Consider the following 72,089-nt stretch of genomic DNA (forward strand, 5'->3'; position numbering starts at 1 on the left):
GGTTAGAGAGCTACCTAGTGAGGGAATTAATCGAGGACTGGAGATCTACGATAGCTCTGTCTAGCCTACGAACGTCCTCATCAATATCGACTATAGTCTTGCGATGCTTGGGAGGTGTCTCAAAAGCATTGAGAGCGTTCTTCGGGGCTGCCTTTGGAGGGATGAAACGGACTTTGGCTGCTCTAATCCCTTCAAAGTAAGGTCTTTCTTCCTCCGTAGTGTAGCGAACACTGCTGATCTCGCCGCTCCGGTTGGTCTTGACTCCAACGACCCTCTCATTGGGTCTAAGTGGAAGGATCCTTGTGCCGGTTGGCACCTTGATAGTGGTCTTTGTCTTGGATGATGATCCTTTGAGGAGTAGGGGTTGTGGCGGTGCGGTGAGAACTGGTTGAGCATGGTAAGATTGGGCGGAGCTGTGTTGGCGTAATGGCATGGCTTCTAGCTGTCGCTCTGTGTTGGCCGGGACGAGAGCACGGGCATCGGGGTCTTCCACAGGCTCCATGTTGAGGTTGAAGGGGACGACTTCCCAATCATCATGGTACTTCTCGGCCATTGGAGCAGCAAGGAACTAATCAAGCTCTAATTGAAGGAGAGAAGGCTTGGTGGCTTGGTGTTTGAAAACTGAGGTCAGGGGTCTGTTTATATAGGGGTCAAAAGGTGCCTCTATGGGTTGTTCGGGTTGCTCCCGTCGACGTGCGTGTGTAACTTTCCATCCGAGGGATTATTCGAATTACCATAAGTGCATTTTCCATAACAGAGGAAGTCGGGACCGAGGGGGAACAGGAGCTGGGCGCCCGCCCACCTGAGCTGGGCGCCCGCCCTCTCTCTGGCCCCTCTGTGGGCCCACTTTCTCGAGCGTGTTTCTAGATACGAAATTATTTAGAAAAAAATATATATATGACCCAAAATCATCAGACTAAAAAGGTCGGGCTCTAATTCTCCATGGGAAGGTAAAAATGGACTACGTCTATTTCTTCAAATTCTTCATTGGGCTCTAAAAATAATTTAAGACGTTGACCATTTACCTTGAATAACGTACCTTCGCTATTTTGAAGTCTGATAGCTCCATGGGATGATGAATTGATTACCTTGAATAGTCCTTCCCATTTGCTTCGGAGTTTTCCATGCCCGAAAAGCTTCACCCTGGAATTAAAAAATAATACCTTATCTCCGGGTGTGAACTCCTTCTTCTTGATTCTCTTGTCATGCCACCTTTTGATTCTTTCTTTGTAGATCTTTGAGTTGTGATATGCTTTCTCTCGCCATTCTTCCAATTCTGATAGTTGCATTCTTCTATAATCTCCAGCAACATCTAGGTCCATATTCCATCTCTTTACGGCCCAGTGTGCTTTGAACTCTAGTTCAACAGGTAGATGGCAAGTCTTCCCGTACACCAATTGGTATGGAGACATTCCGATTGGGGTCTTGTATGCTGTCCGGTATGCCCAGAGTGCATCGGGTAACTTGTCTTTCCATGCCGTTCCCATTTCATTTACTGTCTTCTAAAGAATATTCTTGATTTGTTTGTTGGAAGTCTCTGCTTGGCCACTTGTCTGAGGATGATAGGGGGTAGCGACGTTGTGATGGATTCCATGTCTTGATAGATACTGCTTGAAGCGTTTGTCGATGAACTGTGCTCCTCCATCACTTATCACTACTCTGGGGACTCCAAATCTTGGAAATATAATTTCTTCAAACATCCTCTTTGAACTGACGTTGTCGGCATGCTTGCAAGGTAGTGCCTCTACCCACTTGGAGACATAGTCAACTGCCACCAAGATGTACTCGCACTTCTTTGATGGAGGAAATGGACCCATGTAGTCTATTCCCCAAACATCAAAGAGCTCAATCTGAAGGTTGTTGGTGAGTGGCATTGCATCCCTTGTATTTATGTTTCCGTATTTATGTTTCCGTGCCTTTGACATGGCCCACATCTTCTGATATATTGCTTCGTGTCTTCATACATTGTAGGCCAGTGGAATCCACATTGCCAGATCTTTGAATGTGTACGGAATGCTCCATAGTGACCTCCATATGGTGATGAATGACATCTGTCGATGATCTTCCATCCTTCCTCAGTGGTCACACATCTCCTGAGTAAGCCATCAGAGCATACTTGGAAGAGGTATGGCTCATCCCATATATGTGAACGACTTTCTTGAATAAGCTTCTTCTTGTTTGCTCCTGGTTGTACATACCCTGAAACCATAAAATTAACAATATCTGCATACCAGGGGTCAGACCTGTTAATCCCGTAGAGCATGTCGTCCTGTAGTGAATCATTGATGGGGGTTTCCTGTGGACTCTTAAAATACATTCTAGACAAGTGATCAGCAACAGAATTTTCTACTAACTTTTTATCTTTTATTTCTAAGTCAAATTCTTGGAGTAATAAGATCCATCTAATCAGGCGAGGTTTAGCATCTTTTTTAGTGAGCAAATATTTTAGTGCAGCATGATCAGTGTAAACAATTATTTTAGCTCCAACTAAATAAGATCTAAATTTATCAATGGCAAAGACAACAGCCAGAAGCTCTTTTTCAGTGGTTGCATAGTTAAGTTGAGCTCCTGTCAAAGTTTTACTAGCATAAGCAATTGCATGATGCTTTTTATTTTTAGTTTGTCCCAATACTGCCCCCACAGCATAATCACTAGCATCGCACATAATTTCAAAAGGCAGCGACCAATCAGGGGGTTGAATGATTGGTGCAGAGATGAGTGCTTTCTTCAATAAATTGAAAGATGTTAGACATGCATCATCAAATTCGAAAGGAGCATCCTTGGCTAGCAAAAGAGTAAGTGGTCTAGCAATAAATGAAAAATCTTTTATGAATCTACGATAAAAACCAGCATGGCCAAGAAAGCTTCGAATTCCTTTTACGTTCACAGGTGGAGGTAGTTGTTCAATTACTTCAATTTTAGCTTTGTCTACCTCAATACCTCTTTCAGACACTAGGTGTCCCAGCACTATTCCTTCCCTAATCATAAAATGACATTTTTCCCAATTAAGGATTAAGTGCTTTTCTTCACATCTTTGCAAAACCTTGTCTAAGTTTTCAAGACAACTATCAAAAGTTTTTCCATAAACAGAGAAATCATCCATGAAAACTTCCATAATCTCTTCAATCATATCAGAAAATATAGACATCATGCATCTTTGAAAAGAAGCTGGTGCATTACATAACCCAAAAGACATTCTACGGTAAGCATAAGTTCCATATGGGCATGTAAAAGTGGTTTTGCTTTGATCATCAGGATGGATCGGGATCTGATGATATCCTGAATATCCATCTCAGAAACAGAAGAACGAATGGTTCGCTAATCGCTCTAGCATCTCATCTATGAAAGGTAAAGGAAAGTGATCCTTTCTCGTGGCTTTGTTCAGTTTTCTATAGTCTATGCACATCCGCCATCCTGTGACGGTGCGTTGCGGAATTAGCTCGTTCTTTTCATTCATAATAACAGTCATGCCTCCCTTTTTAGGCACAACTTGCACTGGGCTTACCCACTCACTGTGCGGCACAGGATATATAATCCCTGCATGCAGCAACTTTATAACTTCCTTTTTAACTACCTCTCTCATAGTGTTGTTAAGTCCATGTTGGGGTTCTCGAGAGGGTGTAACAGAAGGATCTGTTGGAATACGATGGGTACAAATCATAGGACTGATTCCTGTAAGATCTTGGAGTGAGTAGTCGAACACTGAGTGATGTTTCTCAAGAATGGTCATTAATCGTAGAGTTTGATCCTGAGTGAGTTTATCGCTAATGACTACAGGGAACTCTGGATTATTGTTTAGGAAAGCATATGTAAGACCGGGTGGTAAAGTTTTAAGCTCTATGGGGAGTCTAGGTGTTTCTGCAAACTCATCTAAGGGTTCAGGCTCGGAAGGTTCGTCTTCTTCTTCTGTGAAGAAAGGAGTTTCGTCTTCTAAGTCTGGTTCTTCTAAAAGCTCTAGAGATGCAGCCTTTACCTCCTCCATAGGGTCAGGCAAAAGATATGACTCGGCCTTATTGTTTAAGGAGTGTGAAATTGTTATTGGGAATTTATAAGTTTTTCCAAAAGAAACGTGTAGCTTTCCAGTATGACCTTCATAAAGGAGTATTCTAAAAGGTTGTCCTATCAACAGGTCGAAGTCCCATGTATCAAAGATATAGAAGTTCAAATGAACCATGGAGCCTTCTACCGTAAGAGGTAGGACATTAATAATTCCAAGACTGGGGACTAATCGTCCCAAAGATTCTTTTATGACCTTTGTTGTGGGGGTTAAGACAAGATTTTTAAATAGTTTAAGTGCAAAAGATTCAGACATGATATTGATCCCCACAACAGGATTATATAAAGCATTAAATCGATCAGAACTATAAGCACAGCGTATAGTTATAGAGGGTGTGTCCAAACGGATCACATCAGAGGAAAGCTCTGATTCCTCCAACCATTCGCTACTCATTACTGAGATAAGCTCTCTCAAATGATATTCACTTGGCAAATAAATGCTAAACTGGCCATTTTGGGGTTTGTCAATAGAATGGTAGTTTGAAATATTTCCAAAATCGGCAAAAAGATCGGATTTTATATCCTGCATGAAGTCCGGTGGTGGAGTTTCTTCCTCTTGTGGCTGAGAACTTGGGATAGCTAAAGTAGATGAAGAATTTGGTAGAGTGTCTACTTCGGCTTCGTAGGTTTCATCATGAAGGGTATTATCCATCTCAGCTTCTAGGATTCTATCTAGGATCACTCTAGCTTCATCAGTAGGGATTCGAAAGAAAGAACCTCTAGACATTGTGTGTAGCATTTGTTTGTGATTTTTCTGAAGACCTCGAAAAAAGTGGAATAAAAGAACAGGGTCTTCAAGATTAAGGTTTGGACCAGATTCTAAAAGATTAGAAAAACGTTTCCAGGATTTTCCCAAAGTTTCATTATATTTTTGTTTAAAAGATAGGACTTCGAGTCTAAGGTCGGCTATACGGTCAAGGGAATAGAAATCTAGACAAAAGTTAGCTCATAAAACTCCCCATTCACCTTGTTGTTGACTTACCTTCTGACTGTACCATTGTCTAGCTTCTCCCCTTAAAGAAAAAGGAAAAAGCTTCCAACGTAAAGTTTTATCAGAAATGCCTTCAATACGAAGACAATCACATGTTTGCTCAAAATCTCTAATATGAAGGTAAGGGTTTTCGTCTTCCTTTCCTGAAAAAGATAGGTTTTGAATCATGGCAATCAACCTAGAACTTAACTTATACTGGGATGTTTGGATAGGCTGTGATGATTCCCATGGTAAAAGGTCAGTTGCTAAAGGGATTGCAGATTCATGGATCGATTTAGAATTTTGGTTTTCCATAAGGTAAGAGTAAAGAAAATAAATAATATAAAAGATAAGAAAAGATAAAAGTATAGAAACAAGCTAGTAGTAAGACTCAAGTTATCTCAGCAACCGTCTTTCTCCCCGGCAACGACGCCAGAAATGCTTGTTGATATTTGGGAACGCAATAAGGAATTGATCCGCAAGCGCACGGATATCAGTGAGCACTTCACCCGGGAGGTTATCCAGAGTATCGTATTTATTTTTTTACCACTAGAAGAAAGAGTGCATCTGACTAACCGGTCTATTACTACTAACCCTTTAGGCACAAAGAATGTCTTTCGATGTGAGTGATAAATAGAGAAGACTGCAATTGTAGTCTCCTTCTAACCTTGGTAAGGATGATCTATTGTTCTAATGGGGAGGCTAACGGAATCTAGACACCACAAAGGATGTTCAACCCGCACCTATAAACCCTATCCTTCCTGCTAACGAGATGTGATCTGCAAAGGTAACTCGGAATTGTCACGTTCCTCACTACTACCACGGTCCAGCTAGTCAGGGAATATCTATGAGTACCCTAGCCTAAACACCATGTTTACGCCAGCAATGATTACTCTAAACTCTACGCGAAGAGATTAAAGTAAACTCATAAACCATAAGAACAATAAAACAAGAACTTACTAGAATTTAGAAGTCGAAATACTGAAGAATCCTAGGAGCAAGCTTCGGGTTAGGAGAACTTGATCCCGCAGGTACAAGCTTGGAGTAGACACCGACAAGCCGGGCTTCCTCCAGTCTACACCTCCACTCTATCTCTCTCAATCTAGTAGAAACTAGAATATCTATTTCTACCTTACATTGGTTGCTAAACCTAAAAAGAATTATTAATTAGAGAAGAGGTTTTCCTTCGAGGGCACCCCTCAGTCTCTATGATAATTTCTTCATGTCTTCTCCAGGGGCCAGGGGGTCTCCTTATATAGTCCTCCTCCTCTATGCGTTTTTGGGTCGATAGGCGATGTGGTACTATGTTTTCCTTGATCCAATAGGTCGGTGGAACATCTCGAGCGAAGAGAGTCCTGAACTGCATCCAACAGGGGGCGGGCGCCTAGGTCACTAGGGCGGGTGCCCTGGGCCTGGCCCCTTTCGGCCTCCGTCTTCTTCCCGTGGCTTCTGGAGTCTTCTAGATGGTAGAAAATCACGTTGTGCGTTGATATCTCTATGTAATCCCGACATGTGGGCCTTTCTTCCTTATTTCCTGATAACCCCCTGCAGAAACAGATAAACAACAAAACTCGTGGAATTCTGTCAGATCAAACCCTAATTCTGGGTGTTGGTTGCATATTGGTCCTTTCTCTTGTTTATTTGATAATTAAAATTGATACTTAAGAACCGTCAACACTCAGTCTCATATTCTATTCTGTAATCAATATTGATGATTGCTAATCCCTTCCCAGTGGTAAAAATATAAATAACGATACCTGGAATACTTCCCGGTTAAAATGCTACATCGGTATTAATCTGTGCGCTTGCAGATTCCATTCATTATTTATTTAGAAGAGCAATTGCATATTTCAATATCGCGTCTCTCATGTCATGCTGGGGATGACAACTTGGCTTAAGTGGTATGAGGGATAGGTTTGGCATTTTTGGCACCGTTACTAGATTTAGAGAACTTAGTCTACTTTTGGTAATGATGTTAAGAATACCCAATAAGCATTTTTGGCGCCATTGCCGGGGAAGGTTGATTAACAATCAGGAATGGAATAAAATATTTTGAGTTATCATTCGCATCACTAATCTGATTGAGCTTATCTATTCTCTCATACAGTTTTACCCCGATATTTTTCTATTTTATCTTATGCAGGGGAATGTATGAATAGAAGACATCTTCCAGGAAATTTTTTTGACAATCCCGAAGCATTATTCAAGAAGATGAGAGCCAAGCTCAAGAAGAGATCATCAACACTTCAGCAAGAAGCTTCATCCAATCAAGAAGATCACCGGAACATGTCTTCAGAGTTCGAAGCCATGGCGAACAAATCAATCCGCGAGTTCTCAGCTCCCACTACGGACAACATCCGCACTGGACCTGCTGCAGAGATCGATGGCAACTTTGAGCTCAAGCCTGGACTTGTCAACATGGTGCAATCCAACCAGTTCTGTGGGAAGGCACACGAAGATGCTAGTGCTCATCTACAACACTTCCTAGAGATTTGCAACACATTTACCATATCAGGAGTTTCCAAAGATGCTATACTACTTCGCCTCTTCCCATTCTCACTGTTAGGGAGAGCGAAGCAGTGGTTCTACGCTACAAAGGAGAAGAATACTACATGGGCACTCTGCTCAACAAACTTCTTGGCAAAGTTCTTTCCCATGGGCAAGACCAATGCTCTCCGTGGGAAGATTACAAGTTTTCAGCAACAAAATGATGAATCTATTCCAGAAGCATGGGAGCGCTTTCAAGACTACATCCTAGAATGTCCCCATCATGGAATGGAGAGTTGGCTACTAATGCAGACGTTTTATCATGGGCTCGGCAATAGTGCCCGAGAAACCATGGATGTTGCAGCTGGAGGAGCATTCTTATCACTTACTATATCACAAGCCATAGCTCTTGTGGAGAAGATGGCGTCCAACCAAAGCTGGAATGAAGAGAGGACCCAGACACGCAAGAGAGGTGGAGGTATGCATCAGCTGAAGGAGGTAGACATGCTGTCTGCAAAGCTAGACCTGCTCATGAGGAAGCTCGACGATAGAGCTGGAGATAAGAAGGAAGTGATGCACATCTACGACTCTCACATGACATGTGAGGAGTGTGGAGATACTGGACACTCAGGCAACCACTGCCCTGAGATGCTTGAGGATGTGAACTACATCAACAACAACAACTACTACTACTACAACCGTCCTCAACAAAATCAAGGTTGGAATCAACAGAGGCCTAACTACTCAGGTAATTATCAAGGTAACAATTCTTACAACAATAATAATAATTTTCCACCTTTGAGAGAGTTAGTGTCTAATCAAGGAAAGCTAATGGATAACCTATCTAAGAAATTGGCATCTAATGATAAAATGCTAGAAAATATAAATAGTAGAATGGATAATTTCTCTACTGCCATCAAGAATCAAATTAGCTTTAATAAAATGATTGAATCTCAGTTAAATCAAATAGCTGCTGCTGTTCCTGCTACTAACCCTGGTATACCATCACAACCGGAAGGATTAGAATCTGCAAATCTTGTAGACATGTTTGATGCAGGTAATTGGAGTAACCCCGTCACTGAATTTACTACTGACCTTCTACCGGTCAAGAGAGGTGATCTAGGACGCCCCGTCATCCCGATCTCCATCGGCATGGTGAACGTCCCAGAAGCACTCTGCGACTTTGGCTCCAGTGTCAACATTATACCCAGGGTACTCTATGAAAAAATCTTTACATATACTTTATTAGAAACAACCATGTGTTTGCAGTTTGCAGATCAGACGATAAGTTTTCCAAAAGGAATATTGAAGAACCTTTGTGTCCAAGTTGGTACCTTGTATGCCCCAGCAGACTTCGTAGTAGTAGAGACCGGAAATGATGAGAGGGCACCCATCATCTTAGGGAGGCCATTCTTGAACACCACGGGAGCTATCATCTACGCTAGCGCTGCCAAGATCAGTTTCTACATCAAAGGGAGGAAGGAGACATTTTTCTTCAAGAACAAGACTACACAAATCCCAGATCAATCCAGACATGAATCAAGGAAGAGGACCAACAGGAGGAACAGGAACAAGCAAGTGTGGACCGAGTCAGCTAAGATGGTCACTGCAGTTCATGGAGGTCAAGATCACCAACTTAAGTCACCATTTTTGACCAAGAAGGACGACCTAGGAATGCCAAGCATCTATTGCTCTATAAATGGATACAACTTCTACAAGACGACTTGTGACACCGGATCGGGCGTCAACATAATGGCCGCAGTCACCTATCGGCTCTTGTTCGGAACCATGCCCCTAAGACCAGCATACATTCAACTCCAGATGGCAGATCAGACATTTCGAGAGGTCAAAGGAACAGTAACTGATGTCCCAGTCAAAATAGACGATCATTTCGTCTACACCGACTTTCAGGTTATTGACATGGGAGAAGATGAGTACGATCCACTCATCATCCTTGGAAGACTGTTCCTCAGCACCGTTAAAGCAATCATCTACATTGGAACTGGAGAAGTCCATATGCACTTCCCCTCAGAGAAGGTACGCCGTTATTTTATTGACCCTAACTATATCGTTGAAGAATCTAAGCAGGTAAGAAAACAACGCAACCGCAACCAGAGGAGGCAAATCATCAAGGATGGATGGGCAGGCTATGAAGGAGAAGTTGTAAGGTCAGAAGACGTAGAGTTTAAACAGAATTATCCAGAGGAGACCGTAGCACCGAGTCAGGTATGGAAAGAGAAGACAACTATACACGAAGAGGAGGCGCCGCCGGAAGTACCGACTACGCCACCCAACGAATCCTAGGACAATTGAGAAAACAGAGAGTCCCGTTCGGATGACTTAAAAACACCGAACGCCTGCCAAGTGGTAAACTTGGTAGTTATCCTTTCCCTTTCAATTATTTTACTTAGTTAATCATATTCATACTATCCTAAAAAGAAAATAAAAATGTGAAAAACAGTAAGCCCCATGTGAGTATACGAGTGGCATAAAACCCATAAGTACATTCACTGTGGTGGCATAAAAAAAATAAATATTTCATTTCTGCTTTATAAAATAAAAATATAAAAACAGGGAGTAATAATTATTTAGGAGTCTCAACATGATAAAGGCTAGATATTTATGCTAACACTTAATCAGTTCCACAAGCTTTGTTGTCTATTTGAGCTCCACAGAATTTAAGAATCAAGAAGACTAGCAGATGGAGGACATTCTAATCGCTGTCAGAATGATGCTGACTTTCAAATATACCTCTGCCACCTGTTAGCTACATCAAGAGAAATTACGTCAAAATTTAGCTTGGGGGAGAGCACCCCTATTTATCTCGATAAGTATTTCTATCTATCTATCTATCTATCTATCTATCTTTATACTTATACTATATTAAAATATAAATATACATAAACTATGAAAAACCAAATAAAGATTTTGTGCTTATATAAATATATGTCTTTCGCTTTTTGTGTTTAATAAATAAATAAAGTGGCTATGCTGATCTGAATCTTAATAATAAAACTCTAGCATGGATATGATGAATAGTTGCTCTGCCTAATTTGCACATTTGAAGTTCTCTCAAGTTTAGATATAACTGTTATAATTTAAAGCTTGCTCTAGTCCTAAACTTGTGGGATGAAAACTTGATCTGAAGTCTAAGTTGTTAACGGATACGATATGGGAAGGTTGAGCTACTATTTATCTGTTCCTAGAGATGCTAGACTTCTGGAGAATTTTATCTTTGAAAAATCTTTAAAATGTTGCATGATGAGTTCCTGTATGATGAGAGTTTAAATTCCTACCACAGCCATATATACACGCTTGCTAGACTTTGAGCCACACGTTTACTATTTACTGCTTATGAGCATTGAGTGTGGTCAAGCTGTGTAGACCCTTAGGAGCTTGTCATGTGGTTAAAATCAAGATTCACTTGCACGTTCACTCATACATGCTACTTCTACTCCAGAAGTACCATCCACATATATCCACCCATTCTCATCTCCAGAACCACCTAAAAATATTCTACTCCTAATCCGGGAGAGAATGACCAAAAATATTGTTTTTCCCCTGTGAAATAAATGCTCAAGTTATCTTGTTACTACCACTTGCTATATTATCTCAAGAGATGAGTGCTCTGAAAAAAAAAGATACGAGAAAATAAAAAGGGGCAAGTGCCCGGAACCTCGAAAGAAAAGAAAAAAAAGTGAGACGAGAGGTAAAAATGGACAAGTGTCCGACAGTAGAATTAGGGGTACAAGATACCCACCTGAGAAAAAAAAAGAAGAGCATCTCATTCTCCTCATAAAATTTCAAAAAAACCAAGGAAGGTATGTATCCCCTCAAAAGAGCAAAAGTAGAATTAGGCTTTCACCATTATTATCACCATCATCACCATACGCCATTCATTCGCCACACATGCACATCTTGATTTGACTTATTGATTTATTTCTTTGGATTCATGGTTTGACTATACAATACATGTCTTGTAAGTATGTATATTTTATCTCCCACCAATGAGCTCCAGATATTAAAGCCTTATTAGAATAGGGTGAGAGAGAAGGCAATGTCACTATGCTTTATACCACAAATACTATATATTTTGAGAGAAGGCATATACCATCACTGCCTTGGTAAGGATCCAGAAATACCACAAAAGAGAGAGAATCATACAAGGAATCTCTGACTTTTATTTGAAAATCTGCAAAAACACCAGAGCTATAGCTGATCAAGAATAAGAGACATGGCACTTGACTAGACTGTTCTATCTTCTAACTACTCAAGACAGAAGTGACGGTTACAAGTCCCATGGTAGAAGGTAAAGTAAGTAAGTTTTAAGTCTTGACAGTTTACTCTAACTCAGGGATGAGATCTTATTTAAAAGCATGTGTACCGTCAATTTTTAAAGATATTGCAACAACTTATGATCCATAGCTGAGTCTATCCTTGCTCAGGGACGAGCAAGAGGTAAGCTTGGGGGAGTTTGTTGACAGTTCTTAAGTATCAAATTTAATTATCAAATAAATAAAGAAAAGGATCCAAATGAAATCAACATCTAGACTTAGGGTTTTATCTGACAGAATTCCACGAGTTTTGGTGTTTGTCTATTTCTGCAGGGGGTTATCACGAAATACGGAAGAAAAGCCCACACGTCGGGATTACATAGAGATATTAACGTGCCGCGCAATTATCTTACATCTAGAAGACTCCAGAAGCCACGAGACCGAAGCGGAGGCGAAACGGGGCCAGAGGCAGGGCGCCCGCCCTCCTGCCCTAGGCGCCCGCCCCCTCTGAGAGTCCAATCAGGACTCTGCTTCGTGGGAGATCTCCACCGACCTAAAGGATCAAGGATAACCGTTCAATCTAAGTCGGTTTGATCCAACGGCCCATATTCACTTGAAGGGACTATAAAACCAGACCCCCTGGCCCCTGAAGGAGAGAGCCTCTCAACCCTAATTCATTATTCCTCAAGGGAGAAGAAGCCTCTGATCAAGATTAGAGCCACCACATCAATTAGACATCTAGATTAGCATAGCTACATAGGATTAGAACTAGAAGGAGTCAATCTTCGATTGGTTTCTGGATCTGTCAAGAGGATTCTTGGTAATTCTCTAATTGTGCTTCTAATTGCTTTCTAATTATCTTTGTTCTTCAATATTATGAATATGACTTTGTTCTACTTCAATATATTGCTTATGACTTTGATCTACTTGTTTATATTCAAGATTATATTGTTCTTAGTTTATCATAGTTATGTACTTGGCTTAGTTAGATTGGATCTATATACATGCTTAAGATCGTATAGCATTTATCCATCGGATCCATGGGTAAATGATAGATATTGTGTAGGCGTGGTGCTTATACCGTATTTATCTGCGATTGTACCCAATATGCCAGATCGTGGGGTAGTTCGTGATAGTGACAGCTTCATTGATTCTTATATAGTCCCCCTCTCATGTATTGGGCTGGCAGAGCAACATTATTACAGGGGAGGGATTGCTATGTTTCTCATTTACCTTGCTAATATCACTATGCATGGGCGTAGTCTTGTCTTGCAATGATTGCTAAGTATGCTTGCACTAATTATGATAATGTTAGACTATATAGTTGAGAATATCATAGGAAATATTCTTGTAGTTCGTTCTAATTCCATGCTAATGACTTTCTAGAGTATTTAATTGAGGTGCTTATCATATTTATTATGTGGCTAGTTATGATCAGATTAATTATCTTTGTCACTATTCATTATTTCATATATCCTTTATGTGACACTTACCCCTATATGAAAGAGTTAGGTATATGTTCTCAATTATACATGCAATGATAGATACTCAATCTTATATTCTATTCTGTAATCAATATTGATGATTGCTAATCCCTTCCCAGTGGTAAAAATATAAATAACGATACCTGGAATACTTCCCGGTTAAAATGCTACATCAGTATTAATCTGTGCGCTTGCAGATCCCATTCATTATTTATTTAGAAGAGCAATTGCATATTTCAATACCGCGTCTCTCATGTCATGCTGGGGATGACAACTTGGCTTAAGTGGTATGAGGGATAGGTTTGGCATTTTTGGCACCGTTACTAGATTTAGAGAACTTAGTCTACTTTTGGTAATGATGTTAAGAATACCCCACAACCGTCTACTAATCTCAATTCCTCTCTGATGCACCATGAAACCAAGAAATTGCCCTGCCGATACACCAAATGCACACTTATTAGGATTCATCTTTAGACCATGTTTCCTTGTGCATTCCAACACCTTTCGCAAATCGGCAAGATGCTTTGTGAAATCTCCAGACTTAACCACCACATCATCAATGTAAATTTCTACCAGCTTGCCAATGAACTCATGAAAGATAAAATTCATAGCTCTTTGATATGTAGCACCAGCATTTTTCAAACCAAAGGTCATGACTATCCACTCAAACAGCCCAACATGACTAGGATATCTAAATGCAGTCTTTAAAATATCTTCTTCAGCCATGAATATTTGATTATATCCTGCATTGCCATCCATAAAGCTTATGATCCGATGCCCAACCGCAGCATCAACTAGTAAATCAGCAACCGGCATCGGGTAACCATCCATCGGTGTAGCTTTATTAAGATTCCTGAAATCAATACAAACTCGAAGCTTCCCATTTTTCTTGTAAACTGGAAGAACATTGGAAATCCACTCGGCATACCGACACTGCCGAATAAATTTAGCTTCGATAAGTTTGGTTATTTCGGCCTTAATATCAGGAAGAATATTAGGATTACATCGGCGAGTTGGCTGCTGATATGGCCGAAATCCAAATTTGATGGGTAACCGATGTTCAAAAATTGATCGGTCTAAACCAGGCATTTCAGTATAATCCCAAGCAAAGCAATCTTTATATTCCTTTAACAAATCGGTTAACTGCTGCTTACATTCAGAATCTAACTTAGCGCTAATAAAAGTAGGTCTAGGCTTATATTCCTTTAACAAATCGGTTAACCCCTGGCCTAATTTTCCATCATCGGTAAACCTATCCATTAAAACTCCTCATCAGAACTGACTGCTTGGATCAGTGGAATTTCATAATCAGCAACCTTAAGGAAATCCTTCTCCCAAGCTTCTCCTGAGATGCACCTGGTCCGCTCATAAGTATCTGCTTCTGCCGATGCGATGACATAAGAAGAATCTCCTAGGACAATTTCAATCTTGTCATCTACCCACTGAACCAAGCATTGGTGCATTGTTGATAGGATGCAACAATTGGCATGGATCCAATCTCTCCCTAGCAACAGATTATAAGCACCCTTTCCACTGATCACGAAGAAAGTTATCGGCAAGGTTTTGCTGCCGATGGTCAACTCGACGTATATTGCTCCCTTAACCGGAGACACATTTCCTTCAAAGTCCTTCAGCATCATATCGGTCTTGGTCAAATCTTGATCTCCTTTCCCAAGCTTCCGATAGACTGCATATGGCATAATATTGATAGCAGCCCCACCGTCAATGAGTATTTTGGTCATCGGTTGCCCATCAACCCTTCCTTTGACGAACAAAGCTTTAAGATGCTGCCTTTCATTGTCAGCAGGTTTTTCGAAGATAGCTGTCATCGGATCCAGAGCCAACTGAGCTATCTGGTCGGAGAAATCCAGCTCTTCATCATCACTGGACGGTGCAAGGAACTCCATCGGCAACATAAATACCATGTTAACATCTGCCGATGGCCCTTTTCCCTTAGGATCCGGTTGCTGCTGATTTCCAGATTGGCCAGAATTCTCGCCTTTGCTTAGCTCTTCTTGTCTTTCGTGCTGCAGCCTTCTTTTCTGTGTCCTAGTCAATCCCTCTGGACACCACGGAGGAAGTTGTGGCTGCCTTGCCGATAGGCGACGACTTTCTCTTGACTCCACCCGATAAGTATTAGCATCCCTACAAAATATGAACTCATCGGGAATTCGTGCATTAGCCATCTCTTCAAGCTCCTCCCGGTTCCTGGGAAAATACCCGACACGGTCGCCAAGCCTATCATGCACACTGAGTCTGCCCCCCAGCCGATCATGAACTGACGCTCTCCCCCTAATTGGCCCGTTAAATCGTCGATCATCATTTTGATACTGCCGATTAGGTCTATCATACCGATCATAACCATTGCATTCAGGGCAATCCCTAACAGTAGGCAATTTAATGTTTTGCTCCCAACAATGGATAAAGAATGGGCAGTTCCAGTGATCTTTATGCCGATTCCACTCTTGTCGGCGTCTTTCTTCTTCCCAACGATAATCCTCATGTTGGCGTCAATACCGATCTCCACGTTGTTGCCAAGTCTCCTGATGCCTTCTATGAGTTATCACAATGCCAGATCGGGGAGGCCTTTCTGAGCTAGTTCCTTCCTAGATCAAACCCTTTCCTTTGGCATCGGCAGTAGTAACCTGATGCTGAGGATCCACCGATGCACTTTTCTCAGCGGCTTCTGACGTCAAGACCTTGGTTTTTCCCTTAGCATCCAACATATTTGTTGGGAAAGGATGTTGATCGATCTTCATCGGCTTTTGAGCTTTAGAATTATCAAATTTGATCCTCCCAGATTCTATAGCCGACTGCAGCTGTTGCCTGAAAACTTTGCACTCATTTGTATTGTGGGATATTGCATTATGCCACTTGCAGTACTTCATCTTCTTCAACTCTTCGGCCGATGGAATCACATGATTGGGCGACAACTTAATCTGCCCTTCTTCAAGTAGAAAGTCAAATATCCTATTGGCTTTGGTGATATCAAATGCAAACCTTTCTGGCTCTTTATGCCCAAAAGGGCAAGACATTGGCTTCTTATTTTTCACCCACTCTGCCAAGCCGATGACTGGTTCTTCATCAGAGTCTGAGCTTGCTGCCTCATCAACAAATGACACCTTTTTATTCCACGCTCTCTTGGGTTCAAAAGGTTTAATATCTTGGTCAGAAATCCTCTGCACCAAATGACTTAGACTTTCGAACTCTTGGGAAGCATACTTGTCTCTGATGTGCGGCAACAATCCCTAGAAAGCCAAATCGGCTAGCTACCGATCATCCAAGATCAGACTATAGCATTTATTCTTAACTTCTCACAACCTCTGCACAAAGCTTTCAACCGATTCATCATTGCGTTGTTTCAATCTGACCAAATCGGTGATCTTCTTCTCATGGACTCTAGAAAAGAAGTATTTGTGGAATTGCTTCTCCAGATCGGCCCAAGTAATCACTGAGTTAGGAGGTAACGATATAAACCAAGTAAAAGCCAATCAGACAAAGATGACGAGAACAAACGAACCCTTAACTCGTCTTTGTAGGCAGCCTCCCCACATTGGATGATGAACCTATTGACGTGCTCCATGGTTGATGTGTCATCCTGTCCAGAAAACTTAGTAAAATTGGGTTCCTTGTACCGATTTGGAAGTGAAATCAGGTCATATGCGGGAGGATACGGTGTCCGATAAGAGTAAGTATTGACTTTGGGTTTTATCCCAAATTGGTCTCTCATTACTTCAGCTATCTTATCAGCCCAATAAGCATCGGCATCTTGCCGATGAGGTGGTTGTGGATCTAGCACCTGTTGATAAGTTTCCACGTGTCTCTGAGGTGCACGATCTGCATGGAACATTGGATTAACCATCTGACCACCAACCTGTTGACCAAAATTCATCGGCTGATTGACCAACCCTTGATTTTGGAATCCAGGTTGGATTTGCCCTTGTTGGAATCCCATAGCCTGGTGATTCTGCTAAGGCATCTGCGGAAAGACTAACTATCTAGTCCATCCACTGTTAGCATTCATCGGCATAAGCCCTACCGATGACTGGTAATTGGGTATCATTATTGGATTGACATACCCTGGCTGTGTCACAAACCTCTGCTGCGTCAGCATTGGATCTGCCGATGCATTAGGCATCTGGAACGTTGGAGCTTGAGAATTCCCAGTGTAAGGTCTTGCAGTAGTAGTTGTAGTATACTGGGGACTCTGGTTCATCGGCGGATTTGGCGGTGCCGATGCCATAGGAGCCTTGCCTGTAACGTCAGCCGTTTGAGATATTCCAGGAGTTTTTATCATCATCTCTGGAGGCATACCATAACCCCACCAGTTGAGAGGAACAGATCCCGACATCGTCGATGCCAATAGATCTGTGGCAAGCTTGATCTGCCCTTCTGATGCTGATGAACTGGTCGTCATCGATGTAGATTGCGCATTAGTGATCCCTAATGTGCTTGGAGGAGGAGTGGTTTCTGTACCCGCAACAGCTGTAGTAGCCGATGGAGCTGTGACGACTGGTGACCCCGGCTGATGATAGGCAGGACCCACATAATTTGGTGGCAGCTGTCCTTCTTTGAAAGTTCTAGCCACGGCATTGAAAACCGTATTGGATAGCACACCAGTTTGATTGATCAAGGCACGGTTAATGGCATTGTCAACCATGTCTTGAAGTTTTCCAGGATTGGCTTCAAAAGTAATTTTCCGAGGTGCTGGCAATGCTTCCTTCTGGATCACCTCGCCACTCTTGTTGATGCTGAAGGATTTCAAGCATTGTTGCTTGTAGTCCTCGATTGCTTTTGCAATAGCTTGCTTCTGCTCATCCCTAAGATTGGCCTCTGTCACTGGGATGATGTTCTCCAAGTCGAAATTGGTGTTCGACATGTTGATCTTGATCTTGAATCTGTCCCACCGAGCGTGCTAAAAGATGTGTTGGTGCAAAAGCTGATCTGCAAAGACAAAGGGCTAATACCCGATTCAAACGTTAAGGCGTGCCAGCCGATTTGACCTTACAATCGACAAAGGTAACTCAACCACTTTGGTCCCGACAACAGCGATGCGCCCGGATGTCACGGCCAAGAGGTGATCACACGGAACTCGAGAACACGCCGAGTTTAACTCGACAAATTCCTAAGAACTCATAGTAAAAGTAAAATATGATGAAGTCGTCGAAAAAGTAGATGCTGGAATATGAGTAAAAACTTGTGTTTGATTGATTGATAGATGTATCATTACATTGCCCTTGGGTCTACATTTATACCCTGTCTAAAGAGATACAACCAGACACGACTAGGACTCAAATTCCAAATTAAACGGAAACCGTATACAAAATGAATTCTAATAACTAAAGAAAACATTAAACTACCCCTGTAACCGACCGGGATACCATCATAGATTAATCGGCAGCCTCCGCGCATCCCTTCAGGGCCATCAGCAGATTACCCGTCCACAGTCATCGGTAAACACGGTCATTGGTCATCAGCATGAAGACACCACCCTTCCTGGACTTGGTTATACCCAATTACTTCCCATCGGTAGCCACCTTCATCGGCAACTTCCCTGTAGACTTGTTACCGTTGCTTCATCTGCCAATCTATACTTTACCAACTCCAGGCACGTGTCAAAGGATATGTGTCCAAAAACGGTGTCAACAGGGTAGTTGTCTTTACTTTGATACTTACCTTGGCTTGTTGCCTGAGGTTGACTCCATCATTGTTTCTTTATGATTGCACTGATATCTTCTTCATATTGATCTTGAGAATTGAATGTATCTTGAATGGCTTGATGATTTCTTTTATAATTATCCCTCTACTCTAGCCTGCTCAATAATACATCCATCTTGGTTGATAGTGCACACAACTCCTCTAGAACTTCTTCACTTTCATGGCATGTCTGAGTGTTGAATGTCTAATTCTGATTTTTGCCATCTTTGCCATAATAGCTTCAGCTTTTCAATGGGTGAGTGACATAAATGATCCTTCAGCAGTGGCATCCAATTGCTCACATGACCTTTGGGTTAGTCTATGATAGAATGTCTACATGAGCAACCACTTCTCCATTCCATGATGCGGATAGTCTGATATGTATCATTGAAAACGCTCCCATGCTTCTAGAATAAGTTCACCTTTCTACTGATGAAATTCCAAAATCTTCCCTCGTAAGATATTCGTTCGGCCTATTGGGAAAAACTTCTCTAGGAAACCTTTCAAACATTCTCCCCATGTCTTGATTTGATCTTTACTCTGATAAAACCACTGCTTCGCTATTCCCTCTAATGAGAAAGGAAATAATCAAAGTAGCACGACATCTTGATGAATGCCTTGAATGTTAATGGTATTGCCAATCTCTAGAAAATTCTATAGATGGGCAATGGCATCTTCATCCTTCTTTGCACTAAATATGATCACTTGCACCATTTTTCTGAGCCTTGGCTTGATCTCATAATCATATTCTCCAAGGTCAAAAGCTGGACCCACGTGAATATTCTCAGTGCTTGGAGTAGAGAATTCACGCAGAATCTTCTCATCCATCGCTTCTCAAAATGATGTAAGACCCTTCTTCCTATGGTTGTTCCTAATAAGAGTTAAAATACTACAACCAATCCTGCTCTTACCCTATAAAAAATTGCTACATAAAACCTGGGTAAGTCTGCTAAAGCAAAAGGCTATGTCCTAGATATATTTAAATGTTTGGTTTTCTATAGATGGTTCTATGAAAGATTTACTTGTATGAAATTCTAGAAAGTGTATAAATCCTGGCTAGTCAATAAATCCTTTTAAAGTTATCCTAATAAATAAAATTGCCATTCCCCGGCAATGGCACCAGAAATGCTTGTTGGTATTTTTAACATCACTTCATATTAAGTTTTCATCCCTAACATGATGCCAAAAACCAAGGATAAAAATAATCTACACGCAATGACTCTAAATAGAATATATCCGCAAGCGCACGGATAATTCTCCCGTTGTTGCATTTCACCTAGGAAGTATTTCGAGTATCGTTGATTTATTTTATGCCAAAGGATAAAGCAGCATTCCATTCATTAGGCTTAGGTAATTTTATAAGGATTGAAGAGATTATAATTGTGTAAATCTATCATAGCCAATTATACTAATGCTTTAGCGATAACTAATCAACAATATGATAAATGATATGATAATTGAGTAAATGAAGTAAATTGTATTCCAGAGATAGAAAATAGAGACTCACTAATGTAGTAAAGCAATCTCAGGATTCAGTTAGAATAAAAGAAATCTATGTAATTACTAATATAAAGTCTACAGCCTATGCCATGCTACACATCTTCATTTATAGCGTGATAAACTCAGAAAATATCATAAGGAGCATCAACTAATGAGGATATTAGGACACAAGGGTCACCTCCTTCGCGACCGTGCTTGGCTAGTCCTACGTACGGGGGGTGGACTATAGAGGAACCAACACAGCTGTCACCTGCGCGGACTACCACATGTCTCGGCACATCAGGGTGCCTCTGTAGGTACACAATATATCTAGAAACCACGTCTACATAATGCGCACCACCTAACTCACTCGAGTATAGAATCAGGCGCTTTACGATCATATAATGATAATTATCATAAATCACATCTATATCGAATATGCAACTAGAATAAACTAAGAACTGAATAAGTAGCAATATATTAAAGTAGAGCAAAGTCATAATGAAATACAAGATAATATTACCAATTTCTAGAAGACAGATCTGGGATCCCAAGCGGAGCGCCCGATCTGTACTTGAATCTTGCTAGACGCCTATACTAAGAACTTGAAGAACTAGAGCTCTACTTCTAATCACTGGAAACCCTAACTTCTAACTACTCTTGACAAATGAAGCAGGAGGAATGAATTGATTCGGGGTGCCCTTTATAGGGGGTCTGCCCCTTTATTTATAGCCCGGTGGAGTGCACGTGCACCGTAGGATCAAACCGACTTAACCAAGGGCCGAGATGCATCAAGAGAGGCGGTGGAGGAACATTCGAGAAGTGGGAGGCAAACCCTAGCAACAGGGCGCCGCCCGGCCCTATGGTGGGGCCGGCCGGCCCCACCTAGTGGCCTCTGTCGGTCCCGCTGCTTCGGGTGTCTTCTATAGCCTTCCTGACCCCGTTGGCGGTGTTGTTGCGTTGCGGATAAGTTTTTGTTTATTTTGCACTTGAATCCCTCTTTTCAGCTTTTCTAAAATGAACCCTAGAAAATACACAATATGCAAAACTCGTGGAAATTGTCTAAAACCCTAGACTAGTGTGTTTTTATGTTTTCTTTTGTGTTTAAAGTTCTAATGAAAGTTGACGTTAACCACCATCAACAGTAGGATACCAGAGGGAAAGCTAAAAATGCACTTCCTTAGGTTAAGCTCCATTGGTACCGATTAAGGGCCTAAAAGGTTCGATCAAGGTTGTTGATCAGGTTGTCGGCTACCATGGTTTTTATGACAAAACCATCTACATAGGCCTCAACGAGGTCATGTCGTATTTCATCCTAGAGGCATTGCTGAATAGCACGCTAATATGTAGCCCCTACGTTTTTAGCCTAAAAGACATGGTTATATAAAAATATGTGCCAAAAAGAGTGATAAACGAGGTTTTGATCTCGTCGTCGATGTTTAGTGTGATCTGGTGATAACCAGAGTAACAGTCAAGAAAAGAAAGATGTTCACACCTAGCCAAAGAGTCGACCACCTCGTCGATATGAGGGAGACCGAAGGGGTGTTTAGATAGTGTTTGTTAAGATCGGTGTAATCAACACACATTCTCCATTCATTATTCTTTTTCCTTACAAGTACCAGATTGGCAAGCCACTTCAAATGATACACTTCTTTGATAAATCTGGTTGCTAAAAGCCGTGTAACTTCTATCTTAATAGCCTCCTTCTTGTCACAAGCGAACCGTCATAGCTTCTGTTTGATGGGCCTGGCGGTCTTCGAGACGTTCAAGGAATGCTCGATCAGGTGGCGAGGTACATCGGCCATGTCTGCAGGTTTCCATGTGAACACACTCCAATCCCTCAAGAACCTGATGAGTGCGTCTTTCTATTTGAGATCCAGCTTGCCCCCGATAAGAACCATTTTTTAGGATCATTATCGATCAGTTGAATCTCTTTGTGCTCCTTGGACTTGATGTTTTTCCTTGGAACCTGCAGTTCGGGGATCTCGAGCTGGTCGGGCGAGGTTAGCCCTACCTGAGTTGTAGTCTCTGCCATTCGGACCGAGAGATCAATGGCCTTAGCCACTCTAAAGCTTCCTTCTTTGCAAGTGTAAGTAGTGTAGACATTGCCTCTGAGCGTAAGGACACCCTTTTCGGTGGGCATCTTGAGCACAAGATAGGATTAGTGTGGTACTGCCATAAACTTGGTGAGTGACGGTCGGCCGAGGATAGCATGGTACATCCCTTCAAAATCTGCGACCACAAAATTAATAAACTCAATGCGAAAGTGGTCGGATGTGCCGAACTAGACGGGAAGCGTGATCTGGCCAAGAGGTACAGAGCTCTAGCCCGATAGCACCCCCCAGAATTGCGTTTCATAAGGTTTTAGGTCCACTTGAGTTAGCTTGGGAGCAGGAAGGCTGCTGTGAAATAAGATGTCGATAGAGCTACTGCTGTCCACGAGTACCCTTTTGGAAGGGACACTGTTAATGCACGGGTCGAGGATGAGGGGAAAACGTCCTGGCTCGGGGATGGTGGCCCAGCGATCCTATCTGCTGAAGGAAATTTGACGATGTGACCAGGCAAGAAGCTTTGGATCGATGATGAGATCTCCAGCGCTGTCAACATTTAGGACGCCCTTTTGAGAAGCTTGCATTCCCGTTTGGATTCAATAGACACTTTGCCACCGAAGATGGAGTGGACGATGTTGGTGGGATTGATGTATTGATGACGAGGATCTCGATTCTGCTCATCATCATCATCTTCGCGGTTACGCCTGCTGGGGGTGCCCACAGCTTTTGCGGCGCATATAACACATAGTGTATCATCTTGAACATTTAAGTGTCTTCTTCTGAGCATGTCTTCATGTTAAGGTGATCCACCAACACAAACTAAGCGAAGAATTTGACCCATGGAGTGCAGAGTGATCCCTAGACCATTTTGTACATCGAGTGTGCCTCCACCTAACTGAAGACATGTGCATAGAACTTCTTAGATGTATACTTGGATCCCCACATTGGTTCCCATGAATCTATTGCCTCATCATCATATGCTATGGTCTGCAGGTGATCTTGTAGAAGCTGCAACTCCTCAAAAGCTTTTGACGTCAATGTATATGGTTCATTGATGATAGTTGTTGCTAGTGCGTTACTCGAATGAACTGAAGTGATCTTAAGTATGATCAGAGTAGCACCTACAAGAAAGGATACATTTTCTTTTTTTATTTAGGTCTCTGAATTCTGATGGATGGTACAGTTAATTTATCATGAAAAAAAAGGATGGGTAAGATATGTTTGTTGGCTTTCATTTCTTGTGTGCTATTCTAATTCTCGAAAGGTGCCTAGACAGGAGGTGGCTATATATTACAAGAATCTATTGTAATCAGAGTTGGGTCTTGCTTTGCCCAGATATCCCCCTGTTCAGCAGCCTTTTGTTAGGAGTACAAGAATTATTATACTCCTTGGTAGCTGAGAATCAAGGTCATAGCAAGACAATGGTGCTCTTGTGCTAATGTGCCCAATTGACTATTTGTAACTCTTGTTGTTTCTGCGTGATTTTTGAGCTGATCAACAGAAGAAGTAACTTGTATTGGAATGAGCTTGAATTAGAACTTAGAAGTGCTGATTTTAGCTAGCTAAAATTGTTATTAGTTCAGTGTCAGTCCTAGCTTCCTAGGCGTATGAACTCATTTCAGCTAGCTAGCTTGTTAGTGCATCTATTCCACATTCCATCCGAACAGATCAAACAGAACGTTTAAGTACTGGGCTGCGCAAGACCAAGCTCTGGCAGCCGTATCGTACAGAAGGCCGACGGCACTGTGGAAGTACCACGGTGGTCGGTGGACGGCGATAGCGATTGGCCTTGGCCACTGCAGAAGACGGCCCCAACAGCGTGGCAGTCGACGCAGAGCACCGTGGTTCCACAGTAATCTCAGGTCGCCGCGTTCTGTGCCAGCGCACCGCCGCCGTCTACCCGAGTTCCCGTTCGTAGAAGGAGAAATGAAGAAATGCGCATTGATGGGATATCGATAAATCAAAAGAAGTGAATCTGTGTCTGGTAGACAAGGGTTGAACTTCCTTTGGGCATGGATAGGGCTGGCCCCAGTCCAAATCCAAGACAAAATTAATTATAATTAATTACTCTGGCGCTTTAAGATGTGTGTAACTTTTTCGAAGAGGACTATTGGAGCAGAATCAGTACATGGCTATGAGATAATAAATTTGTAAAAGAAAAGGGGCTGATAAATTATGATACACAAATGGCCACAGTTTATCCTATGCATGTGCATTAAGCAGAAACAACTCCTACTGCAAGATTGATAGCAAGGCCTCCACGAGGTTGATCACTCTAGGCATACCTGCAAAGCCAAGACGATTCTTTGAACTTCGGCTGATGATATCTCATATCTCTAAATTCTTATAATTAATCAAACAAACAAAATGATATCTAATAAATTCGTCAAAACTACTTCTGTATACAGGCAGGCCACTGTATACGGACCAATACCTATAAGTTCTTTTATACAATGGGAGCTTGCTATTTTGTTGCATTCTACCTCAAAGCCATCTGGAACCCAGACCATGCATAGGCAAAGTCAGAGCAAAAAATAGCCAAGATAATTCTGGAAAAAAGCTCATCTGATCAAATTCCAGGATAGAGCACTGTAATAGCAAATTACAATAAATTACAGAGGTTCCCATGAAACAATTTACTTTTTAGTAGTTTTACTTCTCAAGAGTTCCCTAATCAATAGTGTTGCTTTAAACAGCAGGCAGTTTAAAAAAAAAGAAAGAAATATGTAGATAGTATCGACATCAACAATAGGGAACTGTAATAGAAAATTAACAACATAGTTTTACAAAAGATGCACAGCAATCAATGGCAAAATCCTAGCCATAATAAACTGTAGCATGTGAATCTTGGTTCTTTTCTGATCTACATAGAAACACTCAAGGATTACTTACACAGGGATCTTGCTCAAGATATACTGTCATCAACTTCTCACACAAACCAGCCAAAGCAGCCACCCAGTTCAGATGAGAAAGAAGGGCCAATAACCATTTTGTGTAGCTTCTTATATTCTCACAATAGCTGTTTTTACTTATTTGGTTACTATGAGAAAAAGAAGCTATCAGTAGCATGGTATCATTTACGTGGTTAAGGTTTCAACATTTTCTACAGTGATTAGCATGATAGATTAAACATCCAAATCGCGGAGGTTCTGCAATGTAGAAAGGCCTTCCGTATTTTGAATTTCATTATGTCTAAGGTACAGTTCTTCTAACACAGTTCATTCCTGAATGGCTTCCAAGCAGCAATTACAGACAGGTGAACAGGGAAAATGAAGTTGAGAGTACCTGAAACCCATGCATTGTAGTTAGTCTGTTGCTTTGCCAACCTTATTTTTGTTAATAATCTTCAAACCGCACAAGTTGACAGGTCGAATTTGATTTCTACCTAATCACAGCTCTTGTATGTTTGTCAAGATCTGCCATCACCTGCAACAAGATAAAACACGTAAGGTTGCAGGAAATAGCAGGATCTAGATGTAAACAAATTCCATACAGTATGAAGCATTACATATGACTGAAGTTCAATTCACTGACCAGAGAAACTAACTTCCAAACAACATCAGTCACTCTGGTACGAACACCAGGAATCATGTGCAATTTATTACTGCAAAATGCTTCCTCATAATATGTTTCTACCGCGTTAAAGAATTTTTAGTGCATGGAAATGCTCAAGCTCTTCGATCTTTGCCACTTCATTTTTGACACAAAGAGTTCCTTATGTGCTGAAACATAGATAATACTGCATTTTATTTCTTCCTGATGATCAATGCAAACAGAATCAAACAAAGTGAGGTGCATATTTCTTTACAGCAATAGGCAATTGAATGTGACGCCATTACTCTAGTTTTAGTTCCATAAAGGCAATTCACACTACTATTTTACCTAACAGATATCTAATGACCAATAAAGTGAGGGAAATGGAAGGTATACAAACACCACTAAAGGTGGTCAAACAGAAAAGCATACTGGCTGTAGTGCTTGACACAGAGCTTATCAAAACAGCACACATTAGAAGGGATAGAACATATGCTAGTCCGAATATTACCTAGTCACCCGGCAAGGTCCGAGGATGTTGCCCGCCTACCGATGAGTCATCACCGCTGAGTCGTAGACGTTGAGCTGGACGATCATCATGGTCTTGAGTAGGTTCTCTTTTGTGAGCAGAGGTGGAGACATTGGGGTCTTGGATAATTCTTGGAGCAGTTGCATACATCACATATAAACGATCTCTAAATATATCAGCAAAATATACACGGCCGAACCCTCTGTCACCAAACTCTTCACCATAACTGTTCATAAAAATAAGATATTTCTTCCCATCTAGACCACCCTCAAAACCATATCCCACAAATAGGACCATGTGGGAGTAGTCTACTTCCCTAGAATTACCACGGTACTCATAAATTTCATCGGGCCCTAATCTCAAGAAATCTCTATCAACTGGAAAAGATCCGACAACTGGTCTAGCATTCTTTATGTGATCAGCTATCCTGTCAAACTGCAGTAGCCTTTGTTTGAGACACTGTGACTTAACTCTCTGTTCGCCTTCCCAATCATTAGATGTTGCCAACACACCATTGTTGCGGAAGAGAGTTATAGCAGTTTCTTCACGCACATCCACAGGAAGGTCTTGAGAAGACTCATCACCAATTTTGCGGTCGGTATGATTCTCGTAATCCTTGACGAAAGAACTGGTATTGAACTCAATATCAGAGATGGCTGGAGGACTTCTCAATGCCGCGTTTCTCTTGATGGCCATCTCTGTTCCAGCACAGATGGCCTGGAACACGCACGACTCATCCACCTGATGACGTACCTTTGGCATGAGGTTGATTCCATTGTATTCCCTCTCGATCCAGGAAAACTCAAAGTTTCCATTTGGCATTAGTTGACAATCTTCCTGCAATTTGGCTAGGAATGACATTTTCCTGCACATATAAAGTGTTTAGATAGTTGTTAGTATTTCTTTTGTCTCTGAAAGAAAAATTGGTTGCATCTAAAAGTTTAAAAATGAGGAATAGAAGCAATGCAATTGCACGGTAAACAATAGATTGATTATTGAACCATGGAGTACATGCACACACATATTGGCAAGGACTATCTAGGGGTCAGTTTAAAAAAGTATTGCCGATGTTGGATATTTATGAAGATTAGAAACCAATCTACCAAAAACCATTCATGATCAAGTCCTAGGTGAAGCTAATAGACTTGGCCAATAAGGCTTAATCGAGTATTATTCTAACACCCCCACCATCCACCCCTGTAGCCGGTGCATCGACACTACAAACTAGTGAGTTGCAACTCGCAAACACTGAGTGGGCCATGACCGATTACAGGACACGGGAGTGTGAGATGGGAGGTTTTTCAATTATGGTTAGGACTACTTTTATATGAGACATGAGAGCTTTATGGAACATGAGGTCTTGGGAAACATTTTAATTGGGCTTATTTTGGCATGTACACATGAATAGCCAGTCCCCCAACGAGTAACGGGGACGTGTACATAGGTAACGTTCCCATACTCACCCGCCAGAGAAGATTCTAGCCATAGATCCCCGCCGAGAGTGAAATGATCCCATCTCAGTCCCCTAATGGAACAAACACCCGTCAGGTGTAGGGGCCCCATTGCCATCCCTAGTGGTGACTGAGTACTCATGCCACTGTTACTCAAACCAGAGACATTGGATGTTGGTGATTGTAACATTGCAAGTTTGCATAGGATTGAGAACCAAAAAAATAGTAAAGAACACGTCACCAAACACTAGCCTTTGGTTGTTGTTATGTTTCCAATTAGACAACCATCCTGAAAGCCCAGTGTCTAGCTAGAAAACTAACAGAAGTACAAACACACATGCCAGCTCAAAGGCACGATGCTCAGCACAATAATAGTGGTACATCTCGGCCATGGCGAGTCTTGCGATCGGCATACCCATAGACACATAGAAATGATGACAAATCTACACTACAGTGAAGTAGCACGACATGACCATTGCAGGGTTTTAGCAGTTGGGAGCTCAGGCACATGAGCTGACTCGGTGGCTTAGCACAAAATCACACGAATTAGGCCATATTCATTACAAGAGAGGTTCAGTGTGCACCACAACTATTATCCAACTCATGATGTGCATGATATCATGATGGCATTGCCAGTTGCAAGCATGTAGCACATGACGAGCGCAAGAAGGAAACAAGACTCAAATCATGGGGTTTTCCATACCCACCCTATGATTGCTTGGCTATAAGTGCATCTCCAATAGCTCCAATATCCTAGCCCAACTACCATATTAGGGGAGTTGGCTCAAAAATTTTGCTCTAGCAGCTCCCCCATTGCATCCACATTAATTCATGATCACCAAAGAACACCCCGACTCCCCCCAAATAGAGGGAGCAAATGCATCTCTCACAAAAGCTCACCCACATCCCAATCGCTAGAATTTCTTTCCCGCAACCACACGAATCTTGCATCTTCGGTGAGTTGCTGTTGTCCCCAGCGACCTCCAGCTTGCGGTGGAGGTAGAGGTAGAGGTGGCCAAGCTCGCATGTGGTTGCATTTGCTTGAGCTCATGGTGGTGGATAGTCGAAAGGATCAGATGGGGCGGTAGTGCTTTAGGTAGGAGGGAGGTGAAGCGAATGACCATCTTCGTCCTCATCTTGGCTAAGTAGGGAGCTATTATCTTCTGCAGCGAAGCAGCCTATCGAGATCTTAATCTAGGCATCCCCTTGGGCAAGGGTGGTGCTGGGCATGGTGGTGGCTGGGGACGTGGCTAGATGCAACGGTGGCTAGGGTAGGGGCCACGGCTAGGCGCAAGCACCTCTACTCTAGGCGCGAGTGAGAAGAAGACACCAAGCTACTATGGGAGAAAAGGGAAGAAAAATAAATTATCACCTAACATGTGGGTCCCATATATTGGGCGAGTTTGTAGATGATCTTCTAGAGCATCTTTCCTAAAAAACTAAAAAAAAATAATATTAGTGATCACCAATACCATGATATTGAGGATAAAGTACCAGAGATGCGATGCTCTAGTACAAGTAGAATGCAATGGTAACATCGTATTATTTGGCTATGACCACAACCTTAACTCAATCCATCATCATCAGTGTAAAGTTCTTCACAATTCCCATCTATCAACACCAAACTCACATCACGCCTTAAAAATTCACATCTCACCACCACTCTCGGGCTATAAGAACAACTGGTCGTACTTGCATCAATGGCCTCCACCTAGATCCTTAAAGAAAGAAAAGCACTCACCTCACTAGTCAATTGAGGCAAAAACATAGAAAATGTCCATAACCACATCCCAAGTTTGCAGAGGCTTAGGAACAAAAAAATGCATAACATGTCACAAAAACGTAAGACATTGGTGGTTGTGATGTTTCCAAATGCAACAGGGGTGGGCATTCAATTTTCGGTTTGGTTCCCATGTTATGAAGAAATTTGACTCCTATAAAATAGGAATCAATCAATTCTAGAAAATCTAGGAACCAAGCAATTTAGATTTAGGTAATTTCAATTTGGGTTTTGTCCACCTAACTGAATTTTATTTAATATGAATACAAAAAAATATACATGTTCTAAAGCAAATTTAGGAAAAATTACCTCTATTTTAGTTAATAATAGTTGATAAGGAAACAACAGCAATATACTAGCACAAATATATAGCAATTTAAACATGAGACATCACACATAAACTAAACAATCTTAAAAAAACAAGTGAAGTGTAATTCATGTATTTCAATTCTTTCCACTTTTTTTGGTTACTTTGGTTTCTTGCTACCTAGAAACAAATAAGAATGTTCCTATTCTCACAGTGCACACTTAGCAAAGGCGCTATTCTCTCCATCCCAAAATAAGTTGATTTTGTCTTTTTCAAATTTTGTCCACTTTTAGGCATGGGTCCACCTAGTTTTAATATACTTCTCTACTTTCTCTAAAAAGTCCAATTAATACATTCTAACACTTTTTGCTAGAGTTATATACATAATTTCTCTAATAGTATTGGTCTTTCTAACTAATCATAAGAGTAATTTTGAGACTGATGGAGTATGTCTCAACGAAAAACAAGTTGATGCTCGAGGATCAAATAATAGAGCACATATTTTTCCAATATTGACTACTTGGATAATTGGTATATAAATTTAAACATTTAATATTCATACCAATCTAAATAATCAAAGTTAGATTTCTAGTACTGGAAAAGATATTAATATCCACGTATCTGACAGTATCACACTATCCGTATTCGGTAGCATATCCCATAAAGAAAACGACTACCCGTATTCAGAATCCATATTATCGTTCGTATACTACGATATCCGTTTGTATTCATTCCAGTTTCATCACTACTGTGCAAACAGCAGTGGTACATTTCGGCCATGGCGGTGCTCCAAGACCACTGTACCCATAGACACAAAGAAAGAAAACGGATCTGCGGTACAGTGGAGCAGCACGCCACGGCAATGGCGCAGCAGGCACAAGAGCCGGCTCGATGGCTCAGCGCAAAATCGCGTATCAAAAATCGAACCGAGCCATATCCCATATCCCATCCCATTACAAGATTGCCGGCACGAGGGCTCGGCACACGCATCCATCCGATTACAAAAAGGGGTAATAACAAGAAAAGGCAGTCACCGTGTCGGCTTGATGCAGAGGTTGGCACGGAGGAGATTCGCGGTTCGGTCGCCGAAGTAGGCGAAGCCGGCTGCTCTGCGTCGGGCTCAACAGTCGGGGAAGAGACTGGGGAGTTATCGAGGGGGTAGCTGCCTGCTTGTAGACGGGGCGTCGTGTAGCCGAACTCGGGGTCGGGGTCGGGGTAGGGGTCGACGCAGACGTTCTCGTGCTCGTGCTCCTGCTCCTGCTCCTCCATCCTCCGTCGTCTCCGCCTCCTCGTGTTGTAGCGGCGGCGCTGGACTCCCAAGGGAAGACGAAGACGGGGTCGCCGGTCTCGGGGAAGATGAGTAACGCCCCGCGGTAGGGGTTCTCTCCTCGCCGGCTCCTGGCCGGGGCTCTTCCTCCTCGGCGGTGTGTCGGCTTCTCTGCAGCGGCGTCGGGCCCGGGCGTCTCCTCCGCAGCGGCGTCGGGCTCGGGCGCGGTGGAGGTGCGGCAGCGCTTCCGCGCGGCGAGTGGTGGCGGCTTCGGTGCACGCGCGGCCGTCAGATGAAGGGAAGGACGCGGGGACGGCCGGGGTGCCTCTCCCCGTAGGGGTGGCCTCGGCGTCCGTGCTCCTGCTACGGGCACTGTGAGTGGATTCGAATTGTGAGAGCGGCAGAGAGAGAGAGAGAGAGAGGAAGGCATTGGTGGGTGCGAGTCCGTGCGAGGCATGGGGCAAATATATTCCAACGGCTGGCGCACGGGAGAGAGAGGGGATGCGTTGGTTGACGGGCCAGTAAGGGTTCGACACTTGTCTCGCGGGGTCCGCCTGTCGGCGAGGCACGCGCCAAGGCTGATCTGTGTGTGCCCGTCTAGCATCCTCAGAAAGGACACAAGAGGGGTACGGGTACCGTCTGCAAAAGCTGAGGGGCGACCACAGGCAGAGACTCTCTGCCAGAGAGCAAACAGGAGTAGGGCCTCGTGGTGTGGCAGCGCCATGCCAGTGGACAGCCGTGCTGCTTTTTGCAGGAAAATGTCGACACTCGGCAGGGCCGTTGGGCGAGGAGTGGGCCCCGCTGCTGCTGCCGTGCACTGCAAGTAGTATAGCTGGCGGCCTGGGGGCGTGGGGGGTGCGTGGGGCGTCCACTCTCGTATCCGCAGGGCTTTGATCATTCGTGATTGGCCAGGCGACCATGCATGGCCTGAGTTTGTGTTGATGGTGGTGGCGGCTTGGTGCTGGGTTTGTAGGTCTCTACGGTCTACTTAATAAAAAAAATATTTTATCTTTATAAGATACATATTCATTAAAAAAAACTTTATCTAAATATATCTTATTTTGAAGAATTTGTTATAAGAAATTTAATGGTGCAATCAGAATTTAATTTATATCTCTGGTTTAAGAGTTATGACTTTTTTAATTCGCTAAAATATTTTTACATGCATAGGTGAGTGGAGTCTAGGTTGATGGGATAGCGTGTCAACGTGCAGTAAAAAAGACCACCAAAGGTATGAGAGTTGTGGACGGATCCTCTCCATAATTTTTAGGTCCTGTTTAGTTCCCCACCCAAAATTTTTTTATACATCCCATCGAATCTTTGGACAAATGCATGGGACATTAAATGTAGATAAAAAAAATAAACTAATTACACAGTTTAGTTGAAAATTGCGAGATGAATCTTTTAAGCCTAGTTACTTCATGATTAGCCTTAAGTGCTACAGTAATCCACATGTGCTAATGACAGATTAATTATGCTTAATAGATTTGTCTTGCAGTTTCCTGACGAGCTATGTAATTTGTTTTTTTATTAGTTTCTAAAAACCCCTCCCGACATCCTTCCGACACATCCGACGTGACATTCAAAAAAATTTCATCTACAATCTAAACAGGACCTTAGTTGTAGAGATAAATATTCATTAATAAAATTTTATTTGAATATATACATGTGTGATCTTGTTTTGAAGGATTTGTTATAAGAAATTTAATGGTGTAATCGGAATTTAATTTATATCTTCGGTTTAAGAGTTATGACTTTTTTTAATTCGCTAAAACAATTTTGCACGCATGAGTGAGTGGGGCCTGGTTGATGGGATAGCCTATCATGGCGCAGTAAAAGGGACGCGAGTTGTGGCTTCACCGTGGGTGTGGTAGATGGGTCCTCTCCATAAAATTCGCTAAAATAATTTTCCATGCATAGGTGAGTGGGGTCTACGTTGATGGGATAGTGTGTCATCGTGCAGTAAAAAAGACCACCAAAGGGATGAGAGTTGTGGACGGATCCTCTGCATAATTTTTAGTTGTAGAGATAAATATTTATTAATAAAATTTTATCTAAATATATCCATGTGTGATCTTGTTTTGAAGGATTTGTTATAAGAAATTTAATGGTGCAATCGAAATTTAATTTATATCTTCGGTTTAAGAGTTATGACTTTTTTAATTCGCTAAAACAATTTTGCACGCATGGGTGAGTGGAGCCTGGGTTGATGGGATAGCCTATCATGATGCAGTAAAAGGGACGCGAGTTGTGACTTCAGCGTGGGTGTGGTAGACGGGTCCTCTCCATAATTATATATGAGAGTGTTGGGTATTTTAAACGCAAACAGAAAAAATCCGCAAGCGCACGGATACCGATGTAGCTTTCACCCGGGAGTATTCCAGAGTATCGATTTTCCATAGGGAACGTGAGTGTACTAATTAAGATTGAAGATCGCCCAAGGATAACTATATAATTATTTTTGGTGAGAAGAGAGCAAGTTTCCTGAGAGTTCTCTAGTTGATCTAAGAACAAGAATTACTTCAAAGATTATTTATTTCGGGACATCAAAACACTAACCACAGAAAGAGATGAGAAGGGGGCTAGGAAGCTGTGACTTCGGTCCTACAAACACCGATCCGAACGAGGTGGAATACGTCGACCGTTAGAGCTGTCACTACCCTAGGGCTACCACAACAATACACAGGATTGAGTGTAATTCTAGGTAATTGCAAGACTAAACACTATGTCTAATCTATTAATTACTACTCTAGCGTTTCAAAGACTAGAGCACTTGATGCAAGCGGAAATCCAATAAATAACTTGAATGTAAATAAAAGTAATTAAAGAACTCAGGAATTATGAATTGAAGAACTTGAAGAACGATGAAGAACGAAGCAGTTGCTGCAAAAGTACAATGTTGAGGAAGATCCGACAGATCCGGCTCCTCCTCCGCTCTCCTCTTCTCTCTCCCTATTTTCTAGATTGCAACTAGAACTAACTAGAACTAGAACTAGATGAACTAGAACTAGAACTAGATGAACTAGAGGGATCATCTCTACTTGGATGAATAATTGAAACCCTAGCTTTGATTCTGTAGAAGAGGTATCTCCTCCAGGGGCCAGCGGGCCTGCTTATATAGCCCCTCCAAATGAATGTGGGCCGTCGGATCAAACCGACCTTAATCGCACGGTTTTCCTTGATCCTCAAAGGCGGTGGAGCATAACCCACTCGGCCTTCCATTCGTTCCCGTGGCTTTTGGAGTCTTCTAGATGATAGAAATTTGGCGCACACGTTAATATCTCTATGTAAACCCGATGTGTGGGCCTTTCCTCCATATTTCCTGATAACCCCTTGTAGAAATAGATAAACACCAAAACTCGTGGAATTCTGTCAGATAAAACCCTAAGTCTAGGTGTCGGTTGCATTTGGATCCTTTTCCATGATTAGTTGACGGTTAAATGTGAGCATTAAGGACCGTCAACAAGCTCCCCCAAGCTTAACCTGTGCTCGTCCCTGAGCAAGGATGGACTCAAGAGTTTCTGCAGTGGTTTCATGCCTTAAAGGTACACATGCGTTCGAACAAAATCTCATCTCTAGGTTAGGGTAAACTGTTAAGATTTAAACTTACTCATTTTTCCTTCCACCATGGGGCTTGCAACCGTCACTTGTGTCTTGAGCAGTTAAAAGATAGAACGGTCTAGTCAAGCGTCATGTCTATTGTTCTTCGATTAACTATAGCTCTAGTGTTTTTGCAGATTTTCAAATAAAACTCCGAGATTCCTTGTATGACTCTCTCTAGTCTCTCTTTTATGGTATTTCTGGATCCTTACCAAGGCAGTAATGGTGTATGCCTTCTCTCAAAGTATGTGGTATTTTTTGTATGAGGCATAGTGGCATTGCCTTCTCTCTCACCCCACTCTAATAAGGTTTTGATATCTGGAGCTCATAGGTGGGAGACAGCTAATACATACTTACAAGATATTTATTGCATAGTCAAACCATGGATCCAGAAGAACAAGTCAATAAGTCAATTCAAGATGTGCATGTGTGGCGAATGAATGGTGATAATGGTGAAAATAATGGTGAAAGTCTAATTCTACTTTTGCTCTTTTGAGGGGGCACATACCTTCCTTGCACTTGAGGCTTTTGAGGGGAATGAGATGCTCTATATTTTATTTTTCTTTTCCTCAGGTGGGTATCTTGTACCCCTAATTCTACTGTCAGACACTTGTCCATTTTTACCTCTTGTCTCACTTTTTTTTTGAAGTTTCGAGCACTTGCCCCTTTTTATTTCCTCGTATTCACTCTTTTTTTCAGAGCACTCACCCTCCTGGAATAATGTAGCAAGTGGTAGTAACCAAAATATCTCGAGCATTTCACTACTACAAAAAACTTAACTGTGGCGGGCATTTTTCATTTACGATGGCGGTTTTCGCAACCGCCACGGACATAAGGTCACGGTTAATCATGGGTTAACCGAGGTGGTTTTCGAAACCGCCACGGTTAAACACTTAACCGTGGCGATTCTCTTATGTTGCCCGCCTCTATTGAAGTTTTAATGGAGGCGGTTGTCTTATGTTGCCCGCCTTTCTATCTGCCCGACTCTGTTAATGTTTGTTTCACATTTAAAAAATTATTATCAATTCGGATTCAAAACCTATTTCAAATTCAGATTTCAATGTTGCTAATGTTATTTTCTGAGCAAAATTTTGATAATGTTAATAGCAGCAAATAGATGACATATATATATACATGCATGTTAATTTAAAACAACCAATATTAGTGATCACATCATTGTTTATAAACACATATCATTCACATCATTCGTGCATACATGGTTCTACATATCATCTAAGGAGGGTAACAAATAATCTTTCATTTGTAACCCTTTTTCCTTGTCGCTCTAGTTTCTGATTCTCTCAAACTTTGGATCTAAAGCTAAGTCACCTTCTTTATTGATGAATGTTCGACCTTCATGTGCGGCCTCGGTGACAAACTTACATATATCTGCTATAGTTTGTCTGAACTGAGGGTCGACCTTCTCCTTTTCCCACCAACCTTGTGCTTTCTTAAGTTGTCGCCAACTACTGCTATATCTGCTGCACGTCCTCAGATACTCACAAACATAGAATCCACATGAAACTGAGCCATAGGGTTGTTTGGCGCACTGCACGATACAACTAGTAGTGAGTATAGTATAGTATTGTAAAAGTAGTAGTAGTGTAGTAGTAGTGGTTGTAGTACTAGTGTAGTAGTTGTACATTATTAGTATTGCTACTTACCGGGAAATCACGCTTGATTTTTAGTTTTTTACCATTCTTCATCTTTGACTTTTTAGATCTCCGATCATAGCACTCAGGATCTTCCACTTACTTCTTATAGGCACTGTACCAAAAAATACTAGTGTCAACGACAACTTGAAGACGTTTATATGTTAACTGTAAATGAATAAGAATAAGTTCTATCACTTACTATCTCAAAACACTTTCAAAGTGCTTGTACCCTGCTTTGTTTGTTCCCCGTAAGGAGTCTAATATGTAGGCCCTTCCATCTTGAGGATAGATTATAAATGCTATCCAGTGACCCATGATGCCATGACTACACCATTCATCAGATGATACAGATTTCAAATGGTCAAATATGAGAAGTCATGGTCTTAGTTACAATATATATGATCAAAGTATCTTTTATTCTTACCCGAACTGGTGGGCAGCCATGATGCATCCATCTCCTCGGACCTTCTTCATGGCCTCATAGATAACATTCCCGCCCGATACCTATATTCGATTAGTAGATATTTCCTATATTTCACTCTCTCTTTCGCATTTAAGTTCACCAAGTCTTCATGAGTATCGGGTATATCGTAACCCGCAATTGTTCTCTCTGTAAGAAGGATAGGAGATAGATATATAATACCCTTGTTTAACTCTTTGCTTACGTAGGCTTGCATCCTGCAAGAAGTAATCATGGCATAGTTTGAGTGTTAAAGTTCCCATAGTAATGATCAGGTTCTATCAAAGATGTAAGTAACTTACAAGGCAAATATGGTGACTTGGGACACGTCGAGGTCCTTTCGTCGTAGTAGTCTATGCATGTCATGGAAATCAACAATGACTACACCATCCATGGTCATTTGGAAGTACTTAGCCGGGATGTTGATGACAAAGTTGTGTAGGCCCAATTTTGTGGCTTCCATGTACCACAAATGGAACCTCCTTACCTCCCACCTCTCTTCAAGGAGGTCGCCCAAGGTCAACATAAACTTCCCATGCACATAGTTCTCGGGGCAATCATCCGACCGGGGCCAAAAGGACAGAGGTGTTTTCGGCCTACAACACCAAGGCTTGACATGTTAGGGAGTGGAAAAGGCAGAGAACATCTTAAAATGAATTATATATTGATGATGCATGCTAGTACCATACCTTTCAAATGTAGTTGAGAATGGGTGCTTGTTGGCTATTTGATAGGCCACCCAACTCGACTTGGTATGGTTCGGTGGTATGGCCTCATCTTCAAGCTTCCTCGGAGGAGGAGGAGGACATTAGTTTGAGCCTTGGTTCGATCCACTTGTAGGTGGTGGTGTCACTTCGCTCGGTGTTGCCCCTATTCCTTCCTGTGTATTGCAGTTGTCAGGAGTCAGGCTTCTTTGAGGAGTGTTGCTTGGGCCACCAGCATTTTTTTGTCATCACCGCCATTGTCATCACCACCACCTTCATTGTAATCACTTGGGCTAGCCGCAGGGGACGATGATGGTTGTGAGGGCTGGGACACCGGCGTCGGCATTTCCAACAAGATATCACTCTTGTTCCATAGCACGCACGAGCCGATTGTTCCGTCAATGAACCAGATTCCATCTTCTGTGGGAATGTCAAGTTCATCCTCCTCAAACTCTGTGTTCGTCCACGCCACAACCACCTTAGCATAGTCAGGTGGGATGGGCTTGTCGGCATACGTGGTGTCATTGTCGGGCGGTAGTACCACACCTTGGGCCACCTCCTTCTTCCTCCCACTCCTACTAAAGGGCATCTAGAGCATGCAGATTGTTTGTTCGGTAATGTCATCGACTGGGTACCTTCGATGTTGTCCAGGCCCTGGGACAATCTGCCCTTGTATAGTGGGTTGACCCAGTAGTGGCAGCACACCAGCCTGTTCAAACATCTGCATCCTCAGCTGCACCATCTTAGGGTCCGTGCTCGTGAAAGCGTCTTGTATCTTCCCCATGATCATTTCCTTCACTGCATCATCCTTGCCTTTCTGGATGAGCTCTTCCTTATAGCTCTGCCTCGAGCGGTAAGAGCTACCCTCAGCTTGCCAAGACTCCACATCCTTCCAACTTTTCCTTGAGGAAATCCCACGTACGCGGCCGCAGTGCTCGGGGTTTCCTAGTGCCTCAGTTAGGACGTCCCTATCTCACCGAGGTTCGAACGATCTGCTCTTCTCGGCTACAGTGACCTGAAAGATCCTCTTCTCCACCTCCTCGATTTTTGGGTCATTGTACTTGGTCCTACCCTCCTTTAGTTTTTTTGGCTGTCATGCTTTTATGAAGTGACGTGACCTCTCATCGATATCCATTAATGGATTCGACTGCCCAGCCTCAGCTTCCTCCCTTTCTACCTGCCGCCACTGCTCTGCCTTGCCGGCGTAGCCTGTCATGCCTAGGTGGTGGGCAAGCTCGTTCCTCTTAGCGAGCTCTTTGAACTTCTCGCTCTTGGCCTTTGCATCTTCGCTTAACATCTTTGTGACGAACTCTTCCCAGACATTAGCTAAGATGAAGTTGTAGTCTTTGAATGGTGTCCTTCCTTTCTGGACGTAGTCTCGATTGAGCATAGATCTGAAGTTACGAAGTGCTTTGCCTGCGATAAATAGTGCATGGCTCTTACACTTGTCTTCATCATAACAATGCACTAGATACGTGAACCGCCTCTTCACCTCTCCCCACACTGTATTCTTGATGTCTTTGGGGACTTTCCTAAAATCACTATATGTGATAGGCACCTTCTCCCTAACTATACATGAACACTGGTTGCTGAAGGTGCCGATGATGGTTTTTGGCGCCAAGGGCTCTCCTTTTGGCCCTATCTGGTGTATCACAAACACTTTTTTCTTGCTAACCTGGTGCCTCCCGTGTTGTCCCCTCTTCAAGTTGGACTTGTCCTTGGTACTAGTTGATGAAGTGCTCGTGGAGGTAGTGGGTGCTTTGTCCCTATTTGGTGTTTCCGCAACTTGTTCATCTCCTTCATTGGGGTAATCCAAGGAATGAGGCACGATTGATGCCTTTTAAGGATAAGACTTTGCATTAGTTACATACTTAAATGAGAGGCCCCCGTACGTGTCAATTAACAATGGGTGCATTATAAACTTACATCGAGCCTTTGTGATATAGAATCATCTACCGATGCAACACGTGTTTCCGTGCGAGGAGCTCGTTTCTCGGCCATCGGATCAAAGTCTGGATCATCATCGTCCTCTCCACGAGGTCTCTTTTGTGGCCTCGGTGTTAGTTGCTCGCTCTCATAAGACGAGGTGTCTGATGATGAGCCATTATCATCGCTCTCATTAGGAGTAGGCTCACGCCAATTTTGAAGTGCCTCCTCCATCGACATTGGTAGCTATGAAGAAGATATAATAACTATGGAACATTCATAGTAATATAAACACGAACAATGCCAAATTCATCTCAGAATATATAAAAGAATCATTAAAAGTATATATTCATTTGACAACAAGTATACATCCTTTTTTCATATACATTCATTGTTTGTATACAAAAAGTGAAGAAAAGTACAAAAGTGAACAAGAAAATTACATAGTTGTCCTAAAAAAAGAACAAAAATTAAAAATTGGAGCAAAATCGTGTACATAGTTGGCTCAGATTCGCCCCATTGTCATCATGCTTCTAAACTGGTTGCTTGAATACAAGCCATCCTAGATTAGGAGCTTATTACCATTAATAAGGAGGCATTTGATCATCATAGCCGCTGCCTCAGTAGAAAAAGATTCACATCATAACAAATGCCACTGCCTCAGCACATTTTTAAACTTTTCAACAATTCATCATTGCACTTGCCACAAATTAAGCTCAAATTGAATCAAAGCATATTACATGAAACTTAACCATGGTGGGCAGGGTAGTAGAGAATAAGAGTAGTAGAGAGTAGAATATAGAGTAGTAATGAAGGTTATAGTAATAGTAGTTAGGAGTACAGTAGTAGTAGCAATAAGTAGTAGTAGTAGTAGTAGTAGTAAGTAATAGGGTACAAAGTAGTAGAGCAGGTAGTAGGCAGTAGTAGTCAGCAATAGTTCATGGGCAGTGGCATCCCAACTCATCTCAAATTGGCCAAACTTCATCTAAATTCATAAAAAATTCATCCCAACTCATTTCAAATTGACCCTAATTTATCCAAATGTTGGCACAGTGCTCAGTTAACTATGTAATTGGCATCATAGGTAGTGGCATTGCAATATTAGTTAAAAATGGACAAACATCACTGGCAGCAATTTATCAAATTGGCATCACAGGCAACACTTAATAAAAAAAGACAGTACAAGTCAAACATCATAAGCACCAGGGAGCCACAGAGATCGAACATCAAAACCAGTGTACCAGGCACGATGGGGCCGGGAAAGAAGAGGGAGCCAGTGGAGAGGTCAGGGAAGACGAAGCCGGGGGAAACGTCGATGCCTGGGGAAGAAGAGGGAGCCAGTTGAGACGTCGGGGAAGACGAAGCTGGGGGAAACGTTGACACTGGGGGAGAAGCCAGGGAAGAAGACCGCCAAGCCAAAGAGGAGATCTAGGGTTTTGAGGAGAATCTGGTCGGGGAAGAAGACCGAGCCGCCGAGAATCCAGTGCACACAAGGAAGAAGCGCGGAGGAGGCGCCTGACGGCGGTGGTAGGAGCGGAGGAGGCGCTTGACGGCGGTGGCGGCGGTGTCAGCCGTGGCGCCGAATTTGGGCAGCCCTTCGGGGTCAAAGTGAGACAGCCGAAGACCTAGCAATCGTAGGGGACGAGGCCAGGCTTATATAGGGACAGATTGACCGTGGCGGGCGACTTAGAATGCCCGCCATGGTTAATATTAACCGTGGCGGGCGGTTTACAATGACCGCCACGGTAAATGTATTAACCGTGGCGGTTATTTTAGGATGCCCGCCATGGTAAATAGTAGGAGTAATTGTTAGAAATAATATTAAGTAGTACAGTAGGTAGTAGGAATAGTAGTAAGTAGTAGAGTAGGTAGTAGGAGTAGTAGTTAGGAATAGTAGTAAGTAGTAATAGGACGAGTAGTAGTAGTAGTAGTAGTAGTAGAAGTAGTAGTAGTAGTAGAAGTAGTAGTAGTAGTAGTACATTACAATATATGTGGTTCCATTACAATAATAGATAGTTACATAAGTTCTTGTTCATCAATAAGTGAGCATATATATATATCATTTTGTTACAAGTGATCCTATGACGGTCTTCCTCTCACCATTAGGGCGAAACCAGGGCATAATCTTGGTCCTATTGCAGCGGGCCTCGATGAACTTTATCTTCTGTGGATGATCGGTAAAGAGCGATAGCTCCGCATAGTTGTTGTATTCTTCGGGGCTTTGGACTCCATCTGCTCCCACAATCCGCTGCTTCCCAGACACAACCACATGTTTTTTGCTGTCTTTGGGCTTCGGAAAGTAGGCAACTTGCGCACAACGGCTTGCTAACACCCACTGATCATCTTTATAGCCAACACTTTGGAGCTCCATATTGGTTAGCCCATATTCATCGACAAGAACCCCTTTTGGTTTGACCCACTGGCACCGAAAGACAGCTAACTGTAGTTCACCACCGTAGTCAAGTTCCCATATGTCTTCAATCTGCCCAAAGTATGTCCTGGTCAGCCCTGTTGAGTCGTCGATGCCCTCATATCGAACCCCACTATTCTGTGCCGCGCTCTTCTTGTCCTTCTCCTTTGTGTGGAATCTGTATCCATTGATGTCATACCCTTGCCATGTGGTGATTTGTGTTGATGGGCCACATGCAAGCCTTGCTTCATCAGAGTCCCTGTGGGGTATGTCCTGTAGCTCTTTGATCCACACTGTGAAATTTGCCTTGTGTTGCTTTTGGACCCATGCCTCCATGCGTTGTCCATCACAAGTGGCACGGATCTCCTCCAGATGCTTATCAACAAATGGTTCCATAACCACTAGTTGATTGAGGACATTGTGATGAGCTTCTTTCACCATTTCGTACTGGAAATCGGTGCATACTTTCCTCCCTGTGCAACCAATTCTTGTTGTTCTGCCTTCATGCTGAGGGATAGGTAGGCCAATAGCCCTTCCGTCCCGGATATACTTGGTGCAACAGTTAACAGCCTCCTCGGTTGTGTATGCCTCGACCATAGAGCCCTCTGGGTAGGCACGGTTAAGGACGTATCTGTTGAGGTTGACATGAACCGCTCATACGTCCACATCTGGTGCAGGTACACGGGGCCTAGCTCTTGTATCTGATCAACCATGTGCATCATCAGGTGTGTCATAATATCGAAGAAAGATGGTGGGAAGCACATCTCGAGCTAGCAAAGAGTCTCTGCGATGAACTATTTTAGGTCAGGCAGCTCAGCTTCATCGATCACCTTTTGTGTGATGGCGTGTGATGACCATCTTCACATACTCTGGACCGATAGCCCTAATCACAATGGGAAGGAACACTGTGAGCATGACATGACAGTCATGTGCATTGAAGCTAGTTAGTGTAAGGTCTTTCATGGAGACCAAGCTCTTGATGTTTGAAGAGAAACCAGTCGGCACCTTGACACTCCTAAGCCATTGGCACACAGCCCTCTTCTCATCTTTCGTGAGGTTGTAGCTTGCGCCTGGAATATCCACTTTGCCACTCTGTGGTGACTGTGTTGGGTGAATTTCAGTCCTGATGTTCTGGTTCACAAGATCCATCCGTGATTTTAGACCATCCTTTGTCTTAGTCTTGATGTCCAACAGAGTGCCAATGGTGCTTTCGAAGACATTCTTCTCCAGGTGCATACAGTCGATTGCATGAGGCATGTCTAGCTCCTTCCAATATGAAAGGTACTTGAAGAAACATGACTGCTTCTTGAAAAGGATTGGGGCGACAGGTGGTTCACCCTCTAACTTATCTCGTTTCCTCTTCTTCCTTGTCATGGTACCGGCTTCCTCTTTCTTCTTCTTCCCGAACTCAATTTATATACCTTTCACCATTTCAAACACCTTTTGCCCATACTTTGTTCTTTCTGCCTTGTCAAGTTTAGGCTCGTCGTTGTTGTCAAAGTACTTATTCATCGTACTTGCCCGGTACCTATGGTTCTTGGATAAGAATCGCCTATGCCTCATGTACACTAACTTCTTGGATGATTTAAGATAAGTGTAGCAAGTACCGTCAATGCAAACTACACAACCTGACTTACCCTTGATCTGCCCTGATAGGGAAAGAAGAGCAGGGTAATCGTTGATGGTCACAAAAATAATAGCTTTTAGGGTGAACTTCTTCTTTTCTGAAGCATCCATCATGGTGACCCTAGTTTCCCATAGTATCTTCATGTCCTCCATGAGGGGCTCGAGGAACACATCTATATCATTGCCTGGCTGCTTTGGTCCAAAAATAATACAGGTTAGTAAAAGATACCTACGCTTTTGACATATCCAGGGAGGTAGGTTGTATATAGTGAGGATGAACGGCCAAGTGTTGTGTGAGCTACTAAGGTCACCGAATGGGTTCATCCCATCGGTACTAAGTGCGAACCTAACGTTCCTTGCCTCATTACCAAATTCCTTTTGAAACTTAGCATCAAAACGCTTCCATTGTTTGCCATCGGCGGGGTGCCGCAGCTTGCCATCACCCTTTGTGCGCTCATCAGATGCATGCCACGACATCAGCTTAGCATCCTCAGGATTCCCAAATATAGCATGTAGGCGATCAATCACGGGTAGATACCACATCGTCAAAGCTGGAATCTTCCTCTGCATGTAACCCTCTTCTTCCTCATCCTCCAGCGATGGGATCGGCTTCTTCGTGGTAGACTTTTTCTTCTCACCGCTCTCTCATCGTCCACCTCCGTGCGACAACCGGCATTCCTTTTGTACCGACTCGCGCCACAGTGCAGACAACTCTGCAATTTCTCATACTTGCCTCGATAGAGGATACAATGGTTAGGACAAGCATGAAATTTTTTAACCTTCATCGCCACTGGCCGGATGAGGTTCTTCGCCCGATAGGTGTTAGGGGGCACCTTGTTTCCCTCTGGGTATGTGTCAGCAAGGATACATAATAGGTCGTTAAAGCTACTGTCCGACCACCCATGATGAGCCTTTACCATTAGCATTTGGAGGTTAAAATGTAGTGCTGTCCAGTGCTTAAGACAGTCCTTATAGAGGGGATCAATGGCTGCCTGCTTCATCTCTCTAAAATTCTCCAACCACCTTGGGCTCCCAAATAAAATGTCATCATCATCATGACGATTAGCAATTGACTCAAACAGCTCCACCGTCTCAGGGTCCCTCACTGGCTCATCACTATCATCGTATCCTTCATCGCCGTCAGCCAAGGCTTGGAGCAGATCAGCCATCGTGATGTAGTCATGCTCGGTAGTAGCACTACCATGTTCGTCGTCCGCTACTGATGAGGTATGTGGTTCGGTATTCACCGCTGCTTCATCTTCTATTTCCCCATGAAACTTCCAAATAGTGTAATCTTTGACAAAACCGTATCAGACCAAATGAGATTTCACCGTGTCATCTCCATGAGCATAAAGGTTCTTGCAACTCTTACATGGACAAATGGTGAGTTCTCGCTTGAGACTAAGACGATGACTTTTGGCGGTGGAAATAAACTTTTTCAAATGTTCAATGTAAGCTGGATCCAATCTTGACATCTTATACATCCATTCCCTGTCCATGACTCTTGCTCCCTTGCAAAGACAACAAGAATAACACATGTAAGCATACTAATCTAGAAAATAAACAACTCAAAATAGATCTAGATCTAGATTTAAAGAAAAAGGTTCCAAATCATAGAAAAGAGAGAGGATCGAGCAAGAGAACGTAAATCAACCTCTTGTTGTGTCCTCCTTCACTAAATATAAGGGCAAAATCTTCCCCTCTAGAAAATGGCCATTTTTAGGGATTTGAAATCAAAACCCTAAAAAATGGAGGAGCAGCCGCGGGGAAGAAGGTGGTTGCGGCTGTATTTATAGCTCGTACTTAACCGAGGCGGGCATTGTAAGCAAACCACCATGATTAATGAGCTATTAACCGCGGCGGGCGATAAAAGGAACTGCCACGGTTAATATTTATTAACTGTGGCGGTTGTATTACAACGCCCGCCACGGTTAATGGGAATTAACCGTGGCGGTTGTCTTATATTGCCCGTCACGGTTAATTATTAACCGTGGCGGTTGTCTTCTGGCCTGGCCTGCTTGAACCGGCAGTGAATAACCGTGGTGGGCGAAACCAACGCCCGCCTCAGAGGGCTTATGTGAAACGTTGTGCAAAATAAAATTTGTAGTAGTGTTTATTTCATGGGGAATAACAGGGATATGATAATATTTTTGGCTATTCTCTCCTAGATAGGAGTAGAATAATTTTGGGTGAATCTAGATATGGAAATGAGTGGATGTATGTGGATGCGTACTTCCGAAGTAGAAGCAGCATGTACGAGTGAACGTGCAAGTGAATCTTGATTTTAACCGCATGACAAGGGTCTACACAGCTTGACCACACTCAATGCTCATAAGCAGTAAAAAGAAAATGTATGGTTCATAGTCTAATATGCATGTATATATGGCTGTGGTAGGATTTGAAACTCTCATCATATAGGAACTCATCATGCAACATTTTAGAGATTTTCAAAGATAAAATTCTCCAGAATTCTAGCATCTCTAGGAACAAATAAACAGCAGCTCAACCTTCCCATATCGTATCCGTTAACGACTTAGACTATAGATCAAGTACTCTTCTGACAAGTTCAAGTTTAGAGCAAATCTTAATTAATAACAGTCATGCCTAAACTTGAGAGAGATTTCAATTTTGAGAACTAGTCATGGCAGAGCAACTATTCATCATTTTCATCATTTCCATGTGAGAGCTTATCATAAGGGTTCATAGCAAACTTTATTTATTTATTTATTTAGCAGACTAAGCAAAGATATATATATATATATATATGCAAAAAATCTTTATTTGGGTTTTTATGATTATGAATCTTTTTATTATTTGAGTAAAGTATAAACGTGAGTAGAACACTTAGCTGGATAAATGGGGGTGCTCTCCCCCAAGCTGGATTTTGACGTAATTTCTTCTGATGTAGCTAGTAGGTGGCGGAGTTGTATTTGAATGTCGGCAGCACCTTGACAGCGATTAGATATCCTCTCTGCTAGTCTTCTTTGATCCTTGAATTCTGTGGAGCTCAAATAGACAACAAAGCTTTGTGGAACTGGTTAAGTGTTAGCATAAAATCTCTTTGCTGTTATCATGTTGAGCTTCCTCTAATAAATATTACTCTCTTTGGTAGGATCATAAATTTATTTTTATATTTTCATTTTTATAGGATAGGAATATATTTATTTTATTTTTATGCCACCACAGTGAATGTACTTATGGGTTTTATGCCATGAGCATACTCACATGGGGCTTACTATTTTTAACATTTTTATTTTCTTTTCAAGATAGCATGATTAACTAACAAGCCATTTAATGAAAGTAAATAATTTAAGGGAAAAGGGAATGCTGAAAGGATAAATATGGATAACTACCGATTTTACCTTTCGGCGAGGGTTCAATGTTTTAAGTCTTCTGAACAAGACTTCTCACCGTGTTTATTCTTCAGGCGCGTCATTTGATTCAAGTGTGGACCTTGACATCTGCACCTCTTGATACGGTGTCATGCATGTTCTTTGTTTGCCCAGCAGTTCGATGTGCGGCATTGGCAACATCCTGCTTAGTGTGTTTGTGCTCGTAGATCTAGGTTTTTCACTTGGTGGAGTCTGGAAGATGTAAAACTCCTCTATATTTTGCTCGAAGTGTACCTGCTCATAGAGACAAGGCAGAGATCAAGTGCATGGGCCCTGTTGGTGGAAAACACCAACAGAACCAAAAGTGTATTTGTTCTTCTCTAACCTTAAGCATAGTGAGCAAGATGAAGTTGATGGATAATAAGATCATGAGTGTAGCATTTAAAACATTTGTCAGATCAGATCGCTCAACCTAATGGAAAGATAATCTATCTATATTATGTGTTTTTTTATATATCTTCCAAAGATTGAGTGTGCAACATTTTAGCTCATATGATTAGGAGTGTGGGATCACAAAGGTGGAATGACTAAACATGTTGAATCGATTTGGGTTGGTTAATCTAGAGTTGTAAATCATACATGTTTGTCTCTTTTATTCATGTGAACGCCAGAACCAAGGAGAAGCTTATAAAAGTGATAGTCAAGTACCTTAAGATGTTACCTTACTTGAAGAGTGATGGTACAGTATCACCTTGTCGAAGCTTTTTTTCTTAGCGGTTGTGCATCATGTTTGTGGCACCCTCCATGGATCATCTCTTGTGAGCTATGCCTTCCTAGTGTAAATTGTTAAACTTCATGTGTCCCTCTCTTTGTCTCCAATGTGAGTTTATCTCAGGACTTCCCAGGTCGATATTGAAAGTTTTCCTGCAGGGGTTAGTCCAACAAAATATCCAATATCTACGATAGCATACTATCGGCTCAAAAATCAACCTAGACACCATGTCTAATTTGATTTAGGAGGGCATTTTAACCTAAGCACCATGCTTAATTTAAAATCCCTTGGAAGTAAGATCATCATTCCTAAACTAAGCACCATGCTTAATTAAGAGATAAGTGAAACTACTCCAAACCTAGACATATACTAAAGCAAATAAAGGTAGCATGAGAGCATTTATAGAGATCTACTCAAGTGGAGACAAACTGAGCATGTCTCAAAGGTAGGGACAACCAACATAGCAACATGGCAAGGGATGTTTTTATGTAAAGTGTTGACGGTCCTTAAGTATCAAATTTAATTAATAAATAAACAAAGAAAAGGATCCAAATGCAACCGACATACAGACTTAGGGTTTTATCTGACAAAATTCCACGAGTTTTGGTGTTTGTCTATTTCTGTAGGGGGTTATCAGGAAATATGGAGGAAAGGCCCACACGTCGGGTTTACATAGAGATATTAACGTGCCGCGCAATTATCCTACATCTAGAAGAGTCCAGAAGCCACGGGAACGAACGGGAGACCGGACGGGCTCGGGGGCAGGGCGCCCGCCCTCCCCCCTTGGGCGCCCGCCCTGGCCTCGGGGCCAATCAGAGCCAACTTCACGGATCATGTTCCACCGACCTAAAGGATCAAGGAAAACCGTGCGATTAATGTCGGTTGGATCCAACGGCCCACATTCACTTGGAAGGACTATATAAGCAGACCCCCTAGCCCCTAGAGGAGAGGACCTCTGACCCCTAATTCATTATTCATCTTGGGAGAAGAAGCCTCTGATCAAGCCCTAGAGCCACCACATCAATTAGATCTCTAGTTTAGCATAGCTACATAGGATTAGAACTAGAAGGAGTCAATCTTCGATTGGTTTCCGGATCTGTTAAGAGAATTCTTGGTAATTCTCTATTGTTCTTCAATTGTTCATCTTTGTTCTTCAGTATTATGAATATGACTTTGTTCTACTTCAATATATTGATTATGACTTTGCTCTACTTGTTTATATTCGCAATTATATTGTTCTTAGTTTATCATAGTTATATGCTTGGCTTAGTTAGATTGGAATTATATACATGTTTAGGATCGTATAGCATTTATCCATGTGTACAGTGGGTAAATGATAAGTATTGTGTAGGCGTGGTGCCTATACCGTATTTATCTGCGATTGTACCCTATATGCCAAATCGTGGGGTAGTTCGTGGTAGTGACAGCTCCATTGATTCTTATATAGTCCCCCTCTCGTGTATTGGGCTAGCAGAGCAACATTATTATAGGGGAGTGATTGCTATGTTTCTCATATTCCATGATAATATCACTATGCATGGGTGTAGTCCTGTCTCGCAATGATTGCTAAGTATAATTGCACTAACTATGATATGCTAGACTATACAGTTGAGAATAACTTAGGAAATATTCTTGTAGTTCATCCTAATTCCATGCTAATGACTTGCTAGAATATCTATTGAGGTGCTTATCATATTTATATGTGGCTAAGTTATGCTGATCAGATAATTATCTTTGTCACCATTCATACCTTATATATCTTTCATGTGACATTTATCCCTATATGAAAAAGATAGATAAATGCTCTCAATTATACATGCAATGATAGATACACAATCCTATATTCCATTCTATAATCAACATTGATGTTTAGAAATCCCTTCCGAGTGGTAAAAATATAAATAATGATACCTGAAATACTTCTCGGTTAAAATGCTACATCGGTATTAATCTGTGCGCTTGTTGACACTTCTTAACGCAACCACCGGATATCGGCGACGGCGCCAGAAGTGCCCTGGTAGGGTAACTCTATTTACTATTGGATAATTCCGCAAGCGCACAGAATGTACCGCTGTAGCACTTCACCAAGGAGTATTCCAAGGTATCGTAATTTATATTTTCCCAAGGGAAAGCGGCTAAGTGTGTTTAACAAAAAGGGGAATGAGATTCCTTGAGTTGTCTAGTATCAACTAGTGAATAAGGGTGGTAAATAACGAATAGGAAGGGTAGTGGTGAATCCAAGGTCCTATGCTAAAGGTAAATGGTAGAGTTAGCTAGGTGGGAGGACAACGAGTGAGTAAAGGACTCCTATGTATCTAACTTAACTTCTGTGACTTACTTTAATAGATAATTGCCTTAACTACGCTAGAGCCTTACTAACTGTGTGCGAGGGATAGCCGAGCTGGTAAGACGCTTAGAAGGTTTTTCACCTAACCCCTTACCGAAAAAGACTATTGGGCTTATGGACGCCTTACCTTTTAAGAACTAGCCTGTACGTGAGGAGAACCTAATGCCGCCCACGATCTGTCACCTACTAGGGAGTGCGCTCCTACTTTCCGTTCAAGCCAGCGATAATCAAAGGTAATCTTAAGTATGAGCACCACGCTCACACTTAATCCTACAACTCTAACTAGTTGCAGCTAGCTAGAGCTCCTATACAAGATAGGACGATGATGCACACACAGGAGTGGTTACAGGTCACTAACTTCACTAAGACAACTATATTACTAAAGTAAATGCACAACAAGACTAAAAGACTTGCACTAAGTAAGAACTCAGTAAAGTAAAGTAAGAATAATATATTAATAAAAGGAAAGTCTTACAAAAGTAGAAAGGTACAAGAGCTATACCAGACTCTCCAGAAGACGACTCCGGAGACCTCGAGCTTCGCTCGACTCGACTCTAACTCCCACTCTAGACTAACTACTACTCTACTTGTATGCTTGGAACTTGTAATGCACTTGGCCTTGGAATTGCACACTTGAAATGAAGGATGGAGGCTGCCTTTTATAGAGGGAGATGGAGTAGGGGTTACTCCATCGCCACGTCATCGATCCGCGTGACATCTTCTCTCCACCCTTGGATCAAACCGACCTCACAACCGCCATTTGATCAACGGCAGGGGCAAATCAACATGTGGGACATGTGGGGAAGGTCGGTGGGAGGCCATCGACCCTGGAACCGCCTTTGATGTGGGGTCGGGCGACCCCACTTCTGGGCCTCTGGGCCCACCAGCAGTGTCCACAGGGGTCCCTTATGTCGGTGGACTAGGTGGCACACCTGGGTCCCACCAAAGAGGGGTCGGGCGACCCCCTCCCTGTGGGCCCAGGGTGTCACCTGTTGTCCCCTCGATCTCGTCTTGATGATTCTGATGTTGGCTTTGTCAAATAATGTCTTGAATTTGTTGTTCCTGCATAAACAAGCTAAGAGTACAAGTGGAACTAGTTATGGATAAAATATGTTCATGTCATGTCGTTTCCCCTTGCAACCGAGGCATGTTGATGGTGTTTTGTATGTGGATTTCTATGGTATATCCACCGTCAACAAGATCCCCCAAGCTTAACCTTTGCTCGTCCCGAGCAAACAATCAAACTTAGCCTCGGTGGATCAGGTATTGTTACTATGTTCACATTTCAAGAGTACCATGTGTACAACAAAGTTCTTCTCTTTGCATGAAAAATTTAGCTATGTAAACTTACCCCTATTACCTTAGTCCCTTATGGGGCTTATGGCTTTTCCTTTGTCTTAGGTGGTTGAGAGACAGAACAGTTTGACTTGAGCACTAACTTTCTCATTCTTAGCAAGTTTCATATCAGAGGTTTTGTGATATTTTCAAAAGAAAGCTTAAATGTTCCTCTTATGGTTCTCTCATGTCACTCAAATGGTGTATGATTCCTCACCAAGGCATATGGTAAGAGTTGCCTTCTCTATTTCATCCTATTTCTAAAAGGCTTATGTGGAGTTCAAGGTAAGGATGAAAGGAGATAGCATACTTACTTTGCATGTATTGCGAAGTCAAAGCTCGGATCCTTGAAGAGAAGTGTCATACTCCCAGATCAAGATGTGCAAGTGTGATATATGGTGGACTAGGTTGCTCCTTTATTTGATAGACTCTCTATGTATTGAGACATGGCTAGCATTTTTTTCTTCTTTTTTTTTATGAGCTTTCATGTGCTCAATTTTCTTTTTCTGTGGACTTGCACATGTCCATCTTTTTATTTCATTTTGCCTAGCCATTTGATGTCTCATTTACCAAATAATGCTTAGAGAGATGTTCTAACATTTAGAGTATGGAGCAACCTATTTAGTGGATGCGAAATACATGTGGTTGCGTACTTCCAGTGTAGAAGCAGCATATATATATGTGGTGTGTACGTGATCTTGATCTTAGGAGCATGAAAAGTCTCTTAACAAGGGTCAACAAGACTTGACGACACTCAACACAAAGCAAATAGCTTATGTGGAAAGGTTGCAATTATGTAAAGTAGATATGGCTGTGGTAGGAATTCATCACCATTGAGGAACAATTAAGGTTTTGATCATTTTAAGAATAAATCTCTGATAATCATGCATGCTTAGAAAAATATTATAGTAGCTCTTGCCTTACTATCTCATGTCCCACAACAACTTAGACTTAGTTCTAGCACTTGCAACCCACAAAGTTTTTAGGTTCATGGCAGTTTAAGTGAGCTAAGTGATCCATACTTAGAGAAATACTAAGTTGTATACTAGGCACTAGAGAAACATTAACAAGCAACTAGTCATAATTTCCATGAGGGATATAAACATACATGAAGCATATATGCTAAAGGGAAATGCTAATAAATATTTATTATTTTTTAAGTAAGAATGATAAAATGCATGAAAATAAATAGGATAGAATACTTACCTTAGTGGGGGAGAGGATCTCCCCCAAGCTAGATCTTCGCTCACTGTGGTGGCGGGGAATTCTGGTACCATCCAGCCCAGCGTTGTGCGTCTTCCTCTCGCACACGTCGGATATGTTGGCCGTTTTGTAACGCCAGTTGCAATGTTGCTTCTTGCCCAATCTGCAATTCGCCCATGTCATTAATGAGACTATCCATACCTGTGGGCTGGTGACACCTAGCCCTGTCCCTTGGGCGTGGAGTGCGTTGTGGAGGTAGACCCATGGAGTCTGAAGCATCCACTGACATCGCTTCATCGCCCTCTTCAACGTCATGGTGCGAGGATCCTCCTTGCTCCATCTGGGCGGCTTGCATCATCCTTCTTGTCACCCTGCGTGTCCCTGCAACATCTGGACTTGCCACTCGGGCTAGTCTAATGGTAAGTGTGCGGACCCCATACAACCGGCGCCTCGCACATGGGAGAGGAATTTCGGTTGTATAGCCCGGATAAATCATTTTAAGTTCACCATTTGGATCTCTTATGAGCATGTTAGCATTGATAAAGAAGTTCTCATCTACCACTCCTCTAACATAGCCAATGTCTCAAAATAATGTGATTCAAGTAATCCAAAAGTATCGGCTATTCGAGTAATAAAGGATGTGAAATAGATGGGCTTCCCATACTCAATAGAGTTAAGCCAATAGTTCACTAGCAGTTTCACAGGGGAGACCTTGATTTTACTAACCATGGCATAGAGAATTTTAAGTTCATCATCAATTAAAGTATCAGTTCCCATGCCAGGATATAGAGTGCACATGATCCAGAAGTGAAGAAAGCGCAAGGTTGGATTATGGATTTCAATGGGAGTAGGATTTGAACAATCATTAGAGCCAGAAATTGCTTTCCAGAATCTAATTTTATCGAACATTCTAGTGGCATGATCTAGATCAAGTTCACATTCATGTTCACACCCTAAAGCAGTGTTTAGCAAACTCCAATTTAATTGATGTTCTTGCTCACACATGCGAAAAGATATTCCATTATTTGTGAGTTTTAGGGTGCATAGAAATTCCTTAGCAAGCAATTCTTTTCCCAATTCAGGCACTTGCCAAAAACTACTCCAACCAATTGCTCTAAACACCTTATCGAATTCAACATCCATACCTGTGCGGGCCAAAAGGTCCGGATCGATGATGCTAGTGTGTAGGAAGAGACCCTCTCGGATGATGTAGTACCTTTGCAACTCTTCTTGGCTTAACATGAGGCCGCTCTCGGGCTCTCTCATCCTTGATGGAGGCTCATAGGGTACCATCCCATGGTAACCTTCTTCTTCCTCCCTTCCATGAGCATGGTGAGAGCCTTGAGAAGAGCTCTCACCCTTTGCTTTCTTGAACTTGCCGAAGATATGCTTCTTCATCCTCCTACACAAGTGAGGCAAACCAAGCTCCTACTACTACTACTATGCAAGGGGAATCTTTTTGGGTTTTTGTTTTGATGACTATTTCTAAACTAAACTTGAGAAATGGCTTGTAACAAAGAGAGAAGAGAAAGGATTGTGAGCTCGAAATGGTTCTGGTGGTTTTGGGTGTGGAGTTGAGCTCACAATGCTGTGGTATTTATAGGGGGAGAAGGGCAAGTAGTGGACCCACAATATAGGGGTCGGACGACCCCCCCTAGAAGCACTTTGAATTTGAGTTTAGCTTTATACAGGGAACCATTCTGCATGCTTTCAAGATTTTGCAGAGATGGTCCAAAATGGGGGTCGGCCGACCCCCATCCTAGCCCCTCCTCCACTTTAAACATTGTGTCATTGATTGTCCGGAAAAGTAAAGGCTAGGTGTGGACCAAAAGTTTTCAAATTGTTTCTGAGATTCCCTGTTTTAGTGCTTTGTGAAAGGTAAAAGATGAATGGCAAAAGTGGAGACATGTCTAAAGTGATTCCTATGGACCATGGGAGCACTCAAGCATGCCTAGGTGACCACTTTGCAGAATTTAAGCTAGTGGAGTGGTCCCAAAAGAATCAAAGATGAAACGAGCATCTTATGACTAAAGTAAAGGATCAAGGGACCACTCTTTTTCAAACTTTAGCTAGTGTTACAAGCATAGGACTCCATTGTGATTCAAATGGTGGCCAGCTGGAGGCAAGTGGGGCCAATATGGGGGTCGGCCGACCCCCACATTGGAGCTCCCAGAGCATCCAAGTGCTGGGTTGGAACCTCTATGACTAGCAAGGTTGAAATGTGGTGAAGTGGGCCCCAAGGTGGGGTCGGGCGACCCCCCTTTTGGAGCTCCAGCAGCTCAAATTTTTATGACAAGTTATTCTCAAGATTTTATTTATTATGGCTAAACATTTTGTCGAAATAAGATATGCAAAATTCAAAGTAAGAATGCAATTGAAAAGTGAATAGTAGAAATTGAAATGCAGAAAATAAATATGGGATAACTACTGATTTACCTTATCAGCAAGGGCTCCATGTTTTAGGTCCGTAGAGCAGGACCTCTCCATCTTGTTCATCCTTCGGGTGCATCAGATGGTCCCGGAGACGTGGACCTTGATTGCACCTCTTTCTCCCGCCATACTTGCTTGGTATTGATTTTTGGTTCAGCGGGTTCCTCTTCTTTCTTTTCGGCCCTTTTGGCCGACTTACCTCTCTTGTCCCTTCGGCGTCGGATGTGGCGAGGCTTAGTCGGAGGTTCTTTGTCCTTCACCTGCATGTTAGCTTTATAACCATTGAATGGACATTTTACCTTCCATCCTGGGAATTGGAGGTGAATCTGGCCGGACCCCACATAGATGACTGCATTGACCGTGTTGAGGAATGGCCTTCCCAAGATGATCGAGACATCATTATTGGATCCCATATCCAAAATGATGAAGTCGGCAGGGACGTAGTCGTCTTGGACCTTTACCAGTATGTCCCTTGCCAACCCCTCAGGGAACCTGATCGTCTGATCTGCCATCTGCAAACGAACAAATGTGGGGTGCAAAGGCCCCCCTAGCAAATTATCATAAGTTACCTTGGCCATGATGTTGACACCCGATCCAAGGTCGCAGAAGGCGTTGTGGAAGATTTGCGGTCCGATCTCACAGGTGATGGTCGGCAGGCCTGGGTCGTCCTTCTTGGTGATGAAGGGCGAATCCAGAAGATAGCTCCAGTTGGATTGTACCGGAGGCTTACCGAACCTCGTAGTAACTAGTTTAACTCCTTCAATTGGGTCCTCAGGTTTCCCTGGGATCTTACCTTGCTCGAAGGATGGGACAGCTGCTGCTAATTGAGCTAATTGTGTTTCTAGCATTTTGTTAAAGCTCAACTGATTTTTCATAGCAGAGTTAAAGCTATCCAACTTTTCACTTAAGTTTTCAAGGATCTTATCATTAGCCATCATTTTCTTGTTAATGCTATCATTGATTTTAGATTGGCCTAAGACAAGATCTCTAAGAGAAGGTTGGTTACCAAAAGAATTATTGAAATTTTGATTGTAACCATTACCTTGATTACCTTGGTAGAAGGGGCGCGAGTTCCATTGCTGTTGTTGGGGCCGGTACCCATTGTTGTTGTTGTTGATGAAGCTCACTTCCTCCTTTGTTTCGGGACAATTGTTTCCCGAATGATCATCTCCTCCGCACACTTCGCACCATGAATCAGATTCAATGGCCCGTGCAGTGGCGTAAAGTTGAATGGTCTCTTGCTTGGAACTTTCTTCCATCTTCTTCATTAAGAGGTCCATCTTAGCAGAGAGCATGTCCACCTCATTCAAGGCATGGACACCTCTTCTCTTGGGTTGGAGGCGTTCCTCATTCCATCCTTGGTTTATAACCATCTTTTCAATGAGGTCCTTGGCATCCTTGACATTGTGTTGCAAGAATGCTCCTCCAGCGGCAGCATCAAGGTGACTACGGGCCAAACCGGTCAGGCCGTGGTAGAAACCTTGGATTAGGAGCCACTCCTCTATCCCATGATGAGGACAGGCGCGAATGTACTCCTGCAGACGTTCCCATGCTTCGGGAATCGTCTCTTCTGCTTGCTGTTGGAAGCTGGAAATCTTTCCACGAAGGGCGCTAGTCTTGCCCATCGGAAAGAACTTCTTGAGAAATGCATTGGCGCACCTCTCCCACGTGGTCACTTCACCCTTGTTGGCGTAGAACCATTGCTTCGCCTTCCCCAATAACGAGAATGGGAAGAGGCGAAGACGGATGGCGTCTGCGGCGACATTCTTGATGGTGAAGGTGCCGCACACCTCCAAGAAGTGTTGGAGATGGGCATTGGCATCCTCGTGTGGCTTTCCACAGAAGGGATTAGCTTGCACCATATTGATAAGCGCAGGCTTCAACTCAAAAGTCGCATCCCCCAAGTTAAGCTGCGGACCCGTGGCGACATTGTCAGCCGACGGCGCAGAGTACTCGGAGATGGTCTTCTGGGCCATAGCTTCTTTGATAACCGGTGCAGATACTCCTTCCTCTAACGGATTCAGGTTCGAGATGAACCTTTGAGGTGGAACTTGACGACGTCTAGTTCTCCTCAACAGTTGCTTAGGATCTTCAACGAAGTTTGACGGCAATTGGAAACCGCTCATACACTGTCAGGCTTCACAATAAAGGAAGACAAGACAAGTGATGGGTTATCCCTATCACTACTTGATAACTAGCAAACTCTGGATTCTCTTTTTGTTAAAACTCTTAGACAGACGCTCTCCCCGGCAACGGCGCCAGAAATGCTTGTTGACACTTCTTAACGCAACCACCGGATATCGGCGACGGCGCCAGAAGTGCCCTGGTAGGGTAACTCTATTTACTATTGGATAATTCCGCAAGCGCACAGAATGTACCGCTGTAGCACTTCACCAAGGAGTATTCCAAGGTATCGTAATTTATATTTTCCCAAGGGAAAGCGGCTAAGTGTGTTTAACAAAAAGGGGAATGAGATTCCTTGAGTTGTCTAGTATCAACTAGTGAATAAGGGTGGTAAATAACGAATAGGAAGGGTAGTGGTGAATCCAAGGTCCTATGCTAAAGGTAAATGGTAGAGTTAGCTAGGTGGGAGGACAACGAGTGAGTAAAGGACTCCTATGTATCTAACTTAACTTCTGTGACTTACTTTAATAGATAATTGCCTTAACTACGCTAGAGCCTTACTAACTGTGTGCGAGGGATAGCCGAGCTGGTAAGACGCTTAGAAGGTTTTTCACCTAACCCCTTACCGAAAGCGACTATTGGGCTTATGGACGCCTTACCTTTTAAGAACTAGCCTGTACGTGAGGAGAACCTAATGCCGCCCACGATCTGTCACCTACTAGGGAGTGCGCTCCTACTTTCCGTTCAAGCCAGCGGTAATCAAAGGTAATCTTAAGTATGAGCACCACGCTCACACTTAATCCTACAACTCTAACTAGTTGCAGCTAGCTAGAGCTCCTATACAAGATAGGACGATGATGCACACACAGGAGTGGTTACAGGTCACTAACTTCACTAAGACAACTATATTACTAAAGTAAATGCACAACAAGACTAAAAGACTTGCACTAAGTAAGAACTCAGTAAAGTAAAGTAAGAATAATATATTAATAAAAGGAAAGTCTTACAAAAGTAGAAAGGTACAAGAGCTATACCAGACTCTCCAGAAGACGACTCCGGAGACCCCGAGCTTCGCTCGACTCGACTCTAACTCCCACTCTAGACTAACTACTACTCTACTTGTATGCTTGGAACTTGTAATGCACTTGGCCTTGGAATTGCACACTTGAAATGAAGGATGGAGGCTGCCTTTTATAGAGGGAGATGGAGTAGGGGTTACTCCATCGCCACGTCATCGATCCGCGTGACATCTTCTCTCCACCCTTGGATCAAACCGACCTCACAACCGCCATTTGATCAACGGCAGGGGCAAATCAACATGTGGGACATGTGGGGAAGGTCGGTGGGAGGCCACCGACCCTGGAACCGCCTTTGATGTGGGGTCGGGCGACCCCACTTCTGGGCCTCTGGGCCCACCAGCAGTGTCCACAGGGGTCCCTTATGTCGGTGGACTAGGTGGCACACCTGGGTCCCACCAAAGAGGGGTCGGGTGACCCCCTCCCTGTGGGCCCAGGGTGTCACCTGTTGTCCCCTCGATCTCCTCTTGATGGTTCTGATGTTGGCTTTGTCAAATAATGTCTTGAATTTGTTGTTCCTGCATAAACAAGCTAAGAGTACAAGTGGAACTAGTTATGGATAAAATATGTTCATGTCATGTCGTTTCCCCTTGCAACCGAGGCATGTTGACGGTGTTTTGTATGTGGATTTCTATGGTATATCCACCGTCAACAGCGCTTGCAGATCTCATTCATTATTTATTTGGAAGAGCAATTGCATATTTCAATACCGCGTCTCTTATGTCATGCTGGGGATGACAACTTGGCTTAAGAGGCATGAGGGATAGGTTTGGCATTTTTGGTGCCGTTATCAGAATTAGAAAACTAAGTCTACTTTTGGTAGTGACGTTAAAAATGCCCAACATAAAGTACTCCCCCAAGCTAGAATTTTGCAAAATTCAAGTTTGGATGAATTTAATTCAATGTTGTATGATGATTGGTTGGACATACCTTGTGCTTGTCATTCATCCGATCTTCTTGCTCCAATCCTGGAAAGGTTAGTGACAAGAATACCCGAAGGAATTTTTTACAAATATCCTTATATGCTCAATACACAAGGTAATGTTGCAAATAATTAAAAGCTCATGTTACGATCGGATCAGTGCTTATTTTAGGACACTAAGCTTGTCCTTGGGAAACCATCAATTTATGTCGGCGAAGTGGTTACCCCTCCAACGCTGACCTATATCAACTCAACGAGATCTACAATATTTTTATAGACATATGCATCGACAACCGCCCTTTTAAAGTTTTTATAAATAGAAAGGAAGAGGGGGTTTGAGATCTCAAATGTGGTGATGTTGGAGAGACCAATAGATTGGGAAGATGTTGCATATGAGCATGGAGTAAACGAAGTGGCTATGATATAAATTCCATGCTCATTAATGTTTGGAGTGAAATCCATGTGGTATGGTGAAAATGGTAAGGTGAGTGTGGTAAAAAAAGAAAAGAAAAAGGATACACGGACGACTTGGTTCGAAACTAGCACAACTACCGTTCCCTGGCAACAGCGCCAGAAAGCTTGTTGGGTATTTTAAACACAAACAAAAAAAATCCATAAGCACACGGATATCGATGTAGCTTTCACCCGGGAGTATTCCAGAGTATCGATTTTCCACAGGGAATGTGAGTGTACTAATTAAGATTCAAGATCGCCCAAGGATAACTATATAATTATTTTTTGTGGGAAGAGAGGAAGTTTCCTAAGAGTTCTCTAGTTGATCTAAGAATCAAGAATTACTTCAAAGATTATTTATTTCGGGACATCAGAACACTAACCACAGAAAGAGATGAGAAGGGGGCTAGGAACCTCTGACTTCGGTCCTACAAACACCGATCCCAACGAGGTGGAATACATCGACCGTTAGGGCTGTCACTACCCTAGGGCTACCACAATAATCCACAGGATTGGGTGTAGTTCTAGGTAATTGCAAGACTAAACACCACGTCTAATCTATTAATTACTACTCTAGCGTTTCAAAGACTAGAGCACTTGATGCAAGCGGGAATCCAATAAATAACTTGAATGTAAATAAAAGTAATTAAAGAACTCAGGAATTATGAATTGAAGAACTTGGAGAACGATGAAGAACGAACTAGTTGCTGCAAAAGTACAATGTTGAGGAAGATCCGACAGATCCGGCTCCTCCTCCGCTCTCCTCTTCTCTCTCCCTATTTTCTAGATTACAACTAGAACTAACTAGAACTAGAACTAAATGAACTAGAACTAGAACTAGATGAACTAGAGGGATCCTCTCTACTTGGATGAATAATTGAAACCCTAGCTTTGATTCTGTAGAAGAGGTATCTCCTCCAGGGGCCAGGGGCCTGCTTATATAGCCCCTCCAAATGAATGTGAGCCGTCGGATCAAATCGACCTTAATCGCATGGTTTTCCTTGATCCTCAAAGGCGGTGGAGCATAATCCGCGAGACTCAGCCTGGTTGGCTGCTGAGCCAGGGGGGCGCCCAAGGGGGGAGGGCGAGCGCCCTGCCCCCAGGCCCGCTCGGCCTCCCGTTGGTTCCCGTGGCTTCTGGAGTCTTCTAGATGATAGAAAATTGGCGCACACGTTAATATCTCTATGTAAACCCGACGTGTGGGCCTTTCCTCCATATTTCCTGATGACCCCCTACAGAAATAGACAAACACCAAAACTCATGAAATTATGTCAGATAAAACCATAAGTCTAGGTGTCGGTTGCATTTGGATCCTTTTCCATGATTAGTTGACGATTACATGTGAGCATTAAGGACCGTCAACAGAGAGAGAGATAGACAGACATATATGACTAGAAGTTCAATACATAAGACAGGACATGAGCTTGGCATCCTCTGGGTTCCCAAATAGTGCACGCAAACGGTCGGTCATAGGCAGGTACCACAACGATAGTGCCAGGCTTTCCCTCCAAGTGTAACCCTCTTCTTCCGCATCCTACTGAGACGAGATGTGATTGGCTACGGCACTGCTCTTCTTGGCCCTCTTCTTCCTCTTTGGACCACCCTGCAAGGCCACATCGTCGTATTCGTCCACACGACGACCAACATTCCTCTTGTAGCGACTGGCGCCGCAGTGCGGACAGATCATCATATTCTCATACTCCTTGCCCCGATACAGGATGCAGTGATTGGGGCAGGCATCAAACTTTCTAAGTTCAATCGCAACTGGACGAATCAGCTTCTTCGCATGGTTGGTATTTGCGGGGACCTTGTTACCCGTCGGGTACGTGGTAGCAAGGTAACTCAACACCTCATTGAAGCTAGTATCAGACCAGCCATGTGTTGACGGTCCTTAAGTACCAAATATAATCATCAAGTAAATACCGAAAAGGATCCAAATGCAACCAACACCCAGACTTAGGGTTTTATCTCATAGAATTCTACGAGTTTTGGTGTTTGTCTATTTCTACAGGGGGTTATCAGGAAATACGGAAGAAAGGCCCACACGTCGGGTTTACATAGAGATATTAACATGCCGCGCAATTTTTTGTCATCTAGAAGACTCCAGAAGCCACGGGAACGAACAGGAAGGCGAACGGGCCCGGGGGCAGGGCGCCCACCCTCACCCCTTGGGCGCCCGCCCTGTCCCAGAGTCCAATCAGGACTCTCTTCAGGGATTACGCTCCACCGACCTAAAGGATCAAGGATAATCGTTCAATCAATGTCGGTTTGATCCGACGGCCCATATTCACTTGGAGGGACTATATTGTTGACGGTGGATATACCATAGAAATCCACATACAAAACACCGTCAACATGCCTCGGTTGCAAGGGGAAATGACATGACATGAACATATTTTATCCATAACTAGTTCCACTTGTACTCTTAGCTTGTTTATGCAGGAACAACAAATTCAAGACATTATTTTGACAAAGCCAACATCAGAATCATCAAGAGGAGATCGAGGGGACAACAGGTGACACCCTGGGCCCACAGGGAGGGGGTCGCCCGACCCCTCTTTGGTGGGACCCAGGTGTGCCACCTAGTCCACCGACATAAGGGACTCCTGTGGACACTGCTGGTGGGTCCAGAGGCCCAGAAGTGGGGTCGCCCGACCCCACATCAAAGGCGGTTCCAGGGTCGGTGGCCTCCCACCGACCTTCCCCACATGTCCCACATGTTGATTTGCCCCTGTCGTTGATCAAATGGCGGTTGTGAGGTCGGTTTGATCCAAGGGTGGAGAGAAGATGTCACGCGGATCGATGACGTGGCGATGGAGTAACCCCTACTCCATCTCCCTCTATAAAAGGCAGCCTCCATCCTTCATTTCAAGTGTGCAATTCCAAGGCCAAGTGCATTACAAGTTCCAAGCATACAAGTAGAGTAGTAGTTAGTCTAGAGTGGGAGTTAGAGTCGAGTCGAGCGAAGCTCGGGGTCTCCGGAGTCGTCTTCTGGAGAGTCTGGTATAGCTCTTGTACCTTTCTACTTTTGTAAGACTTTCCTTTTATTAATATATTATTCTTACTTTACTTTACTGAGTTCTTACTTAGTGCAAGTCTTTTAGTCTTGTTGTGCATTTACTTTAGTAATATAGTTGTCTTAGTGAAGTTAGTGACCTGTAACCACTCCTGTGTGTGCATCATCGTCCTATCTTGTATAGGAGCTCTAGCTAGCTGCAACTAGTTAGAGTTGTAGGATTAAGTGTGAGCGTGGTGCTCATACTTAAGATTACCTTTGATTACCGCTGGCTTGAACGGAAAGTAGGAGCGCACTCCCTAGTAGGTGACAGATCGTGGGCGGCATTAGGTTCTCCTCACGTACAGGCTAGTTCTTAAAAGGTAAGACGTCCATAAGCCCAATAGTCGCTTTCGGTAAGGGGTTAGGTGAAAACCTTCTAAGCGTCTTACCAGCTCGGCTATCCCTCGCACACAGTTAGTAAGGCTCTAGCGTAGTTAAGGCAATTATCTATTAAAGTAAGTCACAGAAGTTAAGTTAGATACATAGGAGTCCTTTACTCACTCGTTGTCCTCCCACCTAGCTAACTCTACCATTTACCTTTAGCATAGGACCTTGGATTCACCACTACCCTTCCTATTCGTTATTTACCACCCTTATTCACTAGTTGATACTAGACAACTCAAGGAATCTCATTCCCCTTTTTGTTAAACACACTTAGCCGCTTTCCCTTGGGAAAATATAAATTACGATACCTTGGAATACTCCTTGGTGAAGTGCTACAGCGGTACATTCTGTGCGCTTGCGGAATTATCCAATAGTAAATAGAGTTACCCTACCAGGGCACTTCTAGCGCCGTCGCCGATATCCGGTGGTTGCGTTAAGAAGTGTCAACAAGCATTTCTGGCGCCGTTGCCGGGGAAAGCGTCTGTCTAAGAGTTTTAACAAAAAGAGAATCCAGAGTTTGCTAGTTATCGAGTAGTGATAGGGATAACCCATCACTTGTCTTGTCTTCCTTTATTGTGAAGCCTGACAGTGTATGAGCGGTTTCCAATTGCCGTCAAACTTCGTTGAAGATCCTGAGCAACTGTTGAGGAGAACTAGACGTCGTCAAGTTCCACCTCAAAGGTTCATCTCGAACCTGAATCCGTTAGAGGAAGGAGTATCTGCACCGGTTATCAAAGAAGCTATGGCCCAGAAGACCATCTCTGAGTACTCTGCGCCGTCGGCTGACAATGTCGCCACGGGTCCGCAGCTTAACTTGGGGGATGCGACTTTTGAGTTGAAGCCTGCGCTTATCAATATGGTGCAAGCTAATCCCTTCTGTGGAAAGCCACACGAGGATGCCAATGCCCATCTCCAACACTTCTTGGAGGTGTGCGGCACCTTCACCATCAAGAATGTCGCAGCAGATGCCATCCCGTCTTCGCCTCTTCCCATTCTCGTTATTGGGGAAGGCGAAGCAATGGTTCTACGCCAACAAGGGTGAAGTGACCACGTGGGAGAGGTGCGCCAATGCATTCTCAAGAAGTTCTTTCCGATGGGCAAGACCAGCGCCCTTCGTGGAAAGATTTCCAGCTTCCAACAGCAAGCAGATGAGACGATTCCCGAAGCATGGGAACGTCTGCAGGAGTACATTCGCGCCTGTCCTCATCATGGGATAGAGGAGTGGCTCCTAATCCAAGGTTTCTACCATGGCCTGACCGGTTTGGCCCGTAGTCACCTTGATGCTGCCGCTGGAGGAGCATTCTTGCAACACAATGTCAAGGATGCCAAGGACCTCATTGAAAAGATGGTTATAAACCAAGGATGGAATGAGGAACGCCTCCAACCCAAGAGAAGAGGTGTCCATGCCTTGAATGAGGTGGACATGCTCTCTGCTAAGATGGACCTCTTAATGAAGAAGATGGAAGAAAGTTCCAAGCAAGAGACCATTCAACCTTACGCCACTGCACGGGCCATTGAATCTGATTCATGGTGCGAAGTGTGCGGAGGAGATGATCATTCGGGAAACAATTGTCCCGAAACAAAGGAGGAAGTGAGCTTCATCAACAACAACAACAATGGGTACCGGCCCCAACAACAGCAATGGAACTCGCGCCCCTTCTACCAAGGTAATCAAGGTAATGGTTACAATCAAAATTTCAATAATTCTTTTGGTAACCAACCTTCTCTTAGAGATCTTGTCTTAGGCGAATCTAAAATCAATGATAGCATTAACAAGAAAATGATGGCTAATGATAAGATCCTTGAAAACTTAAGTGAAAAGTTGGATAGCTTTAACTCTGCTATGAAAAATCAGTTGAGCTTTAACAAAATGCTAGAAACACAATTAGCTCAATTAGCAGCAGCTGTCCCATCCTTCGAGCAAGGTAAGATCCCAGGGAAACCTGAGGACCCAATTGAAGGAGTTAAACTAGTCACTACGAGGTTCGGTAAGCCTCCGGTACAATCCAACTGGAGCTATCTTCTGGATTCGCCCTTCATCATCAAGAAGGACGACCCAGGCCTGCTGACCATCACCTGTGAGATCGGACCGCAAATCTTCCACAACGCCTTCTGCGACCTTGGATCGGGTGTCAACATCATGGCCAAGGTAACTTATGATAATTTGCTAGGGGGGCCTTTGCACCCCACATTTGTTCGTTTGCTGATGGCAGATCAGACGATCAGGTTCCCTGAGGGGTTGGCAAGGGACATACTGGTAAAAGTTCAAGACGACTACGTCCCTGCCGACTTCATCATTCTAGATATGGGATCCAATAATGATGTCTCGATCATCTTGGGAAGGCCATTCCTCAACACGGTCAATGCAGTCATCTATGTGGGGTCCGGCCAGATTCACCTCCAATTCCCAGGATGGAAGGTAAAATGTCCATTCAATGGTTATAAAGCTAACATGCAGGTGAAGGACAAAGAACCTCCGACTAAGCCTCGCCACATCCGACGCCGAAGGGACAAGAGAGGTAAGTCGGCCAAAAGGGCCGAAAAGAAAGAAGAGGAACCCGCTGAACCAAAAATCAATACCAAGCAAGTATGGCGGGAGAAAGAGGTGCAATCAAGGTCCACGTCTCCGAGACCATCTGATGCACCCGAAGGATGAACAAGATGGAGAGGTCCTGCTCTACGGACCTAAAACATGGAGCCCTTGCTGATAAGGTAAATCAGTAGTTATCCCATATTTATTTTCTGCATTTCAATTTCTACTATTCACTTTTCAATTGCATTCTTACTTTGAATTTTGCATATCTTATTTCGACAAAATGTTTAGCCATAATAAATAAAATCTTGAGAATAACTTGTCATAAAAATTTGAGCTGCTGGAGCTCCCAAAGGGGGGTCGCCCGACCCCACCTTGGGGCCCACTTCACCACATTTCAACCTTGCTAGTCATAGAGGTTCCAACCCAGCACTTGGATGCTCTGGGAGCTCCAATGTGGGGGTCGGCCGACCCCCATATTGGCCCCACTTGCCTCCTGCTGGCCACCATTTGAATCACAATGGAGTCCTATGCTTGTAACACTAGCTAAAGTTTAAAAAAGAGTGGTCCCTTGATCCTTTACTTTAGTCATAAGATGCTCCTTTCATCTTTGATTCTTTTGGGACCACTCCACTAGCTTAAATTCTGCAAAGTGGTCACCTAGGCATGCTTGAGTGCTCCCATGGTCCATAGGAATCACTTTAGACATGTCTCCACTTTTGCCAGTCATCTTTTACCTTTCACAAAGCACTAAAACAGGGAATCTCAGAAACAATTTGAAAACTTTTGGTCCACACCTAGCCTTTACTTTTCTGGACAATCAATGACACAATGTTTAAAGTGGAGGAGGGGCTAGGATGGGGGTCGGCCGACCCCCATTTTGGACCATCTCTGCAAAATCTTGAAAGCATGCAGAATGGTTCCCTGTATAAAGCTAAGTTCAAATTCAAAGTGCTTCTAGGGGGGGTCGGCCGACCCCTATATTGTGGGTCCACTACTTGCCCTTCTCCCCCTATAAATACCACAGCATTGTGAGCTCAACTCCACACCCAAAACCACCAGAACCATTTCGAGCTCACAATCCTTTCTCTTCTCTCTTTGTTACAAGCCATTTCTCAAGTTTAGTTTAGAAATAGTCATCAAAACAAAAACCCAAAAAGATTCCCCTTGCATAGTAGTAGTAGTAGGAGCTTGGTTTGCCTCACTTGTGTAGGAGGATGAAGAAGCATATCTTCGGCAAGTTCAAGAAAGCAAAGGGTGAGAGCTCTTCTCAAGGCTCTCACCATGCTCATGGAAGGGAGGAAGAAGAAGGTTACCATGGGATGGTACCCTACGAGCCTCCATCAAGGATGAGAGAGCCCGAGAGCGGCCTCATGTTAAGCCAAGAAGAGTTGCAAAGGTACTACATCATCCGAGAGGGTCTCTTCCTACACACTAGCATCATCGATCCGGACCTTTTGGCCCGCACAGGTATGGATGTTGAATTCGATAAGGTGTTTAGAGCAATTGGTTGGAGTAGTTTTTGGCAAGTGCCTGAATTGGGAAAAGAATTGCTTGCTAAGGAATTTCTATGCACCCTAAAACTCACAAATAATGGAATATCTTTTCGCATGTGTGAGCAAGAACATCAATTAAATTGGAGTTTGCTAAACACTGCTTTAGGGTGTGAACATGAATGTGAACTTGATCTAGATCATGCCACTAGAATGTTCGATAAAATTAGATTCTGGAAAGCAATTTCTGGCTCTAATGATTGTTCAAATCCTACTCCCATTGAAATCCATAATCCAACCTTGCGCTTTCTTCACTTCTGGATCATGTGCACTCTAAATCCTGGCATGGGAACTGATACTTTAATTGATGATGAACTTAAAATTCTCTATGCCATGGTTAGTAAAATCAAGGTCTCCCCTGTGAAACTGCTAGTGAACTATTGGCTTAACTCTATTGAGTATGGGAAGCCCATCTATTTCACATCCTTTATTACTCGAATAGCCGATACTTTTGGATTACTTGAATCACATTATTTTGAGACATTGGCTATGTTAGAGGAGTGGTAGATGAGAACTTCTTTATCAATGCTAACATGCTCATAAGAGATCCAAATGGTGAACTTAAAATGATTTATCCGGGCTATACAACCGAAATTCCTCTCCCATGTGCAAGGCGCCGGTTGTATGGGGTCCGCACACTTACCATTAGACTAGCCCGAGTGGCAAGTCCAGATGTTGCAGGGACACGCAGGGTGACAAGAAGGATGATGCAAGCCGCCCAGATGGAGCAAGGAGGATCCTCGCACCATGACGTTGAAGAGGGCAATGAAGCGATGTCAGTGGATGCTTCAGACTCCATGGGTCTACCTCCACAACGCACTCCACGCCCAAGGGACAGGGCTAGGCGTCACCAGCCCACAGGTATGGACAGTCTCATTAATGACATGGGCGAATTGCAGATTGGGCAAGAAGCAACATTGCAACTGGCGTTACAAAACGGCCAACATATCCGACGTGTGCGAGAGGAAGACGCACAACGCTGGGCTGGATGGTACCAGAATTTCCCGCCACCACAGTGAGCGAAGATCTAGCTTGGGGGAGATCCTCTCCCCCACTAAGGTAAGTATTCTATCCTATTTATTTTCATGCATTTTATCATTCTTACTTAAAAAAAATAAATATTTATTAGCATTTCCCTTTAGCATATATGCTTCATGTATGTTTATATCCCTCATGGAAATGATGACTAGTTGCTTGTTAATGTTTCTCTAGTACCTAGTATACAACTTAGTATTTCTCTAAGTATGGATCACTTAGCTCACTTAAACTGCCATGAACCTAAAAACTTTGTGGGTTGCAAGTGCTAGAACTAAGTCTAAGTTGTTGTGGGACATGAGATAGTAAGACAAGAGCTACTATAATATTTTTCTAAGCATGCATGATTATCAGAGATTTATTCTTAAAATGATCAAAACCTTAATTGTTCCTCAATGGTGATGAATTCCTACCACAGCCATATCTACTTTACATAATTGCAATCTTTCCACATAAGCTATTTGCTTTGTGTTGAGTGTCGTCAAGTCTTGTTGACCCTTGTTAAGAGACTTTTCATGCTCCTAAGATCAAGATCACGTACACACCACATATATATATGCTGCTTCTACACTGGAAGTACGCAACCACATGTATTTCGCATCCACTAAATAGGTTGCTCCATACTCTAAATGTTAGAACATCTCTCTAAGCATTATTTGGTAAATGAGACATCAAAAGGCTAGGCAAAATGAAATAAAAAGATGGACATGTGCAAGTCCACAGAAAAAGAAAATTGAGCACATGAAAGCTCATATAAAAAAAAGAAGAAAAAAATGCTAGCCATGTCTCAATACATAGAGAGTCTATCAAATAAAGGAGCAACCTAGTCCACCATATATCACACTTGCACATCTTGATCTGGGAGTATGACACTTCTCTTCAAGGATCCGAGCTTTGACTTCGCAATATATGCAAAGTAAGTATGCTATCTCCTTTCATCCCTACCTTGAACTCCACATAAGCCTTTTAGAAATAGGATAAAATAGAGAAGGCAACTCTTACCATATGCCTTGGTGAGGAATCATACACCATTTGAGTGACATGAGAGAACCATAAGAGGAACATTTAAGCTTTCTTTTGAAAATATCACAAAACCTCTGATATGAAACTTGCTAAGAATGAGAAAGTTAGTGCTCAAGTCAAACTGTTCTGTCTCTCAACCACCTAAGACAAAGGAAAAGCCATAAGCCCCATAAGGGACTAAGGTAATAGGGGTAAGTTTACATAGCTAAATTTTTCATGCAAAGAGAAGAACTTTGTTGTACACATGGTACTCTTGAAATGTGAACATAGTAACAATACCTGATCCACCGAGGCTAAGTTTGATTGTTTGCTCGGGACGAGCAAAGGTTAAGCTTGGGGGATCTTGTTGACGGTGGATATACCATAGAAATCCACATACAAAACACCGTCAACATGCCTCGGTTGCAAGGGGAAATGACATGACATGAACATATTTTATCCATAACTAGTTCCACTTGTACTCTTAGCTTGTTTATGCAGGAACAACAAATTCAAGACATTATTTTGACAAAGCCAACATCAGAATCCTCAAGAGGAGATCGAGGGGACAACAGGTGACACCCTGGGCCCACAGGGAGGGGGTCGCCCGACCCCTCTTTGGTGGGACCCAGGTGTGCCACCTAGTCCACCGACATAAGGGACTCCTGTGGACACTGCTGGTGGGTCCAGAGGCCCAGAAGTGGGGTCGCCCGACCCCACATCAAAGGCGGTTCCAGGGTCGGTGGCCTCCCACCGACCTTCCCCACATGTCCCACATGTTGATTTGCCCCTGCCGTTGATCAAATGGCGGTTGTGAGGTCGGTTTGATCCAAGGGTGGAGAGAAGATGTCACGCGGATCAATGACGTGGCGATGGAGTAACCCCTACTCCATCTCCCTCTATAAAAGGCAGCCTCCACCCTTCATTTCAAGTGTGCAATTCCAAGGCCAAGTGCATTACAAGTTCCAAGCATACAAGTAGAGTAGTAGTTAGTCTAGAGTGGGAGTTAGAGTCGAGTCGAGCGAAGCTCGGGGTCTCCGGAGTCGTCTTCTAGAGAGTCTGGTATAGCTCTTGTACCTTTCTACTTTTGTAAGACTTTCCTTTTATTAATATATTATTCTTACTTTACTTTACTGAGTTCTTACTTAGTGCAAGTCTTTTAGTCTTGTTGTGCATTTACTTTAGTAATATAGTTGTCTTAGTGAAGTTAGTGACCTGTAACCACTCCTGTGTGTGCATCATCGTCCTATCTTGTATAAGAGCTCTAGCTAGCTGCAACTAGTTAGAGTTGTAGGATTAAGTGTGAGCGTGGTGCTCATACTTAAGATTACCTTTGATTACCGCTGGCTTGAACGGAAAGTAGGAGCGCACTCCCTAGTAGGTGACAGATCGTGGGCGGCATTAGGTTCTCCTCACGTACAGGCTAGTTCTTAAAAGGTAAGGCGTCCATAAGCCCAATAGTCGCTTTCGGTAAGGGGTTAGGTGAAAAACCTTCTAAGCGTCTTACCAGCTCGGCTATCCCTCGCACACAGTTAGTAAGGCTCTAGCGTAGTTAAGGCAATTATCTATTAAAGTAAGTCACAGAAGTTAAGTTAGATACATAGGAGTCCTTTACTCACTCGTTGTCCTCCCACCTAGCTAACTCTACCATTTACCTTTAGCATAGGACCTTGGATTCACCACTACCCTTCCTATTCGTTATTTACCACCCTTATTCACTAGTTGATACTAGACAACTCAAGGAATCTCATTCCCCTTTTTGTTAAACACACTTAGCCGCTTTCCCTTGGGAAAATATAAATTACGATACCTTGGAATACTCCTTGGTGAAGTGCTACAGCGGTACATTCTGTGCGCTTGCGGAATTATCCAATAGTAAATAGAGTTACCCTACCAGGGCACTTCTGGCGCCGTCGCCGATATCCGGTGGTTGCGTTAAGAAGTGTCAACATATATAACCAGACCCCCTGGCCCCTAGAGGAGAACAAGTTCATCATAGAGTTGAGAGGAGCCCTCGAAGGAATACGTCTCCTCTAAATAAAATTTCTTTTAGGCTTAGCATCCAATGTGAGTAGAATTAGATCTTCTAGTTTCTACTAGATTGAGAGAGATAGGGTGGAGGTGTAGATCGGAGGAAGCTCGGCCTGTCGGTGTCTACTCCGAGGTTGTACCTACGGGATCAAGTCTCCTAACCCGAGGCTTGCTCCTAGGATTCTTCAGTAATTCAACTTCTAAATTCTAGTAAGTTATTGTTTTATTGTTCTTTGGTTTATGAGTTTACTTTAATCTGTTCCGGTTGAGTTTAGAGTAATCATTGCTAGCGTAAACGTGGTGTTTGGGCTAGGGTACTCATAGATATCCCCTGACTAGCTGGACCGTGGTAGTAGCGAGGAACGTGACATTTCCGAGTTACCTTTGCAGACCATATCTCGTTATCAAGAAGGATAGGGTTTATACGTGCGGGTCGAACATCCTCTGTGGTGTCTAGATTCCGTAAGCTTCCCCAATAGAACAGTAGATCATCCTTACCAAGGTTAGAACAAGACTACAGTTGCAGTCTTCTCTATACGACGCTCACATCGAGAAACATTCTTTGTAGCCTAAAGGGTAGTAGCAATAGATTTGGTTAGTCAGATGCACGCTTTCTCCCAGTGGTAAAAATATAAATACGATACTCTAGATAACCTCCCGGGTGAAGTGCTCACCGATATCCGTGCGCTTGCGGATCATTTCCTGATGGCGTTAACAAATATCAACAAGCATTTCTGGCGCCGTTGCCGGGG

At 43.0% G+C, this 72,089-nt stretch overlaps 1 protein-coding gene across 3 annotated transcripts; it reads right to left on the bottom strand.

Annotated features, from left to right (window-relative positions):
* Positions 24,584-27,455, bottom strand: LOC8067946. 3 transcript variants are annotated; one of them, XR_002455447.1, is made up of 3 exons: positions 26,544-27,377; positions 25,784-25,924; positions 24,584-25,087 (listed from the first exon to the last, which is right to left on the bottom strand). XR_002455447.1 is itself a non-coding variant. In XM_002445268.2 (2 exons), the coding sequence occupies exon 1, from the start codon at positions 27,432-27,434 to the stop codon at positions 26,544-26,546; it is 891 nt and encodes a 296-aa protein (XP_002445313.2). In that variant the 5' UTR covers positions 27,435-27,455; the 3' UTR covers positions 25,101-25,924. The 3 variants fall into 3 exon arrangements, 1 of the variants encoding a protein (XP_002445313.2); XR_002455446.1 differs by having other exon boundaries at positions 24,584-24,783; positions 26,544-27,360; XM_002445268.2 differs by lacking the exon at positions 24,584-25,087 and having other exon boundaries at positions 25,101-25,924; positions 26,544-27,455.

The sequence above is a fragment of the Sorghum bicolor genome, chromosome 7 (assembly GCF_000003195.3).
Source record: "Sorghum bicolor cultivar BTx623 chromosome 7, Sorghum_bicolor_NCBIv3, whole genome shotgun sequence".
Lineage (NCBI taxonomy): Eukaryota > Viridiplantae > Streptophyta > Magnoliopsida > Poales > Poaceae > Sorghum > Sorghum bicolor.

Coding starts and splice junctions, on each gene's coding strand:
- LOC8067946 (XM_002445268.2), bottom strand. CDS start 27,434: ATGTGCAGGAAAATGTCATTCCTAGCCAAATTGCAGGAAGATTGTCAA.